The 72089-nt window shown below is 42.9% G+C and overlaps 2 non-coding genes across 2 annotated transcripts; one reads left to right on the top strand and one right to left on the bottom strand.

Moving 5' to 3' along the window:
* Window positions 1-35097: 35097 nt before the first annotated feature.
* Window positions 35098-35234, bottom strand: LOC119945634. Its single transcript, XR_005456294.1, has one exon. It is a non-coding gene; the product is annotated as a small nucleolar RNA SNORA7 (small nucleolar RNA).
* A 25389-nt stretch (window positions 35235-60623) lies between these two features.
* LOC119945599 lies at window positions 60624-60761 on the top strand. The gene has a single exon (XR_005456262.1). It is a non-coding gene; the product is annotated as a small nucleolar RNA SNORA7 (small nucleolar RNA).
* The last annotated feature ends 11328 nt before the right edge of the window (window positions 60762-72089 follow it).

The following is a 72089-nucleotide window of genomic DNA, read 5'->3' as shown; positions in this document are numbered from 1 at the left end:
GTCCAACCAATATGCTTTTATTCTCCCCAGCCTGAGTACAGTGCCCAGCACATAGTAAGCTCTTAACAAAAACCAAAATTATTGTTCGTATTATTACAGTGGAAGGAGAACTTTGGAGGAGTGAAGAACGGGAGTTGGGGAATAGTGGGTGAAACGACCCTACATGTAAGGTAGAGGAAACTGGAGAAGGAACTTCCACATGCTGTTGAGGGATTTGGAGAAATTTCAGCATGATCTTGCCATAGAGGGAGTCCTACTGAAATGCCTTTTGCATAGATACCATCCATGGTAATTCAAACAGCTGTTCCAATCCATTTTCAAAGGACTCAACAGTGGAGGTACATCCCCTTTGAAGAGTAAGATCAGGATAATTGTCTGCCTGGGTGTCAAATCCACATGGCTAATTGAAGGTGACATGGAGACTCCCTTCAGTTGGAGAGCGCAGCATGGTTTAGTGGATAGACCACAGGCCTAGGAGTCAGAAAGACCTGGGTTCTCATCTTGATTTTGCCACTTGTCTGTTTCTGTTATATGACCTTGGGAGGCAAGTACCTTCACTTCTGTGTGCCTCAGTTACGTCATCTGTAAAATGGGGATTAAGACTGTGAGCCCCATATGGGACATGGGCTGTGTCCAACCTACTTAGCTTGTATCTCAATCTGTAAAATGGGATAAGATACCCACTCCCCCAGCTTCTTAGATTGAGTGCCCTGTGTCTGACCTGATTATCTTGTATCTAGGAAGGTTCTTGGCACATAGTAAGCAGTTGAGAGAAACCATTATTATTATTATAATTTCTATTATTACAGCCCTGCACTCTTCTAGTCAGGCACTTGAAACAAGGCACTGTGTCACTTGGACATTGCATGTGGATGTCTGCCCTCTAGGATCTTGATTTCACTTAACAAAAACAGTGAGTCAAGGCACAGTACTAAATTTAGTCTCGACGTGCAAGGCCTAAAACAAGGTCTAATAAAGTGTAAAAGGATCCTTCAAGGTCATTAAACAGACTTAATGTTTTTCATTAAAAATAAATTAAAATAAAATGAAAATGAACTTGAGGATTCACTTTTTTGCTATATAAAACCTGGAACAAGTAAACGGATTGCATGAATAATTTATGATAATATTATTATAATAAGACAGGTTTTATTCTCAATCATAATAGCTATAAACAAATAGAGGGCCCTTTTCAATTTAAAGGTATTTACACTCAGGATTTTTAAAGGGAGAAAAAAACCCGATTAGGCCGTTTCCACTTTGGTTTCATGTCTTTCCCCTGGAAAACTTACATAGGAAGTCAAAATGGACGACCAGACAGGTTTAACTGTCTGGGGTTTGGGAGTGTGAAAACTCAGAGACGTGCCTGGTGAATTCCCAACTAAGGAAAAGTGAGGAAAATCAGAGCCAGGGCTGGGGAAAGAAATTCATAACACTTTTTCTGCAGTGAGATTTCAATGGAATGTTTCACACCATTTGACCATTCAGTCAGTTAATAGTATTTATTGAGCATTTCTTTGTATACAGCACTATACTAAGTGCTTGGCTGGAATGAAGGGGAGAGACTAGTAATAGTGATAAAAATAATAATAATGCTGGTATTTAAGTGCTTACTGTGTGCTATGCACTGTACTAAGTATTGGGGTAGATACAAGATAATCAGGTCCCTTGTGGTGCTCACAGTCTAAGTAAGAGGAGGAACAGGTATTGAATCACAATTTTGCAGATGAGAGAGCTGAGGCACAGAGAAGTTAAGCGATTTGCCCAAAGTCACACAGCAGTAAGTGGTGGAGCTGGGATTCAAACCCAAGTCCTCTGTCTCCCAGGTCCAAGCTCTTTCCATCAGGTCACACTGCTTCTAGTTAGAAGACCCCATACCTGCTCTCAAGACAGACACCAGATAAGTTAGAAATAGAAGGAAGAAGAGAATGGAAGAATGGATCAGCAGAGCAGTGTTATGAAATAGTAAAACCTGTTAATTGATATGTACAGTTGTGCAGTGGACATCTGCAAAGTCACAAGTGTGGAGGTGGCACAAGAACGCTGAGGTGGGAGTTGGGAGGATATGACCTGGGGAGAAACAAAATGAAGTGGGGAAAGCCTCTTGGAGGAAGTGGACCTTTTAGGAGAACTTTGAAGATGAGGAGGCCGCTAAAGAAAAGGTTGAATTAATTTCCTTCCAGAGTGATTCCAACTGTCTTTTCAACAGCATTTGAGACGGGGATTGGGGAGTAGCAGGTATTTTTGGTTCCTTATTTGGCTCAACATTGTTGAAAAAAGTTTCCCGTAAGTTTCAGAATTTTAATCAGTTCCCCAATATTATTATTTTCTTGGAGAGAAATAATAATAAAAAAGCTTACTCCACTTAACAGTAAGCCTCCTCTTGCTCGCATCTGCCAAACATAGATGTAAAGTAATTTTTTTCCATTACATAACCGGCTTTTTCCTTCTTGGATGAGCTAAATGCAAGTGGATGAATAATCTTAAAAAGAAATGTCAAAATGCAGACTACTGAGTGCCCCGGTTCCAAGTGGAAAACAAATTTCTGCTTTTTGGTTTGGTTTGTTGAGTTTTATGACAGAAGGAAGTGCATCCCTGCCCTGGCTCTTGAGTGACTCTGTTCCACTAGCACTTGTATATTGGAAAATCTATTTCTGAAATTCCCAGGAGGTGAGGGTCAGGGAGAGAAATGCCCCTACCCGGGCCCAGACTATCCTCTGGAAACTGTTCGCTGAATATTGACTTTGGAAATTTTGGGAAGCTTTTCAAGAAGGGTTAGCACCTTCTCTAGGGTCGCTGATCTGAGCCCACCCTCTCCGTCGAAGTATTTCAGAGGGGTCTGACTGATTCCTTTGTATAACCCAACCAGCCACCTCTCACATTTATGTTCTCCTTTCTTCCCATCTGTAGCACTTGGTGTGTATATGTTTATTCAGTTGCACATCCAGTTATTTATTCTGATTCTCCAGTATCTTATATGTGTCTCTCCATTAGAATGTAAACTCCTTGTGGTCAGGGAGCATGACTCCTTTCTGGTGTACTTTTCCAAACACTTAGTACCATGCATTGCACCCAAAGGGTGCTCAATAATTGCCATTGCTGCGGCCTTTTAGCATGTTAATTCAAGAAAAGTGGCAAAACCTAGAAGAGCCATTAAGTGGACAACCTGCCCCATTCCAGGGTTGGTCCTGAGCTCTGCATTTCTTCTCTAGAGTATTCATCCATTCATTCATTCAATATTTATTGACTGCTTGCTATATGTAGAGCACTGTACTAAGCACTTGAGAGGCTGCAGTATAAGGATAAACATACATTCCCTGCCAACAATGAGCTTACAGTCTAGAGTAGATCAGTATTAATCAATGAAATTTAGTCAGGATTTTGAAAGAAAGAGAGTCCAAGATCCCACCTGATGGACAATTCATTCGTAGTGATGATATTTATTGATATCCCCCACCCTCTGTGGAAAAGTTAAACAGAAGCCCAATAAGCTCCCTGCCCACAAAGAGTTTACAGTCTATCTTTTCAAGTGCTTAATACAGTGCTTTGCACACAGTAAGTGCTCAATAAATATGATTGCATGAATGAATTGTCATTCAGCAGAAGAGTATGAAAGCAGAAGTTTTAAAAAGGTAACAGTGCTCTATTGGTAATCTCCTAGATTAATGTGAAGGTCACAAGGTATTTTCAATAGCATATGCAGGATAGGCAAGCTTGTCTAATAAATCAAGTTTTTCTCTGCCTGAACCCATTCAAAATCTGACTTGCTTTTGTTGGACATAAAACCATGAATGTACAACTAAGTAACAATAGAATGAAGTGAGTATCAACCAATCAGTCATATTTATTGTGATCTTAAATGTGTACAGAGAGCTGCACTAAGCACTTGGGAGAGTACAACACAACAATATAACAGACATATTCCCTGTTGTTGAAAAGGTCGGGTATTCCAGACCCTAGTCAGCCTCAAGAACAGAGGTTAGTAGGGCTATTTCAAATGATTAAGATTTCTAGATTATTTTTTCACTTCCTCCAATCAGTGGCATTTATTGAGCAGCTACTATGTGCTGTGCACAACACTTAATATTGGAAGAGAACATTAGAAGTAAACGACACACTCCCTGTCTTTGAGATCTTTAGACACTTTCTGTTTTCATATGCTATTAAGAAAAATAATGCTGTCACTAAAGGTTAGAATTGTCTATTTTTGTAAAAATAGCTTAAAATTTGAAATGATAACCAGGCATTCATGTACTAATACCTACACTGATAGCTACATATTATATACATTACATATATTTACTCAGAAGGAATTCCTGCTAATATAAAGCTACAAATTACATATTTACTTCCAATTATTGCCTATTAAAGGATGCTCCTGGATGCATTTTAATAACTAGGTGTCTCACAAAAATATAGACTGTTTTTGTGTGGTTGCAGTTATACAGTATTTTGCTACTGTACTCTTTTTGCTCAGTGCCTGGCAGTTTAAGTGGTATTATCTGAGTTCACAGCAAATTTCCCCTTTTTTGATAAATTGCATATAGGTGAGATCAAAAGACCTCAAAAATGATGAGAAGGAGATTCCTCTTATCTTAATCAATCAATCAATGGTATTTACTGAGCACTTACGAGGTCCAGAGCACTGTACTAAGCACTTCAGAGAGAACAATTCAACAGAATTAGCAGACGCATTCCCTGCCCATAATGAGCTTACTGTCTAGAGGGGGAGCCAGACATTAATATAAATAATTTACAATATATAATTTAAAGATTCCTACATAAGGGCTGAGGGGTTGGGAATAATTTTCTGGAACTGTTAGATCCTCCAAAATATTGTATAACTATGACCACACAAAAACATTCTATATTTTAGTGAGATACCTAGTTATTAAAATGCAACCAGAAGCATCCTTTCATGGGTGATAATTGGAAGTAAATATGTAATTTGTAGCTTTATATTAGTGGGCATTCCTTCTGAGAAAATATGTACAACATATGTAATATGTGGATGATATATGTAGAAAGATGTAATGTAGATAGGTAATATGTAGACTGTAAGTTCAATATGGACACGGAACGTTTCCACCAGCTATGTTCCATTGTACTCTCCCGAGCACTTAGTACAATGCTCTGCACACAGTAAGAGCTGAATAAATATGATTGATTGACTCTGAACATAGTCAGTGCTCAATAAATACTACTGATTGAGTGAAAGATCGATGATGACATATTTGTAATTGTTCTGGCGGTTGACATCTGGGCCAGTGGTATGCCTTGAACACATCGGAAGGAGATCTACAAGGGTATTTCTGTAGTGTCTACTCCGTCAGTCAATCAGTCGTATTTATTGAGCGCTAACTGTGTGCAGAGCACTGTACTAAGTGCTTGGGAGAGTATTCATTCATTCATTCATTCATTCAATCGTATTTATTGAGCACTTACTGCATGCAGGCAGAACATTGTACTAAGCTCTTGGGAGAGTACACTATAACAATAAACATTCCCTGCCCACAATGAGTGTACAGTCCAGAAGGGGGAGACAGATATTAATATAAATAAATAAATTACAGATATGTACATAAGTGAGTGGGGCTGGGGGGCGATTGGTAAAGGGAGGAAGTCAGAGTAAGGCAGAAGGGAATTGAAGAAAAGGAAAAGAGGGCCTAGTCAGGGAAGGTCTCTTTGAGAAGATGTGCCTTCAGTAAAGCTTTGCAGCGGTGGGAAAGTAATTATCTGTTGGATATGAGGAGGGAGGGCATTCCAGGCCAGAGGCAGGATGTGGGTGAGAGGTCAGCTGCAAGATAGATGAGACTGAGGGACAGTGAGAAGGCTGGCATTAGAGGAATGAAGTGTGTGGGCTGGGTTGTAGTAGGAGGGTAGCGAGGTGGAGTAGGAGGGGACAAGGTGATTGCGAGCTCAGTCCCCAACCACATTCCCAGCCCAACCACAACTCCAAGGCAGCAGATACTCCTGCCGCTTCTTCTTTTTTTATCTTTTTTTCTGACTCATTCTTGCATGTTCCTTTCCACACTCCAAGTAACCACACAATTCTATTCTTTCTTGAACACAATGTATCCATCTCCGACCAAAAAGTCTTGTCAGTGGAAATGCCCATTGCATTTTTAGTCTGGTGCGGGGACGTCTTCTGCATCTTTGGATCCAAGGCAGAAGGCCCATCTGGTTCTTTGTGGCAGCCTCCAAAACTTTGTCAATCTTCATCTTGTCTCTAAGAGGGTGTGTGCCACAACTTGTACACCCGCCTGCCTGTAATTTCTTCGACTGAAGTGTTCCTTTCTCCTTCTTCTTCCTACAGGCCAATTATTTTAGCGTGTATCTCCCCCTGTTAGATTGTAAGCTCCTCGGGGTCAGGGATCATGTCTACTAACTCTTCTGTATTCTCCCAAACATTTAGTACAGTGATCTGTGCTCCAAGAATAATACTATTGATTGATCGATCAATTCTCAGAGGGCAACTTGGCTCTGTTTATTTTCTGGCCCAAGTTAATGTAGTTTTTCACTCCTTCAATTTCCTCACCATTTAATATGGACGGAAATTTCCATGCAATTTTTATTGCACGCCCGTTAGGCCTCCGAGAAATTCCCTCTAACCTAATTTCACATGAACACACCTGTAATTCTTCCATCCCCTTTTCAGTTTTTCTGCATTACTTGGAAATATCACAGAGGTATCAGCAGACGGATTGCATTAATTACTCATCATTGATACTGAATCCCTCTTGCAGCTGAATCTGTTGACTGTCAAACTCCAGAATAGTGGCAGACAGTTTCAGTGAACCATTGCTCTGCTTGACTCCTCTTGGTTTTTGCAACAGGAACAGCTGGACATCATCTGATCTGAATATCTTGCATCAAGCCCAGTGACTAGTGACAGGGCTGGACACATAGTAAGTGCTTAACAAATATCAATATTATTATTATTATATATTATCATTAGAATTAGAGGCAGCATGGCCTAGTGGAAAGATCATGGTCCTGGGAGTCAGAGGACCTGGGTTCTAATCCTAGCTCCACTACTTGTCTGCTGTGTGTGACCTTGGGCAAATCACTTCGCTTCTCTTGCCTCAGTTACCTCACCTGTAAAGTGAGGATTTAGACTGTGAGCCCCATGTGGGGCATGGACTGTGTCCAACCTGATTATCTTATATTTATAGTAAGCCCTTAACAAATACCATTTAAAAATTATAATTATTATTATCATAGGTTCTACTTTGCCATCCAGCTCCCCAAACATGTCAGTTAAATTTCACTCGCACTTTGTGCCCTGAAAACAGCATTGAATTCTACCGTCAAAGGTGTCCTCATAATCGACAACAGCGAAACTTAAGGGGTGACGGAGGGAAGACATGAATGAGACCAATAGTGGTGTGTCCCTGAGTGGAATCTATATGGTAAGCTACAGTCCCATTTGGCTGTAAATTTCTTGAGGGCAGGGAATTCAACTACTGTAACCCTATTGTATTCTCCCAAGAAAAGCAGCACTAATGATAAGAGTACAGGCCTGGAAAGTCAGAAGGATCTGGGTTCAAATCCCAGCTCCACCACTTGTCTGCTGTATGACTTTGGGTGTGTCACTTCACTGCTCTGTGCCTCAATTACCTTATCTGTAAAATGGGGATTAAGACTGGAAGCCCCATGTGGGACAGGGACTGTGTCCCACCTGATTATCTTGTATCTACTCCAGCATATATTACAGTACCTGGCAGATAGCGCTCAACAAATGCCATAAAAAAGTGCTTATTAGTTCCATGGTTCGGACACAGTAGGCACTCGATAAATGCTATTGATTGATTGATTGAGGTTGGTGTTTTCTGCTCTGCAGGTTAGGGTCATAATTGATGGGGTTTAGTGTGACTCAGGTGAAGACTTTGCAGATTTATGAGAGTTTGGAGACTTGTAGTTTTGTCCATCTTCAGAACCTCCTTTCTTCATAGCGCAGAACCCCTTGTCTGCAATCTAACAATAATGTTGAGAGAGAAAAATTAATCCTCGCAATTCCATTACGATTCGAAGCTTTTGTAAAATGGTTCCGCTTAAGCTTAGGTGAGTTCACTCCAACTGATTTATAATGTTATAAATCAGGGAAAATGTTGCAGTGAATCTGCCAGTGAGGGCAATGGATCTTCAAATGGTTGCTTGGTCGCGTTTGCCTCAGTCTTTCTACATGACCTCAAGTCAGTCACTTAAAATCTCCACTGTTGTCACCATACTCTAAATCACGTAGCTTTTTCTACATCTACCGACAAGTCTTGAGGAGTGAGTCCGATAAGATTCACTGTGGAATTGAGGAAGCAGTGTGGCGTAGTGAAAAGAATGTGGGACTGGGAGTCAGAGGGGCCTGGGTTCTAATCTAAGCTCTGTCATTTGTCTGCTCTGTGACCTTGGGCAAGTCACTTAACTTCTTTGGGCCTCAGTTCTTTCCTCTGTAAAATGGGTCTTAAGACTGTGGACCTCACTTCGGACATGGATTGTTTCTAACCTGATTAACTGTACCTATCCCAGTGCTTAGTACAGTGTCTGGCACATAGTATGTGCTTAATAAATACTACTTAAAAAAATGTTTCTAAGGAAACTTCCATCCAGGTTGGCAGAGTGACATCAGAGTCTTCTACACTGGCTGGTGCCTTCAGTGACTTCGTGATATGGGGGTCTGTCTTCTCTGGAGTTACTGATAATGCTGCAAAACAGAGTCCCAAAGTGTCCAAATTCCCACCTGGGACCGGAAGCCAGATGGGGTTTTTTTTAGTTGTTTTTTTTTAGTGGTATTTGTTCAGTGCTTACTATGTGCCAGGCACCGTACTCAGTGCTGGGGTGACTATAGACTCATTATGTTAGAGAAGCAGCATGGCTCAGTGGAAAGAGCCCGGGCTTTGGAGTCAGAGGTCATGGGTTCGAATCCCAGCTCTGCCAATTGTCAGCTGTGTGACTTTGGACAAGTCACTTAACTTCTCTGTGCTTCAGTTACCTCATCTGTAAAATGGGGATTAAGACTGTGAGCCCCATGAGGGACAACCTGATCACCTTGTATCCCCCCCAGCACTTAGAACAGTGCTTTGCACATAGTAAGCGCTTAACAAATGCCATCATTCATTCATTCAATCGTATTTATTGAGCGCTTACTGTGTGCAAAGCACTGTACTAAGCGCTTGGAAAGTACAATTCAGCAACAAAGAGAGACATCCTTGCCCACAACGGGCTCACAATCTAGAAGGGGGGAAACACATCAAAAACAAATAAACAGGCATCAATAGCATCAATATAAATAAATAGAATTATATATATATATATATATATATATACACGTATCAGAACAAGTGAAACAGGCATTAAAATACATAAATAGAGTTATATATATATATGTACATATATACACAAGTGCTGTGGGGTGGGAAGGGGGTGTAGAGCAAAGGGAGCAAGTCGGGGTGATGTGGCGGGGACGGGGACCTGATGAAGGTGTGACAGTGTGACAGGAATTTGGGGAATGTTGGTTGGGGTCTCTTGATGCCCATTCTCAGCTTCCCAGAAGCCAAGCAGAAGCAGCTCAACACAAGGGCAACTGGGTGGTTGAGATTGGCTGGGAGCTGGGGGAGGGGTGTGCTAGAATCAGCAGCTGGGGGTGAGGTGGTGGTGCTCTCTAAGCAGGAGAAGTGTAAATCAAAGGTGCATGCTCATCCTTTTAAAGCAAAGACCCCAAATAATGGCACAAATGTCCTGAAAACCATAACTTCATCGATGTAGACCAGTTTTACTCTAAACAGAAAAAAGATGTATATGGCAAAATCCTTTGTAGAAAAAAGTTGCTTATAATTCTCTCCTTTCAAATGCTGAATTAACCGTAATGGTTTACATTTAAAAATATATTCAAAAAACTTCCAGTACACAAAAATTGAAAATCTACTTTGACATCATCGTCCTTTTCAAGCACACAAACTTATAGCCCCTTAGCTTGGTCTGGGATAAGAAGCAGATAGAAATCCAGCCCTCTCCTTGGCTCATCTGCCTCCTCTCTATTCTTCTCATCCCCTCCTCCTTGTCATCTTTTCCTTCCTGCTCCTGGTTCTTCCCCTCCCCCCTCTTATTCCTGGCCACCTCTCTCTGAGAAGAGGCTGACCGTCTGGTGTTATTTCATCCGGCGACCAGCAAGGGGTGTAGAGTGTAATCGCGGCCAGGTGCCTTGGAATATGAACCCTAGTACCCTAATGCCCAAGACTAAGGGCAAGGCCTTGGATCAGGACATTTCTTTTAGGACTCAAATGCATCCTAGGAGGGCCAAAGGTAAACCTTTTGGAGGCCGGGAGCGTGCCTAATTAGAGAATTTGTGTTTCCCCCACTCCTCTCCCCGGAGAGCGAAGCTGGAGTGGTGTGCCTGGCCAGGTGGAGAAGTCTTGAATCCCTCTGCTTGGGGCCCCGGCAGGCTGCGCGGGTCCCGCCATCTGCCACCAGGTTTTGCGGGTCATGCCGCTCTTTGGCCAGCTTCCCTGTGTCCCCGCCGGGCCGGCACGCTCTCTCTGGGAACCCGGTGCGCTGAGCCAGGCTCTGCATCTGTGAACCCCATGTGGGACAGGGACTATGTCCAACCAGACTTGCTCGTATCCACCCCAGCGCTTAGTACAGTGCCCGGCACGTAATAAGTGCAGGAGAAACAGTGTGGCTTAGTAGCAAGAGCACGGGCTTGGGAGTCAGAGGTTGTGGGGTCTAATCCCAGCTCCGCCACTCATCAGCTGTGTGACTTTGGGCAAGTTCCTTAACTTCTCTGGACCTCAGTTACCCCACCTGTAAAATGGGGATGAAGACTGTGAGCCCCAAGTGGGACAACCTGATGACCTTGTATCTACCTAAGTGCTTAGAGCAGTGCTTGGCATGTAGTAAGCACTTACAAATACCATCATTATTAAATATCATAATTACTATTGTTATTTTCTCTGTGCTCCCCCAGGAGGCCCACTTCACACCCTGCCCTGCTCGCCTAGCATCCCCTTGTCTCTCCCACTTAGGGCCAGTCTTTTCTCATCCTGCCATTTGGGGCCACGTCAAACTTCAGTTAATGATGGCATTTACTAAGTGTTTCCTCTCGGTCATTCATTCATTCATTCATTCAATCGTATTTATCGAACACTTACTGTGTACAGAGCACTGTACTAAGTGCTTGGGAAGTACAAGTCGGCAACATATAGAGACAGTCCCTACCCAACAACGGGCTCACAGTCTACAAGAGGCAGACACAACAAAACAAAACATGTAGACAGGTGTCAAAACTGTCAGAATAAATAGAATTATAGCTATATGCACATCATTAATAAAATAGAGAAATAAATATGTGCAAGTAAAATAAATAGAGTAATAAATATGTACAAATATATACAAGTGCTGTGGGGAGGGGAAGGAGGTTGGGCGGGGGGGCCGATGGGGAGGTCGAGAGGAAAAATGGGGCTCAGTCTGGGTCAAGCACCAATACAAGATAATCAAATCAGACACAGGCTCTGCCTTTCACCGGGCTTACAATCTGAGGTAGAGAGAGCAGGTATTTTATCCCCATTTTATACAGATGAGGAAACTGAGCGCCAGAGAGGTTAAGCATGGCTTAGTGGATTGAGCATGGGCCTGGGAGTCGGAAGGACCTGGGTTCTAATGCTGGCTTTGCTACTTGTCTGCTTTGTGACCTTGGACAAGTCACTTTATTTCTCTGGGCCTCAGTCACCTCATTTGTGAAATGGGGATCAAGAGTGTGAGCCCCATGTGGGACAGGGACTGGGTCCAACACGATTAATTTGTGTCTGTCCCAGTGCTTAGAAGAGTGCTTGGCACACAGGAAGCACTTAACAAGTGCCATTGTTATTATGGTTATTATTATCATGTGATTATTGTGTGATCTGGGGCTAGAACCTGGGTCTCCTGACTCATTCATTCATTCAATTGAATGTATTGAGCACTTACTGTGTGCAGAGCACTGGACTAAGCTCTTGGAAAGTACAATACAGCAGTAATGACTCCCACCCCCTAGTGATTTGTACACTAGGCCAGGAAGGTTGGTCTCTCCTTGATTCCTTCATGCTGGCCAGTCTCCCTGCATCCCCGCATCACATTTTCCCATGATGCTAGGGTGGCCCAGGCCTCTAGGCCAGACTGCCCCAACCCAACTCATAAAAAAAACTGACCACTGATTCCTCCCCTGGCACAGAGCAGTCACTCAACCTTGCTGCTTTCTGAGCTGGGAGCATCTGGCCTGTTGGGTGGCCTCCTGGCCCCCCATAGCCACATTTGCCACAGTAGCACTTTTTCCACCCAACTCCCGGGACTGGGCACCGCGGTTCTCATCTGTCCACTTCTGACCGCCCGGCCTGCCTCCAGCCCACTCCACCACCCAAGCTCACAACTGCCCTCCGCTGCAGAGAAGCAGCAAGGCCTAGTGGATAGAGCATGGGCCTGGGACTCAGAAGGACCTGAGTTCTAATCCCAGCTTTGCCACTTGCCTGCTGTGACCTTGGGAAGTCACTTATCTAGGCCTCAGGCACCTCATCTGGAAAATGGGGATTAAAACTGTGAGCCATATGTGGGACAGGCACTATGTCCAACCCAATTATCTTGTATCTTCCCCAGCACTTAGAACAGTGCATGGCACATAGTAAGCACTTAACAAATACCATTATCATTCTTATTAGCAGAAGCAAGGGTGACAGTGACCTTGTTGGTGGCCCCACCGACTACCTTCCCATCCAATCGATCATATTTCTTGAGGACCTGCAGTGTGTGCGGAGCTCTGTATTGAGTGCTTGGGATAGAATAATAGAAGTACATTGTTTATAATGTATACACATCGATATATCCTGCATGTCCTACCAGCCAGAATTCTAGCCTGCTCATTACCTGTTGGTGTCTCTTGTTTAACATTTGTTTAAGATAGAGTATTTGCTTACTCTTGATCAAATCAAGTGATAGTTCTGGGTCAGAGACAGGAAGCTGCAATAAAAGCATCCGACACTGCCCTTGATTTGGTACTTAGAAACAAAACCCGTGTCTCCAAGCACCCTCTAATGGAAACCAACCCAGACAATTGCTTTAAAAATGGTTTTGATAATGAGAACCTAATTGTTGATCCTACCAACTGTTGTACTTTCTCAGATGCTTAGTACAGTGCTCTGTACACAGTAAGCACTCAATAAAGAGAAAGTAGCATTTAGTGATGGAAAGAGTACAGGCCGTGGAGTCAGAGGAACTGAGTTCTAATCCTGTCTCTGCCACTTGTCTGCTGTGTGTGACCTTGGACAAGTGACTTAACTTTTCTGTGCCTCAGTTCCCCTCAACTGTAAAATGGGGATTAAAACTGTGAGCCCTAAGTGGGACAGGGACAGTGTCCAACCTGATTATCTGTCTATCCCAGCATGCATTATGGTACCAGTATATAGTAAACACTTAACAAATGCCACAATTTTTATTATTATTATAAATACCATCAATTGATTGAGTTTTTAACCTTTTGTAAATATTGCTCCCAAAATGATGCAACTGTATCCACTCTGATTGCTCTTACAGCTTTGAATTATAAAAAGTCTGACACTCAGTGAGTTTTTTAGGTTTGTGGTGACAAGCACCAAGTGGAAATGTAGTTTCTGAGGGCAGTTGGGTATAAAAAAAACTTATGAACTTCTCATTTTGGTTGCTTTGAAAAATTAATGGTTATGCATTGTGGGCAAGGAACATCCCACCTCTCTGTTTTGTCCTTTCCAAGTGCTTAGTACAGTGCATTGCACCCAGTGGTCTTTCAGTAAATATTGTTACTACTACTACTACTACTGCTACTGCTACTACTACTACTATTACTTCTATATTTCAGCCAATCAAATTCTAAATTGCATTGATGATAAAGAACCAGGCTTGATCCTTAAGCCTAATAGAACATATTGATACTTAGGAGAAAAGTGAAGCAACTTATATTTATAGAAATTTCATGGGTAATTCTCCACGTTTTTTATACTCTCCCTGAAAAATACAATGGAATAATCAGAGGCAATATTTTTTTAATGTCGAGAAAAAAGACCATCCACCCAAATAGAAATAACACAATAACCTTTTAGCAATAACTATTCTCCTATAAACACAGTCCTCTCAAGGGAGTATGAAAGGAAAAGATGTCTTAAAAATGATGGTGATTTAATTTTATTTTGCCCTAGAATGACATTCTCTTGAGTATTTGGGAAAATGAAGATGAATATGTAGGGATACATTTGGTTGATTTTGTGCCAGATGGCCGGTTGAGCAGACTGAACTAAGCCGAACTGATTGATTCGTTTTTGCCATATTGCATGCTGGCCTTACCAGCGTTCACATCGTTCAAGTGTTAACAGATTTGGTGGAAGCTTTTTTTTTTTTCCCTTCAATCCCTATAGTTTCTTGGATGACCTCTGTTTCCGAACGAGATTACCAGAAGCTTACAGCAAACTCATTTCAGGACCCAAACTTGATTCCACCCGGCAGGTTCCCGTTGTTCGCTGGTGATCTATGGGGACTAATTGCCCAGAGAATTGACAAAGGTGACTCCCTCTGGGTTGACTGAGAAGATGGGGAATCTTTACTCCGGCACATGCCCAGGAACTAGGAAATATACTAGAGCCAAGGACATGAAAGCAAAATTCATTCTTCGGTGATGAAGAAAAGGCAGGACTCACAATCAGTACTCTACCTAGAACACGGTTCCCTCTTTCAGCCTTCCTGCTGGTTCTTTCTGCATCTGAGTTTTTCAGTGTCCAGGACCCGGAGTAGAAACGGGGCAAGAAGTTTCCCCAAGCAAACTAGGCTCTTGCATTTGGCCCAACATGGGTTCCCTTGAAGCTCCAAGCAAAATCAAAATGTTCCCTTGATTGCAGTTGTTGATGAGAAATGTATAAAATCAGGCCCCCTTCAGAAATGGGTGTTACAGTTGGGTTTGCTTTCTAGACATCCAGCTTCCATAGAAATATCAGGCAAAAATGCTGGGTGCGAAGCTATTAGGTCCAAATTGAAATCTGTCTGGGGCCTCCTTTGGGTGTTGGTCAAGTTTAGAAAATCCCTTTTGTACATAATCGAGGGAGGAAAAATTTAGTAAGAAATCTTGTTTTGCTGAAATCCCTTTTGTACATAATTGAGGAAGGAAAAATTTAGTAAGAAATCTTGTTTTGCTGAAAACTACCCAAAAAGTGACCAAGAAGTCTCTCAGATGGACCTTCTGAAATCAGACCTGGAATTATTTGAATTAGTGGCTTGGTGTAACAAACGGAGTAGTCGGAAGCTTAGAGTGTAGGGCTGACAGAGGATAGGAGCATGCTCTTACAGTCTTCTCTGGATCCTGGCTTGGATCTCCACATTCCTCTGATCGGGTCCTGTAATCACCAAGAATAGAGTAGGGCTCTCTGTCTCTCCCCTTCCCTTGCCCACAGGAGTCCCTGGTGCTTTTTATTCTGTAAAGAACTTTGCAGTTCAGGTCCTCTGTTCTTTTCACATTTTCAGATTTATAGCAAGAAAGGATGCCCATGACTTTTCAGAGACACCAGGGGAGAAATATACCTAATGTGCGTGGCCATGTAAGCAAGTGTGAGTTAGCCTGTACAGCCCGACAATTATTTTCAATCACTCAGTCAGTCAATCAGTAGTATTTATCGAAGGCTTTCTCTGGACAGCATACTGTACTAAGCACTCAGGAGAGTACAATAAATGAGTACGGTAGACAAGACTCCTACCCTCAAGGGCTTTACAGTCTGGTTGAGGAGACAGACACTAAAATAACTTTCAGATTGGTGGAATTAAATGAGTTTAAAGATCTATGTGTTAGTGCTCTGAGGGATAGGGTGAGTCTAAGTGCTTAAGGGGTGAGGAGTCAAGTGCATAGGTGAGGAGGTAAGGAGGGGAGTAGGATGGGGAGATGAGAGAGTAGTCAGGGAAGGTTTCCTGGTGGAGATGTGTTTTTAGAAGGGCTTTGAAGGTGGGGAGAGTGGTAGTCCACAGGCTATAATGTGGGAGAGAGTATGAATCAGAAGGGAGGGTTTGAGTAAGGGGTTGACAACAAGGGAGACAGGAGTGAGGCACAGTGAGTAGGTTGGCGTTGAAAGAACAAATTATGCAAGTGGGCTGGATTGGAGCCAGAGAAGAGTATGGATAGATAGTGGGGGGAGAGTGCTGATCAAGTTCCTTAAAGCCAAATGAAAATCAATTTTAAAGTTTTTTGTGTGCCCGGTTCCAGGCACCCACTTGTATCCTTTTAGTGAAGGAAAATAAAGTTGGTAAACACAGGTGAAGTAATAAGTAAGAATGGCTAGTTGAAATAGTTACAGTAGTAGTTTCATGGCAGAGGAGTGGTAAAACTTTTGGTGGGGAGTGGGCAGGTGCCATTCAGTCTCTGAAAACGATTTTAAAAACCAATTGCTACCTTCCCCTCCACTGAATGATATGTGGTCAGGAAGATCATGCACATATACAATACATGATAGTATGATTAATAATGATTTTTTTTTGAATTAGGAAAAACAGCTGCATTGAGCTGATAAGGACCATTATGTGAATAAAGTCAAACTTGACCATTAATAATTCTAATTTGGTGTGATCAAGAACAGTGACATGATCATTTCCCAGTTGAGAAACAGCTGGGGTTTACAAGCGGGCCATTGGGTTAAGAGTGAAAAGGGAATCTGGAGCCTTGGTATTACTGTGCTCCTGAAATCTCTTTTTAAAAGTAGATCTGGTAAAGAGTGCTCATCTTTCTTTCTTTGCATCATCATGTCATGATTGTTTAAAAATTCAAATCCACACAGAGAATGAGGAGAATGTTTGGGTTTGGACATAGTGAATGTGTCTGAGCATGTGTGTGAGTGTAGTGTGTGTGTGTGTGTGAGTGGAGTGATTAAAATGCCTAATGAACTACACTGGTTACATTTCACATTGAAATCATCTTCAGTTATACTGTAAATTTTTATGAGGTTTTTTTGATCACAATACTTTAGCCAAAAAATAATGATCTTTTCATGGTGACATACGTTCTTTGTAGGAGAATGTACATAATAAGCTAATTGAAAAGTACAAACTGTTTTTAACTTGGCCTTTATTTTTGTCTTTCGGATTAATATCGGATAAGTAAGCTGAAGAGAATCTGTGGCCCACAAAACAGAGCAGCACTTTGACAATGATGAGATATTAAATGGACGGTATAATTTCATTTCTGTATGATGTTCCTGTTTGCAGCAATTAATGCTCTTAGAATATGGCGTTTCGCATCAGAACTTTTTTAAAAAAAAATCTTGCTTCGCGATTTTCTTATCATCCGAAAGAAAGGTATTAGCAGTCGGCATCCGTTTGATTGTTCTGTCAAAAACCTTTCTATCTGTTGCTTTTTCTGGGCATATGAATAATCTATACCATGCTTTTAAGAAGGAAGAATTTCGAATGCAGCAAGTCAGGAGATTGCCAAACAAATGCTGTCTGCTGATAGTCCATGTGAATATTACATTGCTTTAGAAGTGTCATTTGTATAACACCTGCTTTAACAGTGGGGTTCTTTTCTTTGGGGCTGCTCTAGCATCGGAGGGTTTTTTTTTTTCTCCTGGGGACATCCATTCTACGGAAAATGCATTATGAGACATTTATTTTGCCTTCATTTTTTTCTGGTTTGGGGGCCAAGAAGGCCAAGTTTGGAAACTGATGATTTAATTTTTAGACATGACATTGTGCAAGTCTGTGGTCTCTGGGTGGTAAGATTTCCCCACCGAAACCCTGTCTTTATGTGAGATGTTTTACCTTTGGAACGAGAAAGCATGTGGAAACAGTAGGACAGTTTTGATCTGCTGGATTAAAAAGAATCAGAACTGAAAATGGATTTATATCATCTTCTTTTGGGTACCCAACACAGAAAAAAATATAACCGCTGATTTATTATAAGTGGGTTGAATTTCCTCTCCTGGTGGGCCTTTCAAACCTTTAGTTTCTGTTCTTAGCAGCGCTGTGTGAATATCATTTTTTCTCATTTTGCTTTTTGTTAAAAGGAGTTACCCATGAAAGCCCACAAAAGCTGCTTGGAATTTGATTAGGCTCTTCCCATGAAAATTCTGATGGGCTTTGGTCAGTATCACACCTTTGCTCAGCTGACTTCATTTGCACCAGGCTAAATAATAAGGAAACTGTATATGAATAAGAGGGGGCATTATAGTCATTAGGACTAGAGAAGATTTCATCTGTAAAACACAAAAGGACAAAAATGACAGTAATGGGATACCACGCTATTAGAATGGACCATGGGATTTTGGAAGATCGTTAGGGTTACGGGAGATGATGTCACCTTCATATATTTTTTTCATCCATTCTGGAGGAGCCACGGGAGAGATGAATTTAAAGGGGAGGGCATTGAAGTTCACAGCACAGCAAAATATCGTTTTGGTAAGTGTTTGCAGGAGGCAGTTGGGTATTTAAAAGTTGGGAAGGACTTTCCCCGCTTCCTGGGCCAGATGGTGATGTCTTGTTGACATCAGCAGGAAAACTTGAATTCTGGGAAGGGAAAGAAGACAGTTCATGGTATGGGGGAAGGTTAGCTGATAGAAACCAATATTTTTGGTATTATAATTATTACTATGGTATTTGCTAAGCACTTACTCCATGTTAAACCCTGTTCAAGATACAAGATCATCAGGTCGGATGCAGTCCCTTGCCCAAAGGGGCCTTACAGTCTAAGTGGGAGGAAGAACAGGCATTGAATCTCCACTTTTTAGGTGAGGAAACTCAGGCACAGAGAAGTTAACTGACTTGCCCAAGGTCAATTGGCAGAGACAACTGGCAGAGCTGAAATTAGAATCCAGGACCTCCGCCTGCCAGACCTGTTGTTTTTTCACTAGGCCACACTGCTCCTCAATAGATTAAATCTTAGAGTGGCTAGAATCCCTCATTGTTGCCAATGCTGGGTTTTGAGAACAGTGTTTCTAATGGCCAGAAATATTATCTTTGGTAAATCGGAGTTTCGGGGATCACCCGTCAAATCTGTTAATGTATACTGTAATCACCCGATGGCAGTTGATCGGAACACAGTCCCTTTGTGCTAGGTATTAGCTTAGCTGAGGACCTGCCGGCTGTTTTGCCTGTAGCTGGAAAATGTTTGTAATTGGCCTTGAAAAATAATATTGGAAATATGCCTCTCTTTATTACAGTTGTAAATAAAACTATTCCGATGTCCTGGTCAGCTCTAAAACAAAATGGATATTCCTGAACTGCATCTACCTGTAATTCATTCTCTATGAAAATATGTCCTCACTTAAATGTTTCACTTATCCTGCAGCCTCCTCTTGAGCAGACTCAGGAGTATTTATTGATTCGATTTATAAAAATGTGCCCTTGCTAAGTCACCCTGTGATGGGAAGGATGGGTTAAAGGCCTTACCATGAAGAGTCCTGTTTTTGCCAAACATGAACTCAAAGCAAATGAAAATCCAGTTCACAACGGGAGAGCTAAAAGCTATAGGTTTCTTGAGCTGGAATGTTTTAAGTTGGTAGAAGCAGGAATGGAATTTTGAGCCATTTTTCTATTCAAACAGAGTTGACGTTTTGTTCCATGCTCTGCTTGCCCTTTGCCTAGACAACATGAGGCTTCAGCCCAGCACCTGGGGAGAGCAAGTTTTTCTAAAAACTTTTATGATTTTGCATTCTATTTCTGAAATTTTGTGGCGGTCCCTTAAGACTATCACTAAAACCAGATTCGTTTATAAACGGAGCTGTTTCTGCTCGTTAAACTTCAAGTGTTTGGGGGAAAACAGTCTTCTGAAATGATCGCTCAGATTCTTCTTCTTTTTTTTCCTCTCTGGCAAAATAGCCAGTGGTTTTCCTTTTGCAAAGAAAGACATTAAAATAAATCAGAGAACAAAACAGCAGCCCAAGGAAGAAGTCTCTGTATGTATTGAAGGCAGATGGAATGTTGGTTTTCAGCAGGACCTCTCTGTCTGAGATTAAGGAGAGAACCGATTGGTTTGGGCTTCCGCTCTGAACTGTAGTTTCTAGGCTGCTGTCGGGCTCCGAAACCGCAGACCTCAGCTCTGTTATTCTCCCCTTCTGGGGTTGCAGGCGTCTGCACACTTAGGACTCTGGAGAAGGGTCTCAGTGTGTTGGTGGGGCATTTTGGGATGCCGTCATTCAGAAGAGCGAGTTGGGGTTCTGGTTGTACGACTGTCCTCTGAGACCCCTCCCACACCCCATGCGTTGAGGAGAGATGTTTCTAGGTAAAGACCGTGTCCTCAGAGGCTTCAGCTTTCACAAGGAAAGCTCCCTTAACTTCCTAAATCCTCCATCTGATTTAGACTGTGAGCCCCACGTGAGACAGAGACTGTGTCTGACCTGATGATCTTGTATCGACCCCAGTGCTTAGTACAGTGGGAGTCAGTGGAAAGAGCACGGACTTTGTAGTCAGAGGTCATGGGTTCAAATCCTGACTCCTCCAACTGTCAGCTGTGTGACTTTGGGCAAGTCACTTAACTTCTCTGTGCCTCAGTTACCTTATCTGTAAAATGGGGATTAAAACTGTGAGCGCCCCGTGGGACAACCTGATCACCTTGTAACCTCCCCAGTGCTTAGAACAGTGCTTTGCACTTAGTAAGTGCTTAACAAATATCATTATTATTATTATTATTATTAGAGTTTGGCGCATAGTAAGCATTCAAGAATCATAAAAAACACAGAAATGTTTGAGAAAGACATAGTCGTAGGTATGTGTGTGTTAGAAAGACAGTCCCCCACCCACCTGCACAATAGACATATGTATTTGTGGGTTTTAGAATGACACACCCACCCACAGGCTTATACCTATGTCTTTTACCTTCTAATCTCTAAGGATTTGCTGTTGCTGAAAACAGCGAAGCTTTTTTCTGTGCGTTATCTTCCATTTTGGTTGTCAGTGTCTTGAGGGCCAGGACATATTTTGGGCCGTCCTTGTAGCCTCCCTGAAACGTGGTCCAATGTTGTGCTTGGTATCATTCAATCATATTTACTGAACACTTACTGTGTGCAAAGCACTGCGCTAAACGCATGCAGAGGCACCTTCAGAAATCCCTAAAGATGCCGCTCCATTTCCATAAGGAAATCCACCTTTCTGCAGGAAGCAGTTATCGTAGCTGTATTTTATGAACTTTAAAGCAGTCTAGAGCATATCAGTATCCATCCCAATGTTTCTATTAAAACGAATCCGACTTTATATTCCTGAGATGCGCTTCAAGACTTTGGGAGCCGTGGTCATTGTGGTAATAAATACTCATCCCTAAAATGCTTTTGGAACCTTTCATACACTCTTAACCACCCCTGTGGTTTCTTAAGGGGTTTGTTAAGGAGATTTGGTTTGAAGACCACCTATAGTACTGGCTGAGTTGGGGTGAAGAGGCACTTAGCAAAATTTGGTTTGGCATTTCATGTAGATTACCTCAGTTTGCCAATGGAAAAATGCAGTGGCCCAATGGAAGGCTGGGAAGCAGTGGAAGGATTTCCTCATTCACCTTTGTTCTAAACTTTTGTCCACACTGCTCCTTCCAGTATGACTCCGTTGACACCCCTGGGTGAACAGAAACTGGTAGGTAAACGGAGGTTGCTTAGGGGTCTCAGAGGTGTTCATTTACTTCCAGCTCATGATTGATTTTCAAACACATGAAATAATACTTACATGTTTGGATGACAGTGAGCATCCTTCACTAAATGGATTGATCTTTTAAGTTTAAAAGCATGTGCAATGATAATTTGGCCTTAGAATTTTGAGCAGTAGACAGGGGAACAGGCTACATGTCTTTACATAGTAACTCCTTCCTCTTTTTTGCCTTTTGCTTCCTCATTGTGCTGCAAAGACAGACTAATTATTTAATAATTAAGAGGCCATATTTTGACATTAATTGGGGAAAGCATATTGTGTGAGTCAGAAAGAACAACACTGAGATAAATTGCTTTATCAGACATCCCAGAGGGCACAGCTTCCATGTTTAATCTGGGCAACTCCACTGGGCAAGTGGTCATATCCAGGAGAGAAATCCAGTCACCCCTCTTGTAAATGAAAATATCAGTAGCAATTCCACGGTTACAGTCACTGTGAGACTAATATACAATGAGATTTTCAGGCTTTCTAAGATTCTGGCAACAGTTTCACAATTGCTTCAGATGAGCAGTGGGAAAGAAGCAAAGTGATTTTTCTAAAAATTGAGAGCCCACATTTTAGGGTGTATCTACAAGGGCAAAAAGCAGTGGTGAAATTAACTTGTCGTTTGGATAATTTGATGAGACAGACCTTTTTGAGACCTAAGATTGTGTCACCATCAGCGAGTATTACAGTAATGTAGCTGCAGAGAATGCATAAAGGAACACCATGGAAGGGTTAAATCTATTTCTGCAAACTCCAGCTTTAATTCTCTTTCTAACTCCTTTAAAACACCTCTGCAAATTAACAGTGGTGTTAAAACAGGTCCTCGTGTTGCTACACGTTATTTGTAAGATTAACACTAAAGTAAAAATGTACTGGTGTGTTGTAAAGGGACTGATTTTTAAAACAGGCCCCAGTGGGGTGATGTACCTTCCCCCCCCCCAATTTAAGAATTCCGTGAAGATGATTGCTGGTGAATTCTGGTTCACGTGAGTGTTAATTCTCTGTATCTTGTTTTGCAAAGAGGAGTCCTTGGGAGAGGGTCTGGACACTTTACTTTGGACCCGTTGAAGATCGTTCCTGTTGTGTATCCAGCTGGAGGGGGTTTGTTTTACAGTGATCACCCTTTCTGATTTGAAGATTGCATGACAAGAAACTATTAAAGTAAGGGCAAAGAATTCAATTTCTTGATGTCACTTTTCTTGGATGGACTTTAAAAATAGGTCACTTAATGTTATCTGGATTTGTGTATTGCAACAGCACCTGCTAGCACTGCTAGAGTTAAGAGTCTATCGGTGTTTTCATTACAAGCCCCTATTTTCAGAGGTTTATAGACTGTATCTTGGCCTTAGAAATAAGCTCCTGGCCAAACGGTCCTGAACAAGGTCTCTGGGAGAGAGAAAATTTTTATAGAATATAGCAATGTTTTTTAAAAAAAGCTCAGCTCTTTTTGTAATTCAGGAGTCAAAAATAAGATGGATTCTTTCTGGGATCAGACACTTTGCATTGGGGAACGCATCATATGATTTTTTTAACCAAAGGCCTTTAGACCATGCAACTTGAGGACCAGTTTAAAATAGATATAAAAATGGTTGGTAAAGTATCCAAATCTTCGTGAATTTTTTTACCTTTTTTGGGTACTGATGGGAGTTATAATTCTGCCTTTCTAGAAAAAGGTGCCTCAGTATAGTTTTTTAGGGTAGGGAGTTAATCTTTAACAGATTCACATCCTATCTTTGCACAGATTTCACCTTATAAACCTTTCTGCTCTGAAGTTACCAGAATCTTGTAGGTGATAAGCAGTCATTCTCTATTTTTAAAAATGCAATAACATACATTTATCTGACATGAATATTTCAGTTTGATTGAATATATAAAATTTCTAATCCACACACAAACTCTCTCTCCCTCCTTCTCACACACACATACCCCTGTATTTCAATAGCTAATCACAGAGATCTCCAAAGCCATTAAAAGAGCATTGTACCAGCTCACATACATTTTCATAAGAGGTTTATATTTCTTTAATATGACCAGAGAAACCGACAGGTTTACATCAGAAGAAGTGGAATGCACTGCTAATGACCAATTTTTGTGGACTGATGATTATTCAAGCAAATACAATTAAAAAGGGATAAATAACAACTCCTATTTTTAAAAGGTTCCCTATCGTGTAAGGAAAACACATCCCGTTAGCTGCTTGGTGCTTGAATCGCAACGGGTCCTAGATAAAAGATTGAATTGATACTTGTTTGTCAGCCAGAGCGTGCCACGTCACAGGCAAGAGAAAGCAAGTAACTAGTTTGTGCTTAGGCAAAGCCCTGATTTTTCGGGAGAATTCTCCACTTTGCACAGTTACACAGTGAGTGAATCTCCTACCTCCCCACCCCAACTTACACCCCCGCCTCCCACCAGAAACGAAATAGTAAAAATCATGCTTGTGATGTAAAGGGAGTGACAACACCTCTGACACAAAGACACTTAACTCAGGTAAAAATCACCTTCATGTCAACTCTGCGGGTGCCCTTAAATTGTAACATAGGCCTTCCTAGGACTGGATTTACCAGATCTTTTAGTGCCTGGAGACTCTGGCAAAATATGAGTCCACCAGGACTGACCTGAAAATGAGTTTGAAAGCAACATCATCACAGAATTCCTTGGCATCCTGCGCTTGAAAGTTGCTACTGTTTAAGAACCTCAGTTTGGCAATCTTTTGCTGCAATATTAAAGCTTGCTGAGTTGAACTAAGGATAGAGGCTTAAGATGGCTTAACTGGCATTTTTTCCTGAATTTTAAAGACTTGGATCAGTGACATTTGATGCGGCTTTGTGGTCTGACAGAATACCACAAAAAAATCTCAGGAAGACTGACAAAACATCACAGGCAAATTGAGATTTTGACAAAGTCCCTCTGGATTTGATCATTTTTTTCTGATATCAATGCTCGACAGTGAAGAGTATTGCATTTCCTTATTTTTTTTTCTGAGGAAGTCAACAGTTTCTTGCATAAATGGGTTTAGACTTAATTTTAATGCAAGCGAAACATAGTCAATAGAGGCAAATTAAAACCATATAATTTTGTAATCTTAGTTTAGCTATAATTGCAGCAATAAAACAGTGGAAAGAATAATTGTGGAACATATGTTTGTGAGTGACATTATCTAGGTGACTTCCCCTTCACGGCAAAGCGCTGTCCTATTCATCTCTCCCTCCCTATGTATTGGAATGGCAAACCTGCAAGCCTGGAGTTAATGCTGATTGCAGCAGCTGCTTACACATGGAGTCTCCATAGCAACTGTGCAGGTTGCCATGCAACCATATTCTTTTAGGGACAGTGAAAATGCCCAAAGGCTTACTAAAAATACATGGGGGAAAAAAAAATCTGAAATTTTCTTACTACTTTTAGTGGTTATAGGGGAACTGTGCTACAAGGCGAAATCATGGGTCAGGCAAATAAAAACCCAGCCCTGACCTTTCCAAAATTGCTCGCTGGTGCTTGAAACCTCAAGCTTTATTCACCAGGATGACTTTTGATCGATTGCAAAATTGGTAGCTTATGCCAGGGAGCCCTTGCAGACTGGAAGATGCAGTGTGGTGCTATTGGTATTCCTGTCGGGGTTAAAGGTCAGTAGAAAGTCATCAATGCAGTATTGATCGGCGGGGCTGAAAAATGCCCATGTTTCCCCCTTCTCACTGCTCAGGGCTGCATACCAAGCCTTAAGCAGACTCATGCTGTCTCTGAGCCGGCTCTGGAACAAACCATCCCATCAGCAAATGTGACATCACTTCAGTCAGCTCAGCTGTTTCTGCAGCTTTCTATAAATAGCTCGATAAAAAATTGAAGACTGCTTGCTGAGAATTTAGCCAGCCAATCTTCTTGTCCTAAGCATTTTGGGGAGGTTGGCTTCTCTTTCTTACCTCTGATGTGCCCCACGTCTATTTTGTATGTGTCTGAATTATGATTTTTAATTGCAAGATGTTTCATATTAAATACTACTCAATTTATAATGTTCCCATGGCTGAATATTCATATTGTGTGTACATGGTATGTACATTTAGACACGTATGGATGGATAGATAGATATCTGGTAGCTTTAAACATTGACAGTCTCCAAATTAGTGAATTACCAAAGAGCTTACTTTATCTACCTAGTCATATTTATACGTGATAATTATCATCACCCTTTCTGGTATCTTTTAGAAGAAATCGAAGTGCAGTAAAGAGTTAGGAGATGAGAAATGTAGCAGAAAGAGAGCAAGAGAGCGAGAGAGAGAGAGAGAGAGAGAGAGAGAGCGAGAGAGACACTCTCTGTTCATATTACAATAGTCATGTCAAATTTTGATCGGTGAAGGGGGCAGTATTAGAGGCCATGTTCTGGAGGGAGAGTAACAAATAGATAAACAGACAAAGAAGATTCTGACTCTCACGTGCGTTTCGATTCTTGTCCTATTTCATGATCTCTCACACAATATGCGGCTTGCTTCCCTAACTACCTGGCCACATAAATAGCAAACGGTCATTCCTCCAGAGACTGGTAGGTACCTGATTACGTTTCTAAAGGAGAATCTCCCTACCACCACAGAAAAATTTTCCATTGTTTGCATTCGATGAAAAGGAGCATTTATCTGAATTCGAAGCGTGGAGGCCTTCCATGTTTCAAAGGATTGCAACTAGCAGAAAGGACGAACAACTCAGCTCAAGAAAATTCAGATTTTTTTTTCCATTTATACAATCAGACAGGCTGGCCCATCCATATTGTGACCCATTTTCAAGGGGCGGAAGCTGTGCCTGGTGGGCGGTGTTTCTACAGTGAAAATAGACGCCCCACTGAAGAACCGCATAGGAGGGAAAAGACACAAGGACCTTGGCTGAATTGTCGCCATTGTTTCAACCCTCCTCCTGTACTGCATGGGTTACACGCAGCAATTTGTTATACCAAAAAGCTCATTTTGCACAAAAGTAGGGATAAAAAAACTGAGGAAATTTGGAATTTATGCTTTAAATCCATTTCCTCTTGAACAATAGGACACTAGGAAGATTCCCAATGCGAAGATATAAATTCATATGTACATTGTGTGTGTGTGTGTGTGCTTGCGCACGCGTATGTATACACGTGTGTGTGTGTGTGTGTGTGTGTGTGCGTGCTGGCGTGCATGCCTGCACATTCTCCATTTGCTGTTGTTATGGTAACAGATCCCTCTAAAACACTATAGTAAACATTGATGTTAAGTTCATGTAAATGGTCAACCTGCAAGTGAAATTATTTCTGGTATTGATTTTTTCTACATTTTTAAGCAGGCAGTGCATATTATCAGACATAGTATTGTCTAGAAGTGGAGGATTAGAAATATAACAATTCTTTGGAAGACAGTAATGATCCTTAAGCCAAATAAGTCATTGAAAATTTGGAAGTCATAATGTGGTAGTCTCTTTGTTTTAGGAAACCAAGCAACCCAAAATTTCAGGAAAAAGCCAGGAAGGCTTTGGCCTAGAATTGATTAGAAATATAGGGCATTGGCTTTGAAGTTAAGCAATCTGCAGATATGCATACAAATTTTCCAGACAGTGGAGCTAATTCCTTAGATTGTTAAAATGCCCGAATCTGTTTCTCATATTACACCCCAAATGAAAACATGGGGCTATGCACCAGCTTCTTGGGGAAGATGATTTGAAATAAATTCTTTGAAAATGAATGTATGTCTAAGCCATCATCTATTTCCTGAAGAAGCTAACCTAAGGTAGAATTATAATGTGAGGGAGAGAACCCTACTCTTCAGAACAACATGCCCTAAGTGTCATTTGCTGAATATCGCAAGCTAGTTGTTGTTTCTATTGTTGCCAATGCTTGACTTTATACTTAAATTTGGGGGCCCAGTTTGAAATGGACGGATATGATTCAGAGGCAGGATTCCATCCCAACAGCATGAATGTACAGTGTAAAAATCTCAAGCATCCCTGGCTTAGCCAGCTAGCAGAAAAAAAAAATCCGAACCTCTGTTTTTCCTATATGGACCCATCACCTTCACCTTTCTAATTTTGAAAGGGGACTGAAGTGACGGTCCTGAAGATTTAAGAAGCAGAAATATTCTCAGTGAAAGTATTTGAAAAGTAATCCATGTAAAGATGTAGAGCCTTGACCATTAGAATATCTATAAATATGAAGTTGATTGAAAACAAGCTTTTTCTTTTCTTCTCAAAACACAGCTCTGCACGTGAGTCTGAGCTTCCGATATATCACTGAGTCTAAAATAGCACTTAATATTTGAGCATCTGTTCAGTCCATATTTCTGCCCCTTTGAAAAGATGTAAACATCGAGTAGATAGAAATGAAAAATGATCAACTGGAAAAAGGTCAGGCGATTTTTTTTTAAATAAAAGAAAACATTTTTCTTAAGGGATTTTACACTCTTGTGATTTTTTTTTCCTAGTCGATACATCTCGGGGCAAAATCAATGGGCAGCAGAAAGCTAACTTAAAAAAAAATCTCTGTAAGCTCTTTTATGACAGTGAACCATTAAATCTCACGAGTAATGAGGGGAAAAAGCTGGATTGTGCATAGATTGCTCTTTACCCAGGATGCTGTGTGCCTGCAAGATTCTGAATAGAGACACACCTGCTTGCTAGCTGATAACACTCTGGGGTCATTTCATTGAAAAACTGCCAGCCAGTAGGTACTTAAAATAACGCCACCGACGAAATCGTGACCCGCCGTTGAGACTAAAGAGGTGTAAAAGCAGAAAGGGAATGTAGATAAATGCACATTCCTTTGTACCACAACGAAACTTTTGTATGTCAATTCGACTGAATAGGCAAGACTGTTTCCCGTACAGTAGAAACAAATTAGATTGTTCAGCTGCATTTTTGGCCATTAGCCAAGGGAGCCGTGTGCCATGCTGTTTGCCTACCAGTGCTGCTTAGATTGGCAAATGCCCATGCAGTCTGAAGAGGGCAGGCGGAGGACTGGCCAGTTGCCAGGAAGTGTGTGGGACCGATGCCACTGCTGGACATGGGGAGTGGGGAGTACAAAGGCATTCAATAATCTGAATGTCCCTTTGCTTCAAGAGAGTGATGCCAGGCAGCATTTAATGAGAGATTGCTTTGTTACAAAGTCCTCAACATCAAGTAGGCTGGTGAGCTCATTAACCTGACTGCAGCAAATAAAAAAGGCACACTCAGAAGACTCCCATGATAGCATACTCAATGGTGTAAGAGCCCTTTTGCTTCCTTTATGGTGATCCATTAGCAAGCAGCAGTGTAAACACCATCCAGCAAGCCCGGTTTCTGATTGTTCAACTGAAGGCTGTTTTCCCTTGAGGATTATACCACCAGTTGATGTTGGGGTTCCCCTCCCCCCAATTTATTTTTTTCCCCTACTTCTTAAGGTTGTCACCTATTCCATAATGGTCTTATTTACGATGAAAAATTTTGGATTTGCGGGGGTCATTAGGAGTACAACTACGGTTCAGGAAACACAAACAGCTCCGGTCTCTGAAAGAAGATAATGATGTAGGACACATAAAGTAGAGTGATCCCCGAGGGGAAATCGACCAGGGTCTGTTGGACCTGTTCCAGCCCCAAAGAGCCATCCTGCTAGACCACTTTCCAGGGGTCCATTTGCCTTTACTTTCATGGGGCTCTTTGCCCTGCTGTTATAAGATGGTGAGTTCGTGGCACTCTCCCCTGAGGTACCTTGCTTACTTGACAGGGGCTAGGGATGGTGCTTCCAACAATCAATCAATCAATCAATCGTATTTATTGAGCGCTTACTGTGTGCACAGCACTGTACTAAGCGCTTGGGAAGTACAAGTTGGCAACATGTAGAGACAGTCCCTACACCTTCTTCATTTGCCACACACCTGATGGCTGAGCAGAAATTCAATAAAAAAACTCCTGAACCAAACAGTCAAGAACTAACCCACCACCCTAGAAAGACAGAGCACAAAGCGTCGATGGCATGGGAGTGGGAGGCTGTCTTCTAGAAAGTGAAGATCATTTGTTCCTCTGTCTTGTGTCCAAACCTTAACCTGTGCATGGCTAATAAAAGAGACAGGGCAAGACCCTGGGGATTGGTTTGGGGAAATGGGATACATAAAACCTTTACTTTCAGGTCACAGGTTCAAAACCAGTGCAGACCAGAGTTGGCTACAAGTCACCGTGCCTAATTGGAACGTGGTTGTTGAGAGGAAATGAGTTCATGGGCTGGATCCATTCTCTGGATGCCAACTGTCTTCAGTAATCCAAAGGACCAGCTTTCCCCATAGGCCTCAGCCTCTGATCAGTCAATCAATCAGTGTTATTTATTGAGCGCTTACTGTATGCAGAGCACTATACTAAGGACTTGGGAGAATACAGTGCAACAGAGGTGGTAGACACGTTCCCTGCCCGCAAGGAGCTTTCAGTCTAGAGGGAAGCTTGGGCATAGACAGATTCAAGTATTTTCTCATCTTAGAGGTGCCTCCTTTTGGAAGGCAGTGGATAGAAGATTCAGTGCTTGGGCTGAATGCTTATTTTCTGATAAATGGAAGATTGAAAAGTCGATTATGTCAATATTGCCTTTCTCTGAAGTAGGAGCTGAGGGATTGAGCAATGGTTTGAGGGCAAGGAGGCATGAGTGACATTACATTTTCTATTACAGTGGTCCATGGCATGTCATGTAACAGACTTAAGGGTAGGGATTGCTTCTACCAATTCTCTTATATTACAAGTACGTGCTCTTGTATTACAGTTCTCTACACAAGGTAAGCACTCAATAAATACCACTGATTGATTGGTTGATTGAACGAATGAAAAAGCACACTAAAGACTCATGGAGAAGGTAGCTCACCTCCTCCAGGAGGCCTTCCCAGACTAAGCCCCCCTTTCCTCTGCTCCCCCTCCCTTCCCCATCACCCCGACTCGCTCCCTTTGGTTTACTCCCCTCCCTGCCCCATAGCACTTGTGTATATATGTACATATTTATATTTATAATTCTATTAATTTTTTATTAATGATGTGTATATAGCTATAATTCTATTTGTTTATAATGATGCTACTGATGCCTGTTCACTTGTTTAGATGTCTGTCTCCCCCCTTCTAGACTGTGAGCCCATTGAGGGCAGGGATTGCCTCTGTTGCTGAATTGTACTTCCCAAGCGCTTAATACAGTGATCTGCCTACAGTAAGCTCTCACTATATACAACTGAATGAATGAATGAATGACTTCAGTCATGTAAAATGCTTGAAGCTCTTTGGAGAGACAGGCCTCACAAAGACAGTGATGTGATCAATTCAATAGTATCTATGGAGTGCCTCCTGAATGAAGAACACTGTACTAAATGCTTTGGAGAGAACAATAATAGTAGTACACAGAATCCCTGTCCACAAGAAGATGACTAGATTGTCAGATTTCAAGGAAGACAGACCCCAAATTATTCAAAGATAGGAAGGAAAAAGAGAGTGGAAATATGGCTCAGTGAAGACCTACAGTACATAAATTGATGTGGGCAATCAACAGTACGGCTGCTGTGAATGCATATGGGCAGAGGTGGTAGTTGGGGAAATGTGCTGCTCAAGGAAGAAAGGTAATCAGGCAAGGCCTCCTGGAGGAGGTGGGAATTAAAGGAGGGGTTTGTTAGTGTCTCTAGCCTCACAGGGAACCTACCAACAAAACAAATAAACAAACAAAAAATCTCCAAGTTCTGCACTTATGCGCAAGCCCTCATTATTCCAGTAAGGCAATCATCCATAAGCATGGTAAGAAAGCAGTGTGATGTAGTGGAAAGAGCCCGGGCTTGGGAGTCAGAGGTCATGGGTTCTAATCCCTGCTCCGCCACTTGTCTGCTGTGTGACCTTGGGCAAATCACTTCACTTCTCTGTGCTTCAGTTCCCTCATCTGCATAATGGGGATTGAGACTGTGTCCAACCCGAATTGTTTGTTTCTGCCCCAGCACTTAATGCTGTGCTTGGCACATAGTAAGAGTGTGACAACTACCATTATTATTATTATTAGTAGTAGTATTAGTATTATTATTGTTATCCCTGTATTTTGCAACTCCTGAACTGAAGCTGGGTCTGCCCAACACCTCAGCTCAGGTTCTGCAGCTGAGTTTGGCAAGACCGGAATTGGGGGTCCTGTCTTACAATTTGGCATTGTTATCTGGGCTACTAATTGCACTTGACAGCTTATGTACTCTAATCTGAAATACCTAGAAACGTGATGTCTGTGTTGTAACTATGGGCTTTTGGGAATTCAAAGTGGACTACCTTGAATTCCCAAAGAGAAGCAGTGTGGCTCTGTGGTAAGAGCACGGGCTTTGGAGTCAGAGGTCATGGGTTCAAATCCCTGCTCTGCCAATTGTCAGTCGTGTGACTTTGGGCAAGTCACAACTTCTCTGTGCCTCAGTTACCTCATCTGTAAAAGGGGATTAAGACTGTGAGCCTCACGAGGGACAACCTGATCACCTTGTAACCTCCCCAGTGCTTAGAACAGTGCTTTGCACATAGTAAGTGCTTAATAAATGCCATCATTATTATTATTATTATCAGGTTTCTGCCTAGTGGTGGAAGAAATAGTGCTTATTATATGCCTTCTACATGTAAAACACAGGAACAAAAGCAGTGTTGCCTAGTGGAAAGAGCAAAGGCCTGGGACTCAGAAGACCTGGGTTCTAATTCCAACTCTGCCAGTTATTTGCTGTGTGACTTTGGGCAGGTCACAATTTCTCTGTACCTCAGTTCTCCTGTTCTCCCTATCCAGCTCTTAGAACAGTGCTTTGCACATAGTTAGTGCTTAACAAATGCCATCATTATTATCTAAACTGTGAGCCCCATGCGAGGAAGGGACAGCATCCAACCTAAATCTACTGTATCTACCCCAGTGCTTAGAACAGTGTTTGACACATAGTAAGCACTTAACAAATATCATAAAAGAAAGGAAAGAAAAAAGTTGTGACCAGTTCAGCAAGTAATAGCATCCCAGCTGTATGCTCATGCCCCAGTCCTAGGTAGTGACTCCCTCAAACTACATTTTTACAGAAGCAGAGTGGCTCAGTGGCAAGAGCCTGGGGTTGGGAATCAAAGAATGTGCGTTCTAATCCCGGCTCTGCCACTTGTCTGCTTTGTTGCCTTGGGCAAGCCACTTAACTTCTCTGTGCCTCAGTTACCTCATCTGTAAAATGGGGATTAAGACTGTGAGCCCCACGTGGGACAACCTGGTTACCTTGTATCTACCCCCAGTGCTTAAAACAGTGCTCACACATAGTAAGTGCTTAACAAATACCATTATTATTATAAATTTTGACTATCCCAAGTTTTGTGATTAACCACTGCCCACCTCACATTTGGGAATCGGCAGTTTGATCAGACAATCGAAGGTATTTGCTGAGCAACTACTGAGGGGAAAGTCTCGTACTAAGTACTTGGCAGAGGACATTAGGAGACCAGCGCATGTTCCCTGCCCCCAAAGAAAGGAACAAACTAATAGGGGAGAGTGCCAGAAATTGTTACACACAGTAGAAGTAGAAAGAAGAAACAAGGATATAACAGGAATGTCATACAGCTGTATCAGGATGAAATTTGAAGAATAAGTAATTGATTAGACAAGTTAAACAATAAATGTAAAAAACGTGCTGAGGCTAGGAATAAAATATTTGTGTGCTAGGGGCTGCTGTTGGGTTGGCACAACTAATGGGATGTGAGTAAATCAGGGAAGGCTGCCTGAAAGAGGAGGACTGTAGGAGGGCTTTGAAGATGGGGAGGACTTGTAGTCTGAAGTATTAGTGCCGGGGGAAGGTGGGTACTTGTGTTCTCAACCAGAACCTGCTAAGCTGGGTTACCCTGGTAGAAATGTGTACTCACACTGGGAGTTATAGGACCAGATTTGTTTTTGGTATTTGGTAAGTGCTTATCATGTGCCAGGCACTGTACTAAGTGCTGTGGTGGATACAACATTGTACACAGTCCATGTCCCACATGGGGCTCAAAGTCTTAGTCCCCATTTTTCAGGTGAGGTAACCGAGGCACAGAGGAGTGAAGTGACTTGTCCAAAGTCACAAAGCAGGCAAGCAGTGGAGCTAGGAATTAAAAACCAGGTGCTCTGACTCACAGGTTCATGCTCTTTCCACCAGTCTGGGGTAGAGGCTTTGCTCGAGGGAGGCTGGGTGACCAGAGAGAGGCAGGGCTGTTCCGGCGTGAGTCCTCTGGATCCCACTTGACCAAACCTTTGGATCAGGGCGACTACTGCCAGCTATCCAGGCACACTATATTTCATGAGCAAAAATCAGGAGAGACCTCCCAAGAAAAGTTTGGCAAATCTGCGAAGTTCAGATGCCACAATCCAAATTGCATTGGCACTCCAGCACTCTGATGAAGGTTTGAGAGGGATGGAGATCGAAGATCAGGGGCAAGGTCGAGTGGCACCCTTCCTTCTCTGGAGTGTCCACTTTCCCCTTCTCCCTCCCTTTCAGCAATTTTGGAGGAGCAGAGGGAATTAGAACAGGCCAATGTGATCGCCTCTCTCTGGTTTCCCAAACCTGACTTTGATTTTGCTACTTCTTAAGAGCAGGGCAGGAGGACAAAGGGATCTGAATGCCATCTTGTTTAGCTTGGGTCAGAAGACAATTCCACCTTTGTTGTGAGCCATTAAAGAGATCACCTAAAATCCACATCTGTTTGTTCCAAACATGGAATTTGGGGACTGAATTATAGTCTCAAGGGATCTTATTGCCAGGGTCAATTTGAATACAGGCTCGTCTCATGGTGTTAGATGGTCTCCTATTTTGTTTGATTTCCGAGGGAGTCTCTTTGGCTCCATCCGGGATGTCAGCCTTTTCATCCACCCAACAGCTGTCTCTAGCACTTATGTATTTATTTAGACCCCTCCTCAGTCCTTCGGTATGTATGTATATTACATTGAACATTCACTTTATCTATTCTGATTCCACTTTTTGTACGGTGGTCTCACTTGCTAGAAGTTAAGGTCCTTCTGGGCTGGGAATGTATCTAGTGCTTGGGTTGTACTTTCCCAAGCACTTAGTGCTATGCCTTGCACTGAGTAGTTGCTAAATAAATACTATTCCTCCTTGTCCTAATATCATTGAAGGGTAAAACTCACCATTAGAATGTAAGCTCCTTGTGGGCAGGCAGTGTGTCACTGATTATTTTGTACTCCCAAGCACTGAAGATGCATTGCACGCAGTGAGCATTCAACTTTTATCATTGGTGCTCCTATTACTACTAATACTACTACTTCTACTACTACTTGTCTGGTCTTACCTTATGCTTTCGAGTCATCTCTGACCCATAGCGGCACCATGGTCACATCTCTTCCAGAACGCCCCACCTCCATTTGCGATCGTTCTGGTAGTGGATCCACAGAGTTTTCTTGGTAAAAATACGGAAGTGGTTTATCACTGCCTCCTTCTGGGCAGTAACCTTGAGTCTCCACCCTCGACTCTCCCCCATGCCTCTGCTGCCCAGCACAGGGGAGTTTTGATTTGTAGCAGATTGCCTTCCACTCGCTAGCCACTACCCAAGCTAGGAATGGAATGGGTATGCGTCTGCTTGACTCTCCCTCCCATAGTCGAGACTGGTAGAGTATGGAAACTCTCCAGGTGTGACTCTGAGAGGGGGAACTACTACTACTAGTACTATTACTACTACTATCAAGAGTCACCAAACTAGATGATGAAACTTGGTCCTTGACTAAGAAACCTGGAAGAATAATATTGCCAATTAGTGAATGAACTATAGTGACCTGTTGAGTCCATTTGGCAGTGGTTGTTAGCTGACCCTGTCATGGCCGGGGGTGCCCAGTGTCGCACTGAGCAATGGACTCAGGGCCAGAGTCCTGACCGGTTGCCCTTCCTGGGAGCTGATCCCCAGGAAGAAGCAGCATAGATAGAGCATGCTTCCTGGGAGTCAGAGGACCTGGGTTCTAATCCCAGCTCCACCACTCGTCTGCTGTGTAACCTTGAATAATATCAATAATAATTGTGGTATATTGTGGTATTTGTTAAGTGCTTACTGTGTGCCAGGAACTCTTCTAAACACTGGGGTAGATACAAGCTAATCGGGTTGGACTTAATCCCATTTTAAAGATGAGGGCCCTGAGGCTCAGAATGAAGTGATTTGCTCAAGGTTGCACAGCAGATAAGTGGCATAGCCAGGATTAGAATACAGATCCTTCTGACTCCCAGGCCCGGGCTCTACCCACTAGACCCCACTTAACTTCTCTGGGGCTCAGTTACCTCATCTGCAAAATGGAGACTGAGACCGTGAGCCCCATGTGGGACATGGACTGTGTCCAAGCAGCATAGCCTGGTGGCAAGAGCACGAGCTTAGGAGTCAGAGGTCGTGCGTTCTAATCCCGGCTCCACCACTTGTTTGCTGTGTGACCTTGGGCAAGTCACTTAACTTCTCTGTGCCTCAACTACCTCATCTGTAAAATGGAGATTGAGACTGTGAACCCCACATGGGACAACCTGATTAGCTTTTATCTCCCCCAGTGCTTAGACCAGTGCTTGGCACATAGTAAATGCATAACAAATACCATATAATAATTATCTTGCAACTATCCCAGCATTTAGCACAGTACCTGGCATATGGTAAGTGATTAACAAATACCATTAGAATAAAAAAAATAAAGAGAAAGGGACAGGTCCCCTAACATTATCCCAGTTCCATATGTAATCACTGTAGTATTCTGTTGCCCACCTGGGGATCAATGACCTTTACTGACATACTGTTTGCAGAGAACCACGTTTGGAAGAGTTCAGTAAAACAGAGTTGACAGGCACAGTCCCTATCCACAAGGAGCTTACGGTCTACATGGGGAGGCAGACATGAAAATAAATTATGAATAGGGGAAATAGTAGAGTATAAGGCTATTTACTTGAGTGCTGTGGGGCTGGGGTGAGTATCCAGTGCTTAGAACAGTTCTCAGAACATAGTAAGTGCTTAACAAATACCATCATTGTTATTATCAAAGTGCTTAAAGGCTACACAGCCAAGTGCATGGTCAATGGTGAGAAGAGGGTGGATAGGGGAAATGAGAAGAATCCATCCTGACGGTCTTCATGCAAGTTTTTTTTTTAGGTCTTGACTGCTGTTTGATGAGCATTGTTTTATTTTACGCTTTTACCACCGCTCCTAAAATTATTCATTCATTAAAAGAACAAAGCAAAAAAACAAACAAACACCCTAGCCATAGTGTCTGATGCAGCCACTGGTGCGTTAAAGGTCATTTATGGTGTATGTGAAATTACTTTCTGTGAAATGACTTATTAAGACTGATGATGAGCTCACCCAAAATGGTTGGATTTGGATTTGGGATTTGGGGAAGAGGTCCTGGTCAGAGGTTCCAACTTTTCATTTTGAGAAGCAGGGAGAAAGAGGGGTAGTGATTTTAGAGGGGTTGAGGATTGGGAGGGGATGGGCTTGAGAGTGCTAATAGGGCTTTTCATTCCTGATCAGAAGCCTTCAGGTCCTGTCAGGGACCTGGGTTAAGCAAGTCTGGGGGTCTTCTTAGAAAGTCATGGGGTGACCATCCCTGCTGTCCTCGTAGAGCAGGAATCTACACCCTAGACTCTAAATGGCTGGTTAGATGGCTGCAGCCTATTGAATCTAGAAATCCTCATGTAATAGGACTTGCAATAAGAGTGGTGGAAATGTCAGTTGGGCAGAAACGTCAGAGACAAAAGATGGCTGGTTTTCAGGACTCTTAAGTATTTCCAGGTGAGTTCTAGTTGGAATTCAAACTAGAACCTAGTAGAACCGGAGGGGACCACCAGAAGCAGTTTAGCACATGCCCAGCAGATCAACACCTGGCCCTTTGCTTAAGGATCTCCCAAAGCCATTGACAATACCAATAATTACTGCATTTATTGAGTGCTTACTACATAAGGAAGATTCCCTGAAAATGTGTTTCCACATCGGATCATATCAGCTCACCCAACAACCCTGAACTCAGAACAAAACAGTCTCCTGTCCTTGAGGATCTGTCAAGCAGTTGAGGGGATTGGTGAGGGCCAACATAGAGCCTGGAGCCTGCTACCTCACTTGTCTGCTATGTGACCTTGGGCAAATCACTTGACTTCTCTGTGCCTCAGTTACCTCATCTGGAATGGGGTATAGGGACTGTGTCTAACCTGATTAGCTTACATCTACCTCAGTGCTTAGATCTACCTCAGTGCTTAGAACAGTGCTTGGCACATGGTAAGCACTTGCCAAGTACCATAAACAGTCCCTTCAGCATCCAAGGGCTTTGGCACATGCACAACCTAGAAATGCCAGCCAAAGGGCATTTCTCCTCCTAAGCTCTGGCCAGCCCCAAAGCCCAGTTTCGGGGAATAGCTTAGTCCTAGCTATGTCCCTGGCCTATTGGGTAACCTGAGGCAAATTGGCCCACGTCCTCCTCCTTGCCTGGAATGCCCTCCCTCCGCACATCCACCAAGCTAGCTCTCTTCCTCCCTTCAAAGCCCTACTGAGAGCTCACCTCCTCCAGGAGGCCTTCCCAGACTGAGCCCCCTTTCTCCTCTCCTCCTCCCCATCCCCCAGCCCTACCTCCTTCCCCTCCCCACAGCACCTGTATATATGTTTGTACAGATTTATTACTCTATTTATTTTACTTGTACATACTATTCTATTTATTTTGTTAATGATGTGCATCTAGCTTTATTTCTGTTTATTCTGGTGACTTGACACCTGTCCATATGTTTTATTTTGTTGTCTTTCTCCCCCTTCTAAACTGTGAGCCCGTTGTTGGGTAGGGACCGTCTCTGTATGTTGCCAACTTGCACTTCCCAAGAGCTTAGTACAGTGCTCTGCACACAGTAAGCGCTCAATAAATACGATTAAATGAATGAATGAATGAATTTCTCCGGGCCTCAGTTTACTCCTCTATAAAAGGGGGCTTAAAACACCTGTTCCTGCCACCCAAGCGTGTGGGGCAGTACTGAGCAATGTCTCTTTGGATGTAGGTGACCATTGGTTGCTCTGTATGCCCCTGTTTCCTCCTGGAAATGGGGCCCTTTGGCCAGTGTTAACTGAACTCCAAAGAAAATTGGCTGACAGTGGCCACTGTAGAAGCAGTTCTCTTACTAGGAGAGACCAGCTTAACTTGTCTGTGGGAAAAAACTCTCTAAATTCCCTTTTATTTTCACCCATCCTCCACAGTCAACCCGGTTCTCTCAAGCGCAGATTCCCAGGTCGATCTTTTCCTCCTGGGGTGAGAATGTGGGGATTGGAGTGTGGGTCGGTCACTGTGCGTAACCCACAGGAAATTCTGACATCCTAAAGGTGGGTAGGGATGTGTCCAAAAAGCTTAATATCAAGAAAAATAGTTGGACATCTTTGGAAATCTAAGTGGAGGGGAGTCTGTGACACCGTTCCAGCACTTGTGTGGTGTTACTGTACTTGCTGGAGTCTCAGCACATTTGGACTGGAGCTTAGTGCCAATATTCTGCCCTGATGGGTGCTAGAAAAATAGAGAGGTAATATAACAGCAAGATGATCTCTTGTGAGATTTCCCAGTTAAGAATAATCATTTCTGTAAAAAAGTAACGACATATTTTTACTTCAGGTTCAGAAATTCAAAATATCTGTGAAAAATTAAGTCTGTTTGAATTCACAGTATTGGATTCACCATGAACTGTGGAAAAAACACGGGGCTGAGGGTGAGGAGACGGGGATTCAAATTCTGGCTCTGCCACTTGCCCTGCTGAGTGACCTTGGGCAAGTAATTTCACTTCTCTGTTCTTCAGATTCCTCAACTGCAAAATGTGTATTAAATACCCATTCTCTCTTCCCTTGAGGCTTTAAGCCCCATGTGGGACAGGGACTGTGAAAGATCTGAATGGATTGCATCTCTCCCAGCACTGAAAATAGTGCTTGGAACATAAAAAATGCTTAACAAATAGCACAGTTATTATTATTATTAGGTGAATTTCACCATAAGTGGCTTCTTCTTCAAGTATGAAGGATAGATACTTAAGTATAGACATACTATATTGGATTCATGATTGATAATAATAATAATAATGATGGCATTTAAGCGCTTACTATGTGCAAAGCACTGTTATCAGTTGAGTCCCAGATGACCTTTAATGTGTTTAGACCTGAGCAATCCAAGAATTGTGCTGCCATCTTTAAGTGGTGACCAAAGCTGAATGTTGTGTGAGACTCGTTATTTTGGATCATGTCAATGCTGATGTTATCACAATATTATGGAAAACTCAGAAATCTTGAACAAAATCATAAGAACAGTCTATTAATTAATCCATGGTATTTAGTGAGCACAAGTATTGTACTAAGCTCTTAGAGAAGAGAAGCAACACAGTTTCTCTAGATAGGACATGGGAGGAGAATGGATGACAGCAGGCTACCCAGGAAGCTGCTGTATGGAGCACATGTTTAGAAGGGGCACATGCAACCCTGGAGGGAAGCAAAAAAAATTTTAAAGACATGGTGAAGCACAGTGTGACATTTGCAGGGGACTTTGGGAGGTCTTAGCAGCAGAAAGGCCAGCCTAGGGGGCAGAGATCGAGAGAGGGGTTGCTCTGGCAAAGCAAGGGCATCCTGAAGCCAGGCCACATAAGGAGGCCAAGTAGAAAACACTTGATGTAGAATAAATCTACTGGCTCAACAAGGATTTATCTTTTCTTGTAAACAGCGCAGGAGAGAGTGCTGATCCTGTGTCAGTCTCTTCAGCCATCATCATCATCCTGGATAGAGCACTGGCCTGAGAACCAGAAGGACCTGGGTTCTAATCCCAGCCCTGCCATTTGTCTGTGGTGTGATCTTGGTCAAGTCACTTAATTTATCTGTGCCTCAGTTCCTTCATCTGTAAAATGGGGATTAAAACTGTGAGTTCCATGTAGGATAGGGACTGTGTCCAACCTGATTAGCTTGTATCTATGCCAGTACTTATAACAGTACTTGACACACAGTAAGCACTTAACAAGTCATCATCATCATCATCATCAATGGTATTTATTGAGTGCTTACTGTGAGCAGAGCACTGTACTAAGCCACTTTCACAAGAGAGGATAGGGCCTCACCATCAGTAGTTTCCTCTTTGTATTCAAAAGGGTGTGTGTGTGTGTGTGTGTGTGTGTGTATGTGTGTGTGTTTGTGTGTGTGTGTGTGTGTGTGTGTGTGTATGTGTGTAGAGGAGAAGCTAAGTACATGTTCTGTGCCCACCAAGAGTTCATTATCTAATGGTGCAGGTATGCTCTAGGAGGCATCTCAGCATATTTGAGAAGCTCATGTAGACTGAGAAAGATGCTAATTTTTCTGTTCCCAAGTATAAGCAAGATTCAGGCTGCTGATTGGACATTTTGAGAAATTCATCTGGACAAAATTATGTCAGCTTTTTAGCTGGTTGTCTCCACCCCCTTTCACACCCGATATCTTGGGGTGCAAAATTCACACTGTCCTTCAATTCTACCTTTCTTCTCTTTTGGGAATAGCTGCTACCACAGGTTCAGTTTACCAAACTTTACTTTTTTGAAAGGTCAGTATGTAAATGAACCAACTGGATCAATGCAAATAGCAGTAACACATTCTGTTTCAAACCTCACACTTTAAATTTCCCCTTTCTGTATTGGATAATGAGCCATATTGTAGGTAGCTTCTCTCCAAAGGAAAAAAAAGATATTAAATACTAAATACTTAGGATATCTAAATAAACAGAAAACTAGTCTGTAGAAATTTACAATAAAATGATTCACAAAATTAATGATGAGATTATCCAGTACAGTATTCACAAAATGTAAATACAATATAAACACTAAGTTAAACGGAACAAAATGGAAAGGAATCAGAGAAAATAGAACAAACCCTCAGATTTCTTGAGGGAATTTTCTGTTTCAGCAAAAGGGAAAAACTTCTTCATATAAAAAATATTAATTCTGCTGGCAACAATCTGTGTTCTTTAGTGTCTTGATTACTTGGCAATCTTAAGGTTGAGTTGCCCGAGAAACTCCTAATTTAGCTAATTTTGCTATTACAGGGTTGGTGGGTTTTTTTTTTTTTTGGCTTTGTGATAGACTTGAACTGAGATTTTGGCTCCATGTTTGTTGCTGGTACAGAAAACCAATTCACCTATCCCTTTCCGTTAGTCTGCATTGAGCAGGGCATGGAACATTTCTACCAACTCTTATATTGTTTTATTGTACTCTCCCAAGCGCTAAGTGCAGTGCTCTGCAAACAGTAAGCACTCAATAAATACAGTGATTGATTGACTGATCAGATATTGTACTCCCAGTGAATCTGAACTTCAATCAAGTTGGTATTTTTTGAAGACCCAATGCATGTGAAACATCGCTTAAATCACTTGAGTGCCAAAGAAGGAAGAAACACATTCCCTGCTCTCAAGGAGTTTACAGTATAGTGGGGGAGACAGACAAAAATAATTTGCCAGTAGTGGAAACAGGGAGAAGAATAATGGAGTCACAGGAAGCAGTACAAGTGAGCAGGCATAAATACCCAAGTACTGAGGATAGACATAAAATACATTAGTGGTAAAGGAACTTGGATTTAGTTTGACCAGTTTCCAAAGGGAAGGTATTTATTTTTGCTTGTAGACTCCCCTGGGGAGGGGAAATGGAGAAGGCTGCATATAGGGAAAAAGCTTCCTTGGGAAGTTTGCAATTTGTTCTTCCTCCAGCCCAGCCTCATTGGACTCCTGCACCAGCTCTAGAAACAACAACATCTACAGTGGCTGCTGGCAACGTCCCAGGATACTGGCCTCCCAAATGCCTGTAACATCTCAAGTCTTGTGTCAGTCATGCAGAGTAACATAATGACATCATATTTATATTAATGTCCATCTCCCCTTCTAGGACTGTAAACTGGGTATGGTCCACTAATTCTCTTGGATTATACTCTCCCAAGTGCTTAGTATAGTGCTCAGCACATAGTAAGTACTCAGTAAATATCACTGATTGATTGACTGGTTGATCACTACATACCATTTTGCAGAACCCTTTGACCGTTTCTCTGGGGTGATCCCAGACCACTTCTTGGTCCAGAGCTTTTCTGTTCCCCTCCCCATTGGACTCGGCAGCAGGAGCGGAGGCAGAAGGAGGCTGGATACTGAAAATGAAAAGTGTTTGGTGGCATATTTGTCCCAAACAGGGAACAGACCAGCTGAAAACTGGGCTACCCCATACAAATTGGACAAATGGCCACCATAGCAACATCTTCCTCAAAGAGGATAACAGACCAACACGTTTGTGTGCTTCAGTTCTGAAGAAAGTAAAAACAACAAAGAGATTTTATTTTCCCTTCAACGTTATCTGCTGCGGAAAATTTTCATTTGGTAAGCGGGACCACCGGGAAAAGTCCTTTGTGAGAATTGAGGGCATTTTTCTGGAGTAGTCTTCTTTAAAGGGTAACAGGATGAAATTTTCCCAAGGATAATAAATGAGATTGCAGGCGTCGAATATATTAATCCATGCAGCAGCAGCTGCCTTGCTGGCTGTTAGAGTGTGCTTGAATTCTCCGTTTGGGTGAGACAGCTCACATGAGCATGCTCTTAGTGAAAGAGACAGCTGCTGCTGCCATTGCCACTGCAAGTATTAATACTTAGCAAACGGCCCCTGAGTAAACAAAATGCTAGAAATGAGTTGACGGCTTGAAGTGACATCACACAGCAGGAGTCGGAGACCAAGCCGGAGAGTTTTTTTTTCCGCGGCCTAGTATGCGACAGCCTCATGAAGGATCTTAGGACCAGCCCCAAGATGGCCTGGCGGGGGAACAGAAGTTCTGCCCTCTGTTACCTGAGGGGAGTTTATGAGGGCGAACAGGTGAATTACTGAGGTGCCACCAATGCTGCTTAGGATTGTTTTCCTGAAAGAACAGGCATCTCACCAAAGTTCAGTTTGTAACCTTCGCATGCTGAGTGGCGCTAGAAGTTGGTTCATCACCTGAGATGTAGGGATCAACCATTCAGTGGTATTTATTGAGCTCTTACTATGTGCACAGCACTGTACTAAATTCTTGGAAGAGTACAGTACACAAGAGTTGGTAGACGTGTTCCCTGATGCAGGGGGAGAGACACTTTGGCAGCGGGGGTAGGGGCTGTCACGTCCCTTTGGGGTAATTCACTGAGTCTTTTCAGTGCAAATGATCTTAACTGAATAGTTTTAATAACAGTGTGGCCAAGTGGAAAGAGCCCGGGACTGGGAGTCAGAAAATCTGGGTTCTAATCCCTGCAGCTCTGTCACTGGCTTTGGCAAATCACTTAACCTCTCTGTGGATCAGTTTTCACATCCATAGAATGGGGATAAAACAGATTGTGAGCCCCATATAATGTAGGACTGTGTCCACTTTGATAATCTTGCATGGATGACCTTGGGCAAGTCAGTTAACCTCTCTGCATATCAGTTTCATCATCCATAGAATGAGGATAAAACAGTCTGTGAGCCCCATATAAGGTAGGAGTGTGTCTGATCTGATAATCTTGCATGTACGCCAGCATTTAGCACATAGTAATCACTTAATAATCAGTGTAATTTGGGAAGGGTAAGATCCTTGTGGGCAAGGAACATGTCACTTCTTTGTTTTGTGCTTCCCAAATGCGTGGCACCATGTTATTATTATTGGATGCTCAATGTATATTACAACTAATCATTTTTAAAATATCCCTATAATTAAGAATGATCTAAATCCTCATCATCTCCTGGTATTATATGTATGTTGAAATTAATACCCCAAGTAGACCATATTTTTCAATTATACTAGTACTTTGTATACTCAGTTCTGCTGGGTGTGTGTTTTCATTATGCGTTTTGGTGCTTAACAGATACCACTGTAAGTATTATTCTTATTCTTACCAGAGAAAGAGAATGATCACTATTTGCATTCTCCTCCAAGAAGACAGGTTATCCTGAAAGGTCATGGTAGGGTTGGTATGGCTCCCGAAATAATCTGTAAGTGTGGTTCTCTTTTGCTTTAAGGAAATTTTAGACTACGTAAAGGAGGTTGCCAGTTGCAGACCTCTTTCAGAGACTCAGGATTCATATCTCAATTTAACATAGGCAAAATCTCTGAGTAAGTGGTAACCTCGGGATAGTAATAATAATAATAATGATAATAGTAGTTTTTGTTAGGCACTTACTTTGTGCCAAGCACTGTACTAAGCCCTGGGGAAGATACAAGATCATCCTGGCCCACATGGGGCTCAGAGTCTAAGAAAGAGGGAGAACAGGAATTGAATCCCCATTTTGCAAATGAGGGAACTGAGGCACAGAGAAGATAAATGACTTGCCCAAGTCAAAGTCTTTCCTTGATGGTCTGCATTTCATCATTCCCTGGGAGAAGGTATTAGGAAAGATAAAAAAAGGGGATCTGATTCTAAATTATTTCTAGACCTTTCTACCACTCTTAGATTTAAAGAAAGGAAAATAAGTGAATAAAGCAGTGTGGTTTAGCAGAAAGAGCATGGGCTTGGGAGTCAGAGGATGTGGGTTCTAATCCCGGCTCCACCACTTGTCTGCTGTGTGACCTTGGGCAAGCCACTTAAGTTCTCTGTGACTCAGTTCCCTCATCTGTAAAATGGGGATTAAAGATTGTGAGCCACATGTAGGACAACCTGATTACCTTGTATCTACCTCAGCGCTTAGAACTGGGCATGGCACATAGTAAGCACTTAACAAATACCACCATTATTATTAAATATGAGGCACATCCTTGTTCTAACAGCCTCATTTCAATGACATCCCAAAAAAGGAGAAAGTCTCCATGTAGGGCACTGAAGCAGAAGAGCCACAAATCTCTGGCTCTCACAGGTGGGGGACTTTTAGAAATAATAATAATAATAATAATGGCATTTATTAAGCACTTACTATGTACAGAGCACTGTTCTAAGCGTGGGGAGGTTACAAGGTGATCAGGTTGTTCCATGGGGGGCTCACAGTCTTAATCCCCATTTTACAGATGAGGTAACTGAGGCACAGAGAAGTTAAGTGACTTGCCCAAAGTCACACAGCTGACAATTGGCAGAGCCAGGATTTGAACCCATGACATCTGACTCCAAAGCCCATGCTCTTTTCTACTGAGCCACGCTGCTTCTCTAATAGCTGCAGGCCTGTCCTTAAAAACAAGGGGAAATTACTCTCACTCTTTAATTTTTTCAGAAGCATTTATTGAGCCCCTAACATGTGCAGCACACAGTACTAGGCACCTAGAAGCATACGATAAGGGTAAAATTACCCTTAAAAGGGTAAAATAAGGGTAAAATTAAGGGTGGAGTTGTAAGTTTCTTGTGGATAGGGAATATCCATGTTTCCAAGGGAGTAGTTCAGTGTGAGGGACTGGAATTTATTAGGTTTTTACTGTATGCAGAGCACTGTACTAAGATGGCTGGGAAAGAGGATACAAGTGGGAATTAAATATGGAATCTGTCCCTTGGGTGACCCCCAATTTATGAAGGGGTTCCCAGTCTACACAGGAGCTCACAATTTGTGAGTCTTTAGAAGATGCACAGGAGATCCCTACAGACAGACCCAGTCTTTGGCCTTGAGTAGCTTAGAGTTCCAATGGGAGAAACAAGTGGAGTCAGAGTCTATAAAGAGAAGTCACTTAACTTTTCTGTGCCTCAATTACCTCATCTGTAAAATGGGAATTTAAATCCTCCTCCCTTCGTTTAGACTGTGAGCCCTAGGTGGGACAGGGATTGTATTCAACCTGTATCAACTTCAGCACTTAGAACAGTGCTTGACATAAGTGCTTAACAAATACCATTATTATTATTATTATTACTGATGGGATGATGTGATGCGGTGAGGTGGAGAGTGGTTGGAGAAGACTTCCTGTAGAAGGTGGCTCTTCAGGAGTTCTTTGAAGAGGGACAGGGGGCACCAGGCCAGAGAAGGGTGTTTGCTATGGTTCAGAGACAGGAGAGTAGTATAGAAGGTACAGATTTGCTTGGGACGAGTGAAGAGTGTGAACCGCAAGCATAGTAAGAAACGGCAGCAGAAGAGAAAAACGGTCCTGTCGTTGCCGTTTGATGCCCTCCAACAATTTCTGTCTACACTGACATCAGTGAAATCAGTCCAAGTACTGTGCAAGAGATGACTCTTTCCTACAGGTGTAGTTTGGAAAGCGATTGAAGCAGCGAGGCATACTGAAAAGAGCATAGGACTGGGGGTGAGGAAAAATCAGTTCTGTTCTGCCCCAGTTTGCTCTGTGACCCTAGCAAAGTGCTGAGCCTCTCTGTGCCTGTTTCCTCATTTATTTGTAAAATAGGGATAAAATACCATCCTCCCAACCTTAGATTTTCCTGTGTCTCCCTCAGAACGTGTCATATAAGCACTTAATAAATACCATGATGATAATTATCTTTTCCAACCAATTCAGACTTTCCTTGAGAATAAATGTACAATCAAACCACTAGGGAGATTTTAATGATTTGTAGTTTTTATTCCTTTCTGGATGTTTTTGAGTGAAAAAAAACTTCTAAGGGAATCAATGGGATTTTCATCAAAACGAAAGTATCCTGGTTGATGATATTAATAAAAGTTTAGTTGAATCAGAATGTTGCCTCCAAAATGACCCCTTCTCCAGTCCAGAGAATGTTACTGGCCAGAGACAGGCTTTCCACTCTCCAGCTGAATTTGCACTAAACTAGGGATTCAGCAAATAGTTTCCAAAGTGCTTAAACCATGCAGTGCAGTACCCACGCCGTTGTGGTTGTGTTTTCTCACAATTACTATGCAAGAGCTGCACTCCCCTGCATAAATACAGTACAAGCCTTAACCCTAATAGAAGAACATACGGTATTCTCAGAGTAAATTTAAGATGTACCAATTCCTTAGCACAATATTTGACCAGGAGATGATTTACCAGAGAAAACCTCTCCTGAGCTGTGACCTTCACCAGTCTCCAGAGGACTGTTAATAAAGAAACTTTTGCTGATCAGTAACCCCCGGGGGACTCAAATATTATTTTGTTTTTCAGTGGTGAGGATTTCCCACCCCGCACAGTACGTTCCTGAGCAAATAGGGACATATCCTAATAAGAATAATAATGGAATTTTTAAAGTGCTTACTATATGCCAAGAAATGTACTAAGTGCTAGAGTCGATTCAAAATAATCCGGTCCCACATGGGGCTTATAGTCTAAGTAGGAGGGAGAACAGGTATTGAATCCCTATTTTGCAGACATGGGAAACTGAGGCACACAGAAGTTAAGTGATTTGCTCAGGGTCACACAGCAGGTAAGTGACAGAACTGGGATTAGAACCCAGCACCTCTGCCTCTTAGGCCTGTGCTCTTTCCACTAGGCCATGCTGCTTCTCTGACACCCACTTTATATATATGGTATTTGGTAAGTGCTTATTATGTGCCAGGCACTGTTCTAAGTGCTGGGTTAGATAGAAGCTAATCAGGTTGGACACAGTCCCTGTCTCTCATGGGGCACCCAGTCTTAATCCCCATTTTACAGATGAGGTAACTGAGGCACAGAAAAGTGAAGTGACTTGCATAAATTCATACAGCCAACAAGTGGCGGAGTCAGGATTAGAACCCAGGTCCTTCTGACTCCAAGGCCGGTGCTGTGTTCACTAGGCCATGCTGCTTCTCACCAACATTGTGCCCCATTCTAAAATATTGGGTTCCTATACAGTCCAGCAGCCGCTCACCAGCGTCTGTCCTTCTAAACTCCACTTTGAGGTCTCTGGAAGCCATCATTCTGTTGAGATGGCTGGGGAGAGAGGATGGTCATCTACTCCTCACTACTGAGTTCATGAGGGAGAGGCCAGAAGAGTCTGTAGAAATTGGGTGTATGAACCTCTGGATCCTTTCATTTTCAGAGGTGAGAAAAGGCCTAAACGTTATGTTCCTGCTGTCTCCCCAGGGTGGGATGGGCAGCCTCCAGTCCCACCAAGGGAGGGAGAATTGTAAAAGGGGATTAGAGGAGATTTAAAGAGAGATGGGGAGAATGGGGAGTTGGGAAATGTCACCCTGCAATCAAGAAAAACAATCACAAAGGGGAAGAGAGTCTGCCAGCTGCTCCTATCAGCTTCATAAAAGAGCCTCCCGGCTGTTCTCCGAAGGCCCCGGACTGAGTACCATAGAGGCGAGGCTCCACTTCCCCTGAAGATGCCAGAGTCACATCACACAGTTCCAGTGCTTCTGGAAAAGGAAGGAGGGAGGGATAGAGCACAGGCCTGGGAGTTTAGACGGGATCTCCCTGGTATGGATCCTGAGGGGAGATAGAATGAAATGAATGTGAACCATCAATCAATCAGTAGTATTTATTGAGTACTTACTGTGTGCAGAGCACTGTTTTAAGAGCTTGGGAGAGGACAGTACAACAGAATTAGCAGATACGTCCCCTGCCCGTGACAAGCTGACAGTCTGATGTTTAGGGATGCAAGGCTTTTGCCTCAGGCTTACGAGTTCTTTGTGGTTTCATCCACTGGCAACCCTGTGAGCTTTACTATCTTAACAAATCCCATCGTTTTCCCCATTCCGAGCACGTTGAATGTTTCCAAGGAATAGAAAGGTCAATCAGCCAATCAGTATTCTGCTCAGGGTACTGTACTAAGCTCTTGGTAGAGTACGGTAGAATTAATAGACATGATCACTGCCCTCGAGGAGCTTAAAATCTAGTGGGAGAGCCAGACACTAAAATCATTTAGATAGGAGAAAGAAGGAAAAGAGGGATAGATAGGTAGGCAGGTTTAAGTGATGGGGGATGGAAGGGTATGTACATGGGACTTTGTGAGTATACAAGGAGTAAGTAGGAGTCATGATATTTAATTTGAGGTGTTGGGGCTGAAATCTTTCCCTAATAAGATCTGCTGATTTTACCATTTGGGTATAAACTTTGTGGGAACTCAGAACACAGGCAAATGTACTCCGGATGCCTGCCTGGGGGAGAGGAGAACGCCAGCTGATGTCAGGAACACCATAGCCATTTGTGACTTCTCAGTGTCCATTATAATATCTGTCAGTGTGAGCGGAGCCAGGGAGGAAGGTTAACAAATTAGAACACTAATCATTTTCTCATTTCCAAAGGAAATCTTTTCCAACTTGTCACTTGGTGGTGTCCTTAGGAAGATTAGCTACATGCAAAGTTGGAACCCTTAAAAGATGTTTTTATAAATGATCAGGATTCCTTCCACTGTTTTGCATTTAAATTCCCCAACTTTAAATTTTCATTAACAGCTAGAAATGGATGGTGACTCTTGTAAACCTTGGGAAGTCTCTCTCATTGTTCCCCAACCTCCCGTTATATCCCACTGCTCCAATTAGAAACGCTCCAGGGAGCAGTCGTCTGTCCTGTGAGGGGAAGCCTTGGCCCAGAGTCTGGAAATCTGGGTCCCCTCCCAGACGCCGACGACTAGTTGTGGGACCGGGAGGCACTTATCATCAGGGACCTCAGTTTCCCCATCTGTAAAACGGGGATGAGAAAGCCCGTCTCTGCCGGCCTCACGGGGACTTTGTGGAGCATTAATGAAAGACTCTGGAAGAAGCAATGTGTCCCCCCTGCAAGAATACCAGTATTTTGAATATTTGTATGGCCTTTTGACACAACCCTGGGACAGGCTCATGGGTGAAACATTTACTTCTAAGCGTGTGACTCCAAAAACTGTCAAGGAGAAGAGTGACATGAATTTTCCAAGGAATTGGGAGTTAAAAAGACAGCTTTTTCTGCAACCCAGAAGGTTGTTTGGCTTATCTATATATGATTTTCCATTCCCAGATCCTTAATCTAAGGAAGAAATTCATAGTTCAGTGGGCAGAATTACATTTAGTTTTTTTTGGTCTTTGAATTCTTTATTTGAGAGGAAAAGATATAGTTCCTCCACTGTCAACGCTGGTTCACTTAAGGACCAACCATATATTTCTCGGCATTTTGTTTGGTCCAGTAGAATAATCCACTTTATTAGAGACTGCTAATAGAACTGGGTATTGGGAAATTTAGGGATCATTATACTCCTGGAACTCCATATAACAGCCCCATAATCTGTATTATTATGCAAATACGTGAATGGTGTTTTCATAAATTTGAAGTGTTATTCTTGAAAGACAGTGATTCTTTTAATAACTATTTTAATTAATTTTAACTCCTAAGTAGTTATAATGGCTTTGCTTTGTTAAATCACAACACAAAAATGGTGACATACACAACATGAAAATAAATTCATTTGCTCATAAGCATAATCGTAGGAATACGGCTACATTTTTTTTTTCCCTAAAGCAAAGGCATAATTGTACATTCTGCCCAGAGTAAAGGGAATTTGATATGATAATATAATGCATAGTATAACTGGGTTGTCTCTTAATTTGCAACTGAAAACAGAATTATCTATTTTTTTTATAGCCATGGCAGTAGAAGGAACATGACTTCATATCCAGAAAACTTGCTCCAAATAGCACTATTTTCATTCAGGAATATAGAAAAAAATCACACTTTGCACACTGCACACACGCACGCGCGCGCACACACACATACAATTTGTAATTGCGGCGTGCGTTAAAGCCTGTCAAAGCTCCAATTTCCAATATTCTAATGAATATCAAAAGAGTCCTGCACTTCTGACTTTGACAAATTGCAGATGCGGTTTTATTCATTAAGAAGGGCTGCTAATGTTTATTTAAATGCAATTTACTGTTGCATTATTGATTAGCTACTGCAAAATTATCTTACAAGGAGCACGCGTGGCAGGAAGATTTCAGGTTGAGAGAGGATTTATCTAGGGAAGGCCTGCAGGCTTGATTTAGGCCCCAGGACATGAGAGTTTTAATTTATCTAGAAAGAAAGGCCTGGTGGAAGGTTTGCTTTGTTTGCATTTAGACAGCAGATGAAAGGGGTTTTGATGTTGAGCTGGGAGAAAATGGCTGCCACTCTTGTTATTCACACAGAGGATTCGGCAAAAGAGAAAAAAAAATCTATTACAGGGGCAAGATAAAACAAGTCTTTTCTCCCCCTCAAATCATTTTCAGAATCGGAATATATGCCTCTTGTTATCTTCCCAAGGAGAAATAATAAAGAAAATGTTGGCCGTTATCTAAAATCTCTGCTTAAAAATTCCATTCTGCTTTTATTCTTATCCCTTCACTCTCTATGTTGGTTGCATGAGCTTTATAACAGGGTGGGCCCATGTGAAGTGCTTGGAAGTGTGAATATAACCTTTAAGGGAAAACTAATGCTAAGCGTAAAATGTAGTGACGAAACCCGGATGTAGACTCTTTCTGGCAAGGTGGAGCAGGACCATACGCAATGGTCATAGAGTCCGTTTTAGCATCTGATGTTCTCTTTTGATTCTGAAGGTCAGACCTTTGTACCTTAGAAGAGGGAAATGTCTAGTCCCTGTTTATCGTAGCCCTCTTCACCAAGAATAAGTGAATTATGTAAGCCAAAGTCACGATGCTGTCCACCCTGACAATTCCAAATGCAAATACAACAGCCCACGTCCGTGTCTGTCTGCGCAACACAAAAGAAGTAAAGGCACGAAGAAGTGGGGGAAGCAAACCCTAGGAATTAGCGAGTTGAACCCTCAGAAGGAAACGCTCATTGTAGAGCTGGAACGGACTGTGTCCGAAGAATAATAATAATAATGATGGCATTTGTTAAGTGCTTACTATGTGCTTTGCACATAGCATTGTTCTAAGCGCTGGGGAGGTTACAAGGTGATCAGGTTGTCCCACAGAGGGCTTTCAGTCTTTATCCCCATTTTACAGATGACGTAACTGAGGCACAGAGAAGTCAAGTGGCTTGCCCAAAGTCACACAGCTGACAGTTGGCGGAGCTGGGATTTGAATCCATGACCTCTGACTCCAAAGCCCGTGCAAGCGTTTGTGCCCTGAAGAAAGTGGGTCTTAATCCTCTCACAACCATGAACCTCGCTCGATTGCCTAGGAAGGACCCGATCCTGACTGGGTATGGACCAGTGGGGACGGGCACTTAAAAAGCGTTAGCGGCAACCTTTTTGTTCTTGCCGTGAAATACCAGTTCGTAGTAAAGCTGATGGGAAAAGTCAGTTTTAATATTCTCGTGGACGTTTTGGATGTTTGGGGACTCTAGAATTCTAGGATGTTTTTTCTTCAGTGAGCATCCTCCTGGTGGACTGGGAAAATGACTCAACTTGCTAGTAAATCCTCTGGACCGGATTCTGTGTGAAATCATAGCATGCATCGATCTTTCAAAACGCAGGGCAAAAAGCAGCGTGGCCTAGAGGAAAGGTCACTGGCCTGGGAGTCGGAGGACAGGGTTCTTATCCTGGCTCTGCCACTTGCCTGCTAGGTGACCTTTGGGCAATTCACTTCACTTCTCTGTGCCTCAGTCTCTTCATCTGTACCTGTTCTTTCTCGCACTTAGACTGTGAAACCCTTGCAGGGGACAGAAACTGCATTGGATCTGCTTACCCCTGCGTTTAGTACATGACTGGCACAGAGTAAGTGCTTCGTGGCTCGATGGAAAGAGCATGGGCTTGGGAGTCAGAAGTAATGGGTTCTAATCCCAGCTCCGCCACTTATCAGCTGTGTGACTTTGGGCAAATGGGGATTAAGACTGTGAGCCCCACGTGGGACAATCTAATCACCTTGTATCCTCCAGCGCTTAGAACAGTGCTTTGCACATGGAAAGCGCTTAACAAATACCATCATTATTATTATTATTATTAACAGATATCACCATTATTGTTATTTTGATTAAGATTATTACTATAAGGAAAGGGCACTATAGAACATCAGCCTTGACTGACCCCACGTGCTTGCACATGACTGTTTCTTCCGAAGTAGCCTCACGTTCTATCCAGACAGGCTCCCGTGGATGGAAGAACATTCCCTGATACCCTAATGACATTCTATCTAAAGCACCTTAGTGTACCAGGTGCAAAGTATTCAATCCAAAAACTCTATTGCTCAGCTGCTCAGCTCCTCAGCTGCGCACCAAATATTCTACAAAAATCCCCACAATATTTTGGACATCCTGCTTGGAATCTGAAACACAGAGGACTTCCTTGGTGAAAGTTGGGCCCTCAAATGCAAGTTGCAGCTGCAGCGATGAAACTTTTTCTTTCCTTCGGGACTTCCACCGCTGGCGAGACCAGGAGGTGACTTGGGATCATTTCCAACTTGGGAAACTTGGGATCATTTCATTAAAACTAACATGTGAAGGTTAATTCTGCACCCCACATTTTCCAGCCTGCCTGAGTGGTATCCTGCCATCAATGTATTTATAAAAGTCAAAAGCTTTGACTCATAGTAGTTCAACTCGAATGACTCAATGGCTGTTTTTTTCGATGCCTTTCTCAGTTTCCCGTTTCTCTTTTAGCTAATTTCCTCCTCTGCTCTGTTCTCAAGGATCCTCTTTGCTATTTTCCTCTTCATCTTCAGTTCTTGGCAAACAGCATAACACTTCAGAAGAATACTCAACTGCAGAACAAGAGCAATTAAAAAGTAAGGCAAACCAGATGGGGCATTTTTCAAACCCACTTGCGTGTTGGTCTATTAGAGAGTATTAACAACTTCATGTCTCTCCAAGACGAATCTGGGTACAGATTTGGGCTTCAGAGTAAAACCACAGGGAACAGGAGATCAAGCAGGCGAGCCTGCAAAAGAGATTTATTTAAAATGCTGTAAATGAAACATGACTCGGTAAATTATGCTCGTGCTCTTATTAGGAGAAAGAGAAATTTGCTACTGCAGACTGCCCTGCCTGTAATCTCGCCGAAATCTAACTTTCCCACAGACCCTAAAGTTCTTCCTTCTCAAGCTGTCTAGAGAGAAAATGAAGGGAGAAAATTGTCGAGAGAAAGTAAGTTCTGCCAAGAAGCCCAGGCCTTAGCAACTTCAGGGTGAGTCTAATGGGAACCAAGCCGAGGAACTAAAGAGAAATGTTAACTGCCTTTCTCCCCCATTTTATAGTCTTCCCTTGGCCTGACGACAAGTTGGTCCTGCCTCTTAAGGGGAATCGTTGTAAGCTGCTGCCAATTACCTTATAGGAACTGTGCTCTAAATGAGGGAATTGGTACCTCTACTGAAGTCGGAGACACAGTTTTTACCATAATGACCCATAATTGTGTCCTCATTCAATTACAGATGTGCAAAATAGCAGTGTAGACAGCCCACTAATAGTTGTCATGATTCTTTCCTGACCCCAAACACTTTGGGAGTAGTGGTTATCTATTGTTATTAATAACAATAATAATAATAAGCGGCATGGCCTAGGGGATAGAGCACAGGCTTGGGAGTCGGAAGGACTTGGGCTCTAATCCTGGCTCTGCCACTTGTTTGCTGTGTGACCTTGGGAAAGTTACTTCACTTCTCTGTGCCTCAGTTATGTCATATGTAAAATGGGGATTATGACTGTGAGCCTTATGTGGGACAGGGACCGTGTGCAACCCAGTTAGCTTGTATCTACTCCAGCGCTTAGTACAATGCCTGGCACACACTTAACAAATAAGCATTAAAACTTAACAAATACCACTGTTAAAATTTAATAAGCTTAATAAATACCATTAAAACAAAAAATAACTTGAAACATTGTAGGTTGAGGACTGCCTGTTTTCCTTTTCTTCTCACTTTTCATGGATTCCAGCATTTAAGTATGGCAGGGTCTTAGAATTTACTGGCTTCAGGCTGACGTTTGTGAACAAGTGTCAGCGCTTAGAACAGAAAACAAAAAACTGGCGTGTTTTAAGTAGGTGCTTAAAATTACCATTAAATAAAGAAAACTCTGACACCTAGGGTGACCCTTCAGAATGAGCTGGGAATGATTCTGGGGGAAGGAGATGCCATTCTTTTGTGGGAGAGGGCCATTTTATGGACCAAACCACATTTTTGCACTCTGGTGGACATTTGGAAAAAACCCTTTAAGTGGGTAGAGAGGATTGAGCATGAGAGGTTTCACCAGGAAATTTGGGAGCTCCCCTGTCCTCGGCCCTGCCTCTGAATCCGTTTTTGGATCTGAGTTTCTGGCAGCCATTCTGGCCCTTTGCAAACTGCCCAACACGTCAGTTACATCCTAAGCAGAACTCAGACAAGTGGCACTGTGTGAGGGAGATTATTACTGGATTAGCTTTTTTTATCATCAATCAATCAATGGTATTTATTGAACACCCACTGTGTGCAGAGCACTGAAGTAAGTGCTTGGGAAAGCACAATGCAACAGAGTTTGGTAGACACGGAGCTACTTCCCGTTCCTCTCATATCTTCACCCCATAATTCTTCTTAACCGTGAAGTCTCTCATTTGGTCTCAAGGCTGTCTCCTTCAGGCTGATGACTTTCCTTCTCTCCTCAGATAATATCTTCTGTTTCTCACCCTGGCGCTCCTCACACTCCATTTTAGTACAAGACTCAGGGTATCATTTCTCTTTCATCCCCTCACCTCTGGGTTCCTCGGTTTCTCTTCTCTGCTAGGTTACTGGTTTCTCAGTTTGACCTGATCAGAGCCCTTTCTCTGTCCTGAAGCCCCACCATTTTTTTCCCCACAAACCCCCTCGCTCCTGTCTCCCAGGCCAAGCCCCTTTTCATCAGCAGGCAGCCCCCAGGAGTCCAACAGCTGTTTGGGTGTCTTTGTTCCAGTATTCCCCCTCCTCCCCTTTTCCCTCCCCACCATTAGTTCCTTCTGGAAATTTAGCCCCTGATTGGGAGTGTCTGTTCATACATTGAAAGAGACGAAATCTAGTTTCTTGAAAATTGATCTGTTTTCTTTTCCTTCGGCGAGTCCCCTAAATCTAATGTTTTAGTCACTAACGTTTTTACCAGTAGGATAATCTGTCGTGAAATTGTGTAGGAGTTTGAACAGCATTTTGCAGGTGGCTTCACCCCCCTCTTTCTGCCACCTTACTTCTCTGCTGTGTCCCCAAGTGGAGCTTAGAGAGGTCCATCCAGCTATTAAGTAAAGCGTGAAAGAGATATTTTCTTCTACTCTCTTTCCCAATGAAGAAAGCATTTCACTTGTCCTGCATCACTGATCCTCCCCAACCCCCACGCTGAAGTGTTTCGAAGACAGGCTGTTGGTGCCCAAGCTTGGGAAGGGGCCATTCAGAGGCATCCTCTCTTTCAAGACACTGACCTGAAGTAGTAGTTTCTGGCTCTGGGTGTGGATGGATTTCTCATCAGGAAATTTACTGACAGGAAAGAGTGTGTGTTATTTGATCAACAAATCAGATCTTGCCAGAGACGGCGGCTCATTTTACAGAGGTAATTTGTTATCTCGCAAAGGTTCATTTTTCATAACTAAGCATAGGCACCCAGTTTGTCACTTAAAGTACTGTAGAAATTATTTTTCTTTTGGGGTGGCAGGGAAGGTTTGTGTGAGAACTGGAGATTTTCTTATTCTGTGTTGTGAGGGTAAGTGGGAGATTCTCATGGACCCGATACCACTAGAGATAAACAGGTTTTTGTGGGTTTTTTGGGGTTTTTTTTAATGGAAAGTTGGCAGTGGGGTGACTACTGAAAGAGAGATCCTGGAAAACATGTCTTTTGCCATTAAATCAATCTCTGTGTGGAGCACTCCACTAAACACTCAGTAGAATACAGTAGAGGTAGAAGACATACTCCTTGCCCTCAAGGAGCTTATGTAGCATTGCAGTGTCTGATGTGATGGTTTTGTTAATTCCCAAACATGCCATGTAAGAACATGGCATGGCAGCTCTACCATCCCAAGTGGCATCCATTCAACAGCCACACTTAGCATTTAGGTCTATACCCTTACTCTTGGCACATGTGCATTATATTGGGAGTCAGAGGACAGGATTCTGATCCCAGCTTCACCACTTGCCTGCAGGGTGACTGTGGGCAAGTCACGGAACTTCCTTTGCCTTCGTTTCCTCATCCATAAAGTGGGGATTAAAATACCTGTTCTCCCTCCTATTTAGACTGTGAGTCCCATGGGGGACAGGGACTTTGACCAGATTATCTTGTATTTACCCCAATGCTTAGTACAGTGTTTGGCATGAGTAAGTGCTTAACAAATACCACAATTATTATCATTAGTATTATATTCCTGATTTATATTATACTTTTTTATCTACTGATCTTTCCAAATTTCTGCTGTCAACAGCTTGAGTGGCTTCTTTTGCCTCCAGCTAGACTCAATTCTCCCATCAGGTGGAATTTATGGTTTTGATAAACCCTGCATTATGGAAAAATTGCATTATAGTATGTGTGCCTTGACACGCCACTTCATGTTTTCTCCAGTTGGATGCACACTGTTAGCGGACATTCCCTAAATCTATATCTGGAACAAATAGTGAAAATATGTGTCATGGAAGAACTTGGTGTATTTCTGAATGGCTGGTGTCTCTCCAGTCTCACCAGTTAGATTCACAGCTCCTTGAGGGCAGGCATTTGTATCTCAGTTGACCACTTCCAAATGCTTACTGTAATTCTCTGCACACAGTAGGTGCTTAGTAAATATAAAAAGGAAAGAAGGGAAGAAAGGAAAGAAAGGGAGAAGAGGGAAGGGAAGGGAGGAAAGGGAACGGATGGGAGGAAAGGGAGGGAAGGAAGGAAAGGGTGGGAAATGAGGAAAGGAAGTAAGGGAAGGAGAGGAGAGAAGGAAGGAAGGAGAGGAGGGAAGGAAGAAGAAAGAAAGAGTAAGAAAGAGAAAGAAAGGAAGAAAAGGAGAGAAACAAAAAAGAGAAAGAGAGTGAGAGAGAAAAAAAGAAAAAGGAAGAGAGTAAGAGAGAAAGAAAGAAAAAGGAAGAGAGTAAGAGAGAAAGAAAGAAAAAGGAAGAGTAAGAGAGAGAGAAAAAGAGAGAAAGGAAGAGAGTAAGAGAAAGAAAAAGGAAGGCAGTAAAAGAGAAAGAAAGAAAAAGGAAGGCAGTAAGAGAGAAAGAAAAAGAAAAAGGAAGACAGTAAGAGAAAAAGAAAGGAAGAAAAAAGAAAGAAAGGAAGGAGGAAAGAAGGGAAGGAAGGCAAAAAAAGACTAGGGTTTGATTTAAGTTGGAAGTCAAATCTATTCCACAATAACTGTCATGGAGACTTGCATTCTTGACAAACAATCTCTCTTTTTGATTCCTTTCAACTGCAAAAGTTATCCACTTCAAAACCTGGTCCTGAAGTACCAATTAAGTGCAGCAAAGACAGGGCAATCTCCCCAGAGGCTCTCGGGACCAAGTCCTTGTTCCTTTGACCAGTAATCTCCCGTTTTGAAGCATGACTGTACATCACTGGCAGGTTTCTCTGACACAAGCTGGATCAGAGACCAGTCTCTAGCTCACCTTCAGCAGGAAAAGCAACTCACAGACCTCCTCCCGCTCTTGTTTGTGCAGACACACAACCACATACATCCTCCTGCCCCCGCTCAACCCATTCACCAGAACTGAAATGATGCAGGTTGGACTGGCGTTATGAGGGGATCACTCACTATTGAATGGAATTTCTCTGTTCCATTCTCAACCCACCACCTGAGAAGTGCTAGATTATGACTGAATAATAAACTCAGAGGTGGTTCAGTAGGCCAAAAAGCTTCCCATTGTCTAATGTTACATCTGTCTCTTTAGGCAGCATCTCTAAGGAAGGCAAAATTTGAATGTACGCCTGTGTACTAACACTTTCTGGAAACTGCACAGCCTCCCCCATTTTCTTTTTAAATAAAGGCTTTCTGTAAACGGTTCACATAACCAGTTATTTGGCTTGAAATAGCCTCCCCATGAAAATGCCTGCTTTAATGTCAAGTCAGGGACTAGCAAAGCTTTGCTGTAGTCTTAGTGTCTAGCAGATATACCATAAATTTAATTTCATGGCAAAGTGAAGTCTATTACAGAAAATCAGAAAGAACTCCCAATCTCAGCAAGGCCATCTTTCTTTTTTATTGAGTCTTTTTTGTTCTGCAAGCCTTGTCCGCACCTGCCAGTACAAAGGGAATCTTGGTTGAAGCACAATGTTGACAAATTAACCCGCACATACGTTTCCAGGATTGGGGTGGGGGACAGTGAGGGAGAGACCACTGTACCATTGGCTGCATTTCCACCAAAGGACCCCGCTTCGGTTACAAGCTCGGTGCTATTAGGCCTGAGAGGACTCAGGTCTGCCATGGCCGCATGCTTCACTCGTGGAGCCAGCGGGCCAGAGGGCCGGAATTGGGCTGTTAACGACTTAGCAGTCTCATTAAAGTTTCGGAGAGGCAGATAAAGGGCAACTGAGCCATAACAAAAATTCCTTAATTGGTGTTTTCTATTTGTAGTTCTGTGGTTCAATAAATTAATTAGAGAGCTCTTGGGTATTCTGTACAGCATGGATTCGCTGATGAAACGGCTAGTAATGTTCCTCTTTCCTGATCAACTCTACATTCCTCCCTGCTACTGAAAAGAGAACTGCTTTCTGAGATACATTTCTTGAGCTCTGCTTGGATGTTGAGACACTGTTTTCAGTGCCTCTTTAATTCCTCAGTGACAGAAATGGGAGTCGATCTTACTGAATTTGCATGGGGACAATCCTGACATGATCCCTGGTGATCGGGATCTAAAGCCAAGTTTTTTTCTGTCTCCCCCATTTGACTGTAAGCTCCTTGAGGATAGGGATTGTGTTTTCTACCTTTACTGTACTCTCTACACACTTTTTAAAGTGCCCTGCACACAATATATGTTCAATAAATGTTATTGATCAGATAAGTAGGAAACAATTTCTGAGCAGTGGTCATATTGGTCTGAGCGGTTGAAGAAGCAGCTTGGCCTAGTGGAAAGGGCACGGGCCTGGGAGCTAGGGGAACTGGGTTCTAATCCCACCTTCCCCATTTGTCTGCTGTGTGACCTTGGGCAAGTCACTTAACTTCATGGTTCCTCAAGTTCCTCATCTGTAATGGAAATTCAATACCTGTTCTCCTTTCTACTTAGACTGTGAGCCCCATGTGGGACAGGAACTGGTCCAACCTGATTAACTTTTATCTACCCCAGCACCTAGAACAGTGCTTAATACATTGTAAACGCTTAACAAATACCTCAAACAAATACAAATATATTGTGTGGCCTATGGAAGAGACCAGTGAGGTAAGGGAGAGTGGTTGTGATGGTAGTATTGTTAGCTTCTACTTAGTACTATGCACTGTAGTAAATCCCCTCTCAGGGTCACACCTGGAGAGTTTCCAGTATTCTACCAATCTTGGGTAAGGGAGGAAGAGTCAAGCAGAGGCCTATCCATTCCATTCGTAGCTTGGGCAACGGCTAGCAAGTGGAAGGCAATCTGCTACAAGTCAAGTCTCACCCATGCTGGGCAGCAGCGGCATGGGAAAGAGTCGAGGGTGGAGACTAGAGTTTACTGCACAGAAGACAGTAAACACTTCCATATTTTTACCAAGAAAACTCTATGGTTACACTGCCAAAATGATTGCAGATGGAGAGAGGGGCATTCTGGGAGAGATGTGTCCGTGGTGTCGCTATGGGTCGGAAATGACTCAATGACATAAAACAAGCCAAGACTGTAGTAAATGCTCAGCAAGTACAAAACAAAGAAGTGGCACATTCTCTATCCACAAGGAGTTCACACTCTAATGGCAGAGATGGACCTCAAAATGCTTACCAATAATCAGAATGAATAAATTAATGTCCAGTTGGGTAAACCTATATACATAAGTGCTGAAAATGGGAATAAAAAAGTACATAAGTGCTAGAGATGGCTGATGGGTTTATCAACTTTATAGAAAAGCTCTTTCTAGGGATTTGGACACTAAGCCTTGGAAACCATCTGTCCTAGATGGCCACAGTGTTCATGGTCCCAGAAGCAGGGAGTTAGATGAGATCATCACTCCAGGTCTCTTCCTGTGGTATTATGAGTTGCTTTTGTCTTTGTTTTATAACTGGCGGGCAGGAGAGGAAACTGGAGAGGTAAAACCACGATTCTGCTTTTACACCTCGCTGGTAAAAATGATGCTTAGTAGCAGTCATTGATGTCATTTATTAAGACCACGCACTCTGCATTTAGAAGTAGTGGTCCTGACAGAAGTTTCTCATCTTTGATTTAGGAAGTCAGATTTTCCTAGGAGTGAATGGTATTTCCTGAGAAGGTAAGAAGTAAGGGGTTACCTTTTTGGAGGTGCCTGTGACTGTCATGAACTCAAATTCATCAATTCATTCATTCATTCATTCAATCTGTTGTTGCAGAGCAGTGCACTAAGCGCTTGGAAAAGTACAATACAAATCCATCTAGTGATTTAATTATTCCAGGCACCCTGCTTCTGGATATTTTTCTGTCTGTCTCCCCCATTCACGTGTTAGTTCTGTGTGGGTAGGGAATATATCTTGTGCTTCTGTTGTATTTCCCAAGAGCTTAGCACAATGCACTGCTTTCAGTGGACACTCAGCAGTATTGTTACTTCTACTACTGGTGGACAAAATCGTAGTAGCACATAGTCCCCAGTCACTGGACAACTCAGCTCCACCTTGTTTGAACACCATACAAGTCTGGTAGATTTTCTACTTTGGGGTAAAGGTCCCCCACGCATAAGAAGCAGTGGGGCTTAGTGGCAAGAGCATGGGCTTGGGAGTTGGAGGTTGTGGGTTCTAATTCCGGCTCCGCTACTTGTCAGCTGTGTGACTTTGGGCAATTCACTTAACTTCTCTGCACCTCAGTTACCTCATCTTTAAGATGGGGATTAAGACTGCGAGCCCCTCGTGGGACAACCTGATTACCTTGTATATATCCCAGCACTTAGAACAGTGCTTGGCACATAGTAAGCGCTTAATAAATACCATCATTATTATTACTATTATTAGTGTGATTTGTTGGTATCTTGGGCACCTGGAGGAAAGTGTAAAAAAAGAGGGGTTTTGCAAAGTGCCCAACACAATAAGAAAAGAGACAGGGGAGCCTAGTGGAAAGGACACGTGTCTGGGAGGTAGGAGATTGAGTTCTAGTCCCATTTCTGCCATTGCTCTGCTGAGTGGTAACCTTAGGACAGTCACTTAACATTGTTGGTCTTCAGTTTCCTTATATATAAAATGGGAAAGAAGACCCTGTCCTTAAGGTCAGGGTTCGTGTCTACCAACTCTATTATTTTGTGCTTTCCCAAGGGCTTAGTACAATGCCCCCCACACAATAAGTGCTCAGATTTATAATAGCAATTTTGGTATTCGTTAAGCACTTACTATGTGCCAAGCACTGGGGTAGATACAGGAGGTCCAGAGAAATTAAGTGACTTGACCAAGGTCACACAACAGGCAAGTCCTAGGCATGTGCTCTTTTCACTAGACCACCATTGGCACTTTCTGCCTCTCCCTTTTATGTCATGAGAGCTATGTGGGACAGGGACTGTGTCCAATTTGACCATCCTTTATTTACCCCAGCACTTAGCACACAGAAAGCACTTACTAAATGGAATTATAATAATAACAATGTTCTCTCAGTGGAGCGGAGCTATAATGAACACCCCACTATCCTTCTCATTGAACTCTCCTGAAAATGCCAGGGAATGCACCCAAACTGGAGTCCTGAGAAGGGGAAACTAAGTGCAACCTGTTACAGCCATTTCCCATTCCATCATGGACCGAGGCTGGGCCTCTCTGGTCCCTGATGGATCAAGTGACCTGACTGGGCTGAACTCTCCAGCTGAACCGTTCGTGTGCGTAACGATCGCCGAGGGACAGCTTCCCAGATAATGAAAATGAAATGGCATTGTGTGATAAATGGGCCTTGAATCATTTGCCATAGGAAGCTCCTAGTACACTTGGAGTGGAAGAATTAGTTCTGTGATTATGGAATTCCATGAAGCCATAGAGCTATTGCCAGTAGTTAGGCAGCTGGGTTTTCAGCCTTAAATTTGAAGAATTATTTTTCTGTGATCTTATGCTGTTCCCCCCCCCCCGCAATCTTCATCTGTTCATTTGGCTTTTTGAAAAGAAAATGAAGTGCTGATATAGTAGACCCAACTTAGAAGCCCCACTCCTCAGAGGGACAGGAAGTGGCCAGGGGTGGGGAGCAGGTGGTCAGTAATGGTCAGAAGTGTGGGGGCTCTAGGTAGCCAGGAGACAGCTGCTGTGAGCCGGCCCAGTGGAGGAGCCTCAGAGGGGAGCAGCAGGAGACTGAGGAGAGGTCAGGGGTTCCAGCCAAGGTCCAGTTGTGTCCTGCTCCAGACCCCACTTTTCCCCAACTCCCTGCCTGGCCTTTCTGGTCAGATGCTGATTGTCCAGAAACCCCTGATCACTGCCCAGAAATTTCTGATAATCGGCCAACATCCCTGCTGCATTAATCTAGTAGAGAACATTTCAATCACTTACTTGATCCAGGAAAAAGAAGGCTCTCATTCAGTTCAATTTGTTTGTATTTATTGAACAGCTTACTGTGTGCAGAGCACTGTATTAAGCGCATGGGAGAGTACAATATAACAATAAAACAGACACATTCCCTGCCTACAGCGGACTTACAGTCTAGAGATAGCTCTCTGCTCAGTTCCTGCTGGTTTAAAGGAAGCCAAATCTCTGGAATAATAATAATAATATTTGTGATGTGCTTACTATGTCCCTGCCCCACATGGAGCTCATATTCTAAGGAGGGAGAACACGTATTTAATCCCCAATTTACAGATGAGAAAACTGAAGCACAGAGAAGTTAGGTGACTTGTCCAAGGTCGCAAGCAAACAATAGACAGAACCTGGATTAGAACCTGAGACTCCCAGGCCTGTTCTTTTTTCACTAGGCCTTGCTGCTTCTCCTTTGCAAAGTCTCAATAGAGAACTCATGACACTCGTGAAGGGTCCCTACAGCTTGGGCTCTGGACAGAGGGATTCCATTTTGATGTATTTTAGAATAAAAAGTTGTCATCGTTATGTCCACGTCTGCTTCATCCTCTGCTCATCTACCATTTCCCCTCCCTTGGTCTGTGCCTAGTCACCTCACCCAGGCCTGTTGGAAAAAATTGGACTCCGATCTCTGAGGTGAGGTCTACATGGTTGCTTGACTTGGGAAAAGAAGGGGTCTCAGAGTCAAAACCCCTACAGCAGGAGAAGGAGGAGGAGTAGCATTTTATTTGTGAGATTGTGAGCCCCACGTGGGACAAGGGACTGTGTTCAAATCGATTTGCTTGTATCCACTTCAGTGCCTAGTACAGTGTTGGTTGGTAGACATATTCTCTGCCCACAATGAGCGTACAGTCTAGAGGGGGAGAGATGTCCTTACCCCTTCAATCGTGAGCTCCATGTGGGACAGGGGTCTGCATCTGATCCAATTTTCTTGTTTTGACACTAGCAATTAGGATATGATAAGTGGTTAATAAATAGCATCATTAACTCCCTATTTCTTTCCAGCTTTTTGGGTTAGTTGGTTTGTCCAGCAAAGATGGATGTGGAAATTGTAGTGCAGAGAGGTGGATTTGGAGGTCTTTTCAGATGACTGTATCTGGACCACAGCTGTGCTGGCTGAGGTTTCCTCTTGCCCAGTGAAGAAGGCTGTTTCCCAGATTTCCCAGGTGGAAAGACTCACAGGAAGGTCAGGGCAGAGATTGGGGGAAAGTGTATTAAAGGCCACTCTGGGGAGTGGTCAGGGCCTAAGATAAATGGGCCTTGCCTCATCCACCCTCAAGTGGACCTGTGGACTCATTCTCAGTGACATCTTCTTCCGACATGAAGGCCAGCTGAGGACAGGCCTGAAAAATCTCAGATTTCCCGGTACTGATTTGGTACATTTCATTTTCTAAACTTCAGCTGGCTCTAAATGAGATATTTGCATTTAATAGGATTTAGCATTCAGAGCAGCAGATGGGAGAGCAGGAACTGGCATGGGGTGAAGAATTGTACCTATCTCTCCTCACACCTGCCACCAGAGTGTTTTCCATTGAAGCCTGAAGAATGGTAAAATGCGATGCATCTTCTTAATTCTTTGCCCCTCTAAATCTCTTCAGAAGCATGAAGAGTGTCTGTCTGAATGGGGCTGAGTCCTTTGTGTGCCTTCTTGGTCAGTGTGCACAAGTCTATAGTGGCATCCTCCAGAGCTCACCCGACTGGGGTGCAGAAGGACCCCCAATCGGAGCCCATCTTCCTGAGGTGCAGAAGGATTCCCATTAAAACTCACCTTTCTGGGTGCAGAGCAGCCCCCCTCAGAGCCCACCCTTCTAGGGGAGCAAGATGAATCCACCTGGGTCCCACCCAAACTGGGGTGTGGTGGTCCGCCTCCTCCCACCCTGCTCCATGAGGAACTGTAATAATTATTATTATTATAGTATTTGGTAAGCGCTTAATAAAGCGCTGGGGTAGATAACAAGCTAAGCAGGTTGTCCCACGTGGGGCTTACAGTCTCCATCCCCATTTTCCAGATGACGTCACCGAAGCACAGAGAATAATAATAATGATGGCATTTGTTAAGCGCTTTCTATGTGCAAAGCACTGTTCTAAGCGCTGGGGGGGGATACAAGGTGATCAGGTTGTCCCACGTGTGGCTCACAGTCTTAATCCCCATTTTACAGATAAGGTAACTGAGGCTCAGAGAAGTTAAGTGACTTGCCCAAGTCACACAGCAGACATATTTTATTTTATTTTACTTGTACATATCTATTCTATTTATTTTATTCTGTTAGTATGTTTGGTTTTGTTCTCTGTCTCCCCCTTTTAGACTGTGAGCCCACTGTTGGGTAGGGACTGTCTCTATATGTTGCCATCTTGTACTTCCCAAGCGCTTAGTACAGTGCTCTGCACACAGTAAGCACTCAATAAATACTATTGATTGATGTGGTGGAGTCAGGATTCGAACCCATGACCTCTGACTCCAAAGCCCGTGCTCTTTCCACTGAGCCACGCTGCTTCTCTAGAGAAGTGAAGTGACTTGCCCAAGGTCACGCACTAGACAAGTGGCAGAGTCGGGATTAGAACCCACGTCCTCTGACTCGCAAGCCGGGGCTCTTGCCACTAGGCCACGCTGCTTCCGAAACCCCTGGAGAGCCCACCCCTCCCATCCCAGGTGAGGACTCCCGTGGGGTGGGCCCAGGTGAGGCTGATGTAGGGCGGCTCCACGTGGGCCGCGGGGTGGGAGACCAATAAGCCCCCCTACTCGGAGAGCGGGACCTGGACCTTCCAGCCAAGGGATAGAGGCTAAACCCCCATTCTGAAACTGTTTGGCCCCCCACTGATAAATAATAATAATAATAATAGTATTTGTTAAGGGCTTACTATGTGCCAGGCACTGTACTAAGTGCTGGGGTGGATACAGTAATAATAATAATGATAGTATTTGATCAATCAATCAATCGTATTTATTGAGCGCCTACTGTGTGCAGAGCACTGTACTAAGCGCTTGGGAAGTACAAGTTGGCAACATATAGAGACAGTCCCTACCCAACAGTGGGCTCACAGTCTAAAAGGGGGAGACGTAGAACAAAACCAAACATACTAATAAAATAAATAGAATAGATATGTACAAGTAAAATAAATAGAGTAATAAATATGTACATATATATATGTATATATGTATGTATATATGTATACATATATACATATATTTGATAAGTGCTTACTATATGCCAGACACTGTACCAAGCACTGGGGTGGATATAATAATAATAATAATAATAGTATTTGTTAAGTGCTTACTATGTGCCAGGCACTGTACTAAGCGCTGGGGTGGATAAAATAATAATGATGGTATTAAGTGCTTATTGTATTCCAGGCACTGTTCTAAGCGCTGGGGTGGATACAGTAATAATAATAATGATGACATTTATTAAGTGTTTACTATGTGCCAGGCACTGTTCCAAACACTGGGGGAGATACAAGGGAATCAGGTTGTCCCACGTGGGGCTCGCAAACCTAATCCCCATTTTACAGATGAGGTAACAGACACAGAGAAGTTAAATGACTTGCCCAAAGTCACACAGCTGATAAGTGGAGCAGTCAGTGATTAGAACTCACGAACTCCGTCTCCCAAACTCGTGCTCTTTCCACCAAGCCGCCCTGTTAGACATAGTCCCTGTCCCGCATTGTGCTCACAGTCCCTTTTGAAAGGTGAGCTAACTGAGGCACAGTGAAGTGACTTGCCCAAGGCCAGACAGCAGACAGGTGACGGAGTCGGGATTAAAAATCCTGACCTTCTGAGACCCAGGCCCGGGCTGTAGCCACTATAGCCCCGCCGCTTCGCTAAAGCAGCATAAAGAAGATCCAGGAGAAATCCGGACATTTTTTGCAGTTTCTGGAAACTCAGAGCCATCCGGTCAGCCGCAGGGGTGGAGGAGGAAAGGTAACTCAAAAGCGAATTGTACAAATCAGTGGTCGGTCCCCACGAAATGCGGTTACCTCAATCCTGCTATCAAAACCGGAGATTCGCATCACAATGCAGTGTTTGCTTTGGGTTCCGTGTGGTTTACAAATCAGTTTGGATGGCCCTTTTAATTACTGATTGATTGTTCCTACAGCGGCATGATTGATTAAAAACCACGGTGAATAATAAGCGTTTCGTGACAAATGAAGGTGTAGTGTGAAGATAAGTTAAATTAGTTTATTGCAAATAGATAATTATACTTTTAAGTACAGTAGGATGGAACTCTGAGGGGGCTCATAAAGATTCGGAGCCGAAAAGTTCTAGAGGGTCTTATCAAACTCTGGGTTTTTTGGTTTTTTGTTTTTTTCAGAAATGTTGAAAGACCTTCCCGACTAAGTTTCTCAATCTTCAGAAGGAAAAGGAACCCCCCCGGGGGGGGCGGTCTTTGAATACAAAGAAGCCACATCTTCTTTTGGAGATTTTGGTCTCCCTCCTTAGGGGCAGTTAGTGATTTATTTGCGTTCACCTGAAAGAGTGAAGGAAGAGAGAGAGACATTTTTGGAGGAATGGGTAAGGCAGTGTAAACCAGTTATTTTGACAATCCTTGAAATTCCTCCACATTCAGTCAGTAAATCGAATTTATTGAGCAGTTACTGTGTGCAGAGCACTGTACTAAGTGCTTGGGAGAGTACAGTTTAATAATAAACACATCCGTTGCCCAAAATGAGCTTACAGACTAGCAAAACCCAGCTAACAAAATTGAAGTATATTGTCAAAAAAATTTGGATTCCAAACCCAGTTCAGCCACTTGCCTGTTGGATGACCATGGCCAGTCATAACCATTCCTTGTTTGTTTCTTCTTCTGTAAAATGGGAATAAAATACCTGCTGCTCTTACTAGATTGTGAGCCCCACGTGTATGTCATCCGATCTTATCTACCCCAGCAGTTAGCACAGTGCTTTGACATAGTTATCACTTAATATCAATCTTTGTATTTATGTACTTATGTACTTATGTACTTATGTACTAAGCTCTGGGGTGGAGACAGGGTGTTGATATTGGAACAGGGCTCACAAGTTATTTTATTCTCAATTTATGGATGAGGAAACTGAGTCACAGAAAGGGTCAAGTGACTTGGCCTAACCCACTCAGTAGGCCAGTGGTGGAGCTGGGATTTGGACCCAGGCTTCTTGATCTCAGTCCTGGGCACTTTATACGTGTTAATGGCTAGCTGATTATTATAAATCCCTCCGCTGTTTATGTAGGAGTTTTTGAGGTAGAGGAGAAGACAGAACGGTATGTGTTTATGCCCTCCATAACATAGTGATTGGGAGAACCTGGACTCTGTTGACGAGAGCCTTGTTGAAAGCAATTTTTCTCAGACCAGGTGCTAAAATGCAAGTGGCAGCAGCGTTCCCACCCTTCTGTGGGTTTGGCTATCCGTTAGGCACAGACCTGCAAAACCTATCTTGGCTATCTCTAATCCGATGCAAAAAAATGGATTTTAATTACCGGTACTCATTCCCCACACAATAAGCCACGTGGGAGAGGGGCAGGAGAGTTGAGAGTTAAGTGGGAAAATAAATGGTGAATAAGGAGCACGATTCACATCAGATGAATTCCCAGAGTTGGGGAGATTGTGAATCTGACCTGGGGAAATGGGGAGGCTGGCTCCCATATGAATAATTGATGCTAGTTCCTGAAAGAAAATTTTTAGACAATTAATGGAAAGTTTTAGTGGAAAAAAATGGAAGATTATACCCGGCAGTTTTATCTCTGGTAATAGAAATGTAATGGAATAATCTCACCCCTACAGATAAAATCCTAGGTCTGTTCTGGCTGATTATGGCACTAGAGAAATGATTGTGATATTAGAAGGGAGAACTAAAGCATTCCAAGGGAAAAAAAATCTTCCGATACTTTTTCGTTATTAAGATGAACATCCAGGAGGAAAATCCTTGAACCCCTGTTAGGTCAGAAGAGGAACGGCTACTGGATTGCAGAAACCATTAAGCTTTGCATTACCTACCATGAAATGAGATAACTCAGACGACATAGAAGCTGACTCGTAGCTTCGTATTTGAGAATGAACTTCGGCAGGTTTCTTGAGGGTGGGAACATTGGGACCATAAAAAGCCAAGAGGAAGGGGCTGGTGGAATAGATTCCCAATCTGTTTTGAAAAGCAGATAATCCCTCGGATCTGTGGTGTAAAACTCCTCATCCCGGCTCAGACATCCTTTAGACTGTAAACTCGTTGTGGGCAGGGAATGTGTCTGTTCATTGATGTATTCATTCAATAGAACTTATTGAGTGCTTACTGTGTGCAGAGCACTGTACTAAGCGCTTGGGAAGTACAAGTTGGCAACATAGAGAGACGGTCCCTACCCAACAACGGGCTCACAGTCTAGCAGGGGGAGACAGACAACAAAATATGTGGACAGGAGTCAAGTCATTGTCATTGTACTCTCCCAAGTGCATAGTACAGTTCTCTACACACAGTAAACACTCAATAAATACCATTGAATGAATGAATCCCCAGGCCCCAACTGCAGTACAAAGGAGTTTGGGGAGGGTGAAACCAATAAAATAAAACTGCCAGTGCTTTGCCTGACAATGCAAGGGAGATTTTAGGGGTGGTTTTTTTTTTTTTTAAATGGTATTAAGCACTTTCTTTGTGTCAAACACTGTTCTAAATGTTGGGATAAGTACAAGGTAATTAGGTTGGACTCAGTCCCTGGCCCGCATAGAGCTCACAGGCTAAATAGGAGGGAGAACAGGTATCTCCATTTTACAGTTGAGGAAACAGGTACAGAGAAGTTGTGATTTGCCCAAGCTCACACAGCAAGCAATGGGCAGAGCTGAGATTAGAATCCAGGTTCTTCTAACTTCTAGGCCTGTACTCTCTCCTTTAGGCCATGCTGCTTTTCCAGGGTTGCTGGCCAGCCACTACTAGAGAAGCAAAGTGGTTCAGTGGAAAGAGCAGGGGCTTTGGAGTCATTGGTCATGGGCTCAAATCTCAGCTCTGCCAATTGTCAGCTGTATGATTTTGGGCAAGTTACTTAACTTCTCTGCGCCTCAGTTACCTCATCTCCATCACTTCACCCCCTCCTACCTCACCTCCCTTCTTTCCTTCTACTGTGTGACTTTGGGCAAGTCACTTCACTTCTCTGTACCTCAGTTATCTCATCTGTAAAATGGGGATTAAGACTGTGAGCCCCCATGGGACAACCTGATCACCTTGTAACCTCCCCAGCGCTTAGAACAGTGCTTTGCACATAGTAAGAGCTTAATAAATGCCATTATTATTATTATTATTCTACAGTCCAGCCCGCACCCTCTGCCGCTAACCTCCTCACTGTGCCTTGTTCTCGCCTGTCCCGCCGTCGACCCCCGGCCCACGTCTTCCCCCTGGCCTGGAATGCCCTCCCTCCGCACATCCGCCAAGCTAGCTCTCTTCCTCCCTTCAAAGCCCTACTGAGAGCTCACCTCCTCTAGGAGGCCTTCCCAGACTGATCCCCCTCCTTCCTCTCCCTCTCCCCCCCGCCTTACCTCCTTCCCCTCCCACAGCACCTGTATATATGTATATATATGTTTGTACATATTTATTACTCTATTTTACTTGTACGTATTTATTCTGTTTATTTTGTTAATATGTTTTTTGTCATCTATCTCCCCCTCCTAGACTGTTAGCGTGCTGTTGGGTAGGGACCGTCTCTATATGTAGCCAACTTGTACTTCCCAAGCACTTAGTACAGTGCTCAGCTCACAGTAAGCGCTCAATAAATATGAGTGAATGAATCTGCAAAATGGGGATTGACTGTGGGACAACCTGATCACCTTGTAACATCCCCAGCGCTTAGAACAGTGCTTTGCACATAGTAAGTGCTTAATAAATACCATCATTATTATTATTATTACTAGCTGTTCATTTGTATGGATCACATGGAAAGTTTGAGCCCTCCCCAACACAGGGCCCAGCAAGCTATTTATTCAATCCTATTTATTGAGTGCTTACTGTGTGAAGAGCACTTTACTAAGCACTTGGGAGAGTACAATACAACAGTAAACAGTCACATTCCCTGACCATAATTAGCTTAGTCTAGAGGGAGGGGGAGACAGACATCAACACAAATAAATATATACAAATAAATATCAGAGGCCCTCAGAGGGCCAGCAGCAGGGAGGATAAAAAGATCAAAATTTTAGAACATGTGGGAGGGACCGGAGGACAGCACTAGATCAGTGTCTTATTAAGCAGAAAAGAAAATGGGGATGGAGGTGGCTTGTCTTGTCTTATGCCATCGAGTCATTTCCGACCCATAGTAACACCACGGACACATCTCTC

This window comes from Tachyglossus aculeatus, chromosome 25 (genome assembly GCF_015852505.1).
Source record: "Tachyglossus aculeatus isolate mTacAcu1 chromosome 25, mTacAcu1.pri, whole genome shotgun sequence".
Classification (NCBI taxonomy): domain Eukaryota; kingdom Metazoa; phylum Chordata; class Mammalia; order Monotremata; family Tachyglossidae; genus Tachyglossus; species Tachyglossus aculeatus.
Note: the sequence above shows the minus strand (reverse complement) of the source record. Positions and strands in the feature narration are given on the sequence as shown.